Genomic DNA, 72,089 nt, shown 5'->3' with positions numbered 1-72,089 from the left:
GTCTAGAAATTGTTAGGGGGGGGACGTTCCTTAACATGCGGAGGAGATGTGGTTATAGGTGGCATGTTTTGTTAATAGAAATTATGTTATGTGAAGACATGGCGGGAGTAGATGGTGAAACCTATGTATTTGACGGTGTGGAGAGGGATATGTGCATGTTCTTTGATGTAAGGTGTGAGGTAAAGATTGTGTCTGGCTGGGTAGATGAGGAGGTATTGTATTTTGGAAGGGTCTGTGACCATCAAGATGGTGATGGTGAAAAGACAACTCACAAATCTCAGGAAGACTAGAGGGAATATATATCTGGACAACTTTAAACAGCCCTCTTTAGATCAAAACAAATACTACAACATTGTTTAAAGGGTCCCTTGCTTCTCAGTACCTTATTCCTCTGGCTCAGTCATATATGTTGTTGTCCATTAAATTCCTGACATACTCTTACCAATTTTATATAAAAATATTAATTTATTTTCATTTTGTAAAAAACATTTCAATAAACTACATTTACCATCTTTTCTAAACCAATTCTAAAAATTGCTATAGATTTGCACAATGTTGTCACAAATACAAATACACAACACTCTGCTACCTAGTACATCAGTTTTCTGTTATTCGATTCATCAATAGATCAGGTTCTCATTAAGAATCTATTGTAAACGGTTGGCTATATTAACAGGGGAATCCAATATTCTCAAAATGTTCTGTTCATCCGTACTTCTATAACCCATTCACTCAGTTATTCAACAATCATCACTACCCAACATGTTTCTTTCCTTTGTTATTTGTCACAATTATCTAGGAAATTCTTCAGGGGGTATTTGTACTGTAACAATTTATCATGCATTAGCCATCCTGGTCTTCCTGTACTTTTTAGACGTCTTGGTGAGTGATCCTATGTTCCACTCCCGTCCATCTTGTATCTGGGCCAGAACACCAAAAGGACATCTTCTAGCTCTTGTATGCAAATGTATCTGTCATCTCCAACCTTATCCTATCTGTTTGTCTCTAAATTTGCGTTTGTCAGTGGCGTTTTTGCGTTCTTCCTGTACTGCCTTTACTGTGTGGTTTAAATCACACTGATCCCAAAGGGCTGGTTCTTATCCATTTTTTTTTATTGCAAATCGACTTCATGTCCTTGGCAAAACCCAGATATTCCTAGGCTCCCCTGGGCTTCTTTTCTTGAGGTAGTTCCTTCCTATGCTCTATAATCGGGATAGGGAGCCAAAAATAATGTTCCCAATCTCCCTCAAGTACTCAAATGGCATTCAGCAACTTCTGAGTTCAGGCTGTAGCATGGGCACACCTTGAGCCGCGGATAAAGGCTACTTTGTATCGCGAGTAGCATCCAAAGTTCTCTCGCCTCTGGGAGTGTTATCTCTCGCACACCCGGAAGTCTTCACGCGCCTGGAGGCTCGTACCTACTTCATGGTGAAAAGACAGCCTTTGAAGGTGTGCAGTTGTGAGGGGGATGGGATTTGGAAATATACTTGAATGATGTCTGAATGTTTGTGGAAATGGACATTGGTGATGCTAATGGTCTGTCTGAGGGATTAAACATACAGGTGGAAGAAGGGAGGGGCACAGAGGCTCCTTGTGGTACTCTGCATTTTAATAGGATGGGGTTGGACTAACAACTAGCCATGGAGAAAAAGTGTGCCCTCTCAGTGAGGAAGGAGGTGAACCAGTCGAGAACTGTAACTGAAAGAATGTTTAAGAGAATGGTATGGTTGACAGTGTTCAAGGCTGCAGAGAGGTCCAGGGGTGCAGAGAGAGCTTTGTGTGTGTTGTCAGTGATGTGGTTGAGGTCATTGATGATGTGAATGTTTGCTCTCTAAGTCCAATTGTTGTGTCAAAAGCCAGAATGGAAGGGGTTGAGGAGTTTGCTTGTGATGATATATTGTTGGAGTTGGCTTGTGACAAAATGTTCCATGATCATGGTGAGATATGTCAGGATAGTGATGAAACAATAGATTACTGGGAGCATGTAATAGAGGGATGTTTTCTTGAGGAGGGGTCATTGTCCTGTTTTTAGTGTGGATGGGATTGTGTCATAAAATTGAATTGATAATTTTGACCCAGTATGAAGCCAAGTTGGTGATGTAGTTTGATAAAGCTTGAGGTAGGCCTGCATCATCCAGGAGGGGTGCTGGTTTTCTCTTGTCGGCGATGAGGGTTTCTAAGTTTAAGAGGTGGAATGTATTTCATGTGTTGTGGGGTTGTGTGTAGGGGTGATTGGGACAGCAAAGGGGAGGGCTTGTCTGATGATGTGTATTTTGGAGTTGAATAAGTCCATGAGAGAGATGTTGAACAAAGTGGATGGGGCATAATAGGACTAGATGGTTTGGAGATTGACTTGATGATGTTGAAATGTTTTTGTTTGCAATTCGTTGCAAATTGGACTTCTTAGAGGTAGTGCGTGGCTTTGGAATTCTGATGGCCATCCTGTATTTGTTGCAGCTGTGTTGAGGGTGTCCTGTTTGTGGGGCACACGTTTGTCTGCCATGCTCTTTTGACATGCCTTGCTTTCAGTTTGATGCAGAGGTGGAGATTGTTGAGCCATGGTTTATAGTGGTGATTGTGGGTGGTTTTTGGTGTGTTTTTTCATAGGGGTATTTTGTCGAGTGCCTAGGTGATGATCATATTTGTATTTTGTATGTTTATTGAACTTCACTCCTAAGCGCTTTGCAAGGAAACATTACGGTACAATAAAGGTAAAAATGGAACATAATCAAATGGGAAGAAGATTGAGTTTCAGGTGAGATTCAAAGAGAGACAGAGGGGACAAGGAATATAGAGCAAGAGGGAGAAGATTCCAGTGCTAAGGAGCCAGCAGCGAGAATAAGCAAAGTCAAGAAGAAGCACAAGTAGAGAAAGGTACTGGAAAGAGAAAAAGAGATTGGGAACGGAGGACTTTATGAGGAGAATACAAGGATATCAAAGAAGAAAGATTAGGGGGAGGTAAACAATGGAGGCATTTAAATACAAAAGTAAGAAAGTTAAAGAGCAAGCAAGATTCAAATGATAGCCAATGCAAAGAATGTAAAGCAGGAGAAATAGAATTGTGTAGGTTAAGCTACACAGAACACAAACTGAAGATTGATAAATACAAAGGAGAGGAGCGAGTTGATAAGCAGGGAGGCCAAGATAAAGGCAGAACAATAAAAAGGAGGAAAAACACTAAAGAAGAAATAGGTAGTTGGGCACCCTTGAAGGCAAGAAACTGACTACACTTGTGAATGTGAAAAAGAGGAAAAGAAAAGAGCAGAATCGAAAATTACACCAATGTTATGAGCTGAAGAGGAGATAGGAGGGGCAGAAGGGAGAAAAGAAAAGGATAAGGAGGCGGGTGAGGAGGAATAGTAGAAGCAGGAGAGAAAAGAACCTCAGTGTTGAAAGGATTGAGGTGTAGGTAGTGACTTGGCATCCCAGACTGAATGAAAAGCAAACAAGAAGAAAGGGAGGAGTGAATGGAATCAGACAAGGAAGAAAGGGTTTAATGGATTTGGACATCATCAGCATATAGGTGATAGGAAAAAACAAAGGAAGAAATGATATCAGCAAAAGGTGTGGTGTAAAGAAAGAAAAGAAGAGGACCAGGGACAACACCTTGGAGAACACCTTAAGAAACAAGATAGATAGAAGATGAGTGACCCCAAGGAACAGAAAAAATACAATTGGAAAGAGAGAAGTTAAACCAGTTGAGAAAGCCAAGATGATGTAGGGAAGACAGAAGGATACTGTGGTCCACTGTATATAAAGTGGCAAACAGATCAAGGAGCACAAGAAAAGAAGATAGTTTAAAGTAGCAGGCAGATAGAAGAGTGCCAGAGACAGCCAAGGGAGTAGTTTCAATGAAGCAACATGAACAGAAACCAGATTAAAAAGTAGGAAGAACTGAATTATTATTAACAAAGACAAACCATTTACTGTGATTGAGATAGAAATGGAAGGAGAGCAATAGGGCAGAAGTTAGGCAGCAAAAAAAGGATTGAGTGAAGACTGTTAGAATGGGGAGTATAGAGGTGTCTTTAAAAGAAGAAGGAAAAGTTGCAGATGAAAACCAGGAGTTAAAAGGAACAGTCACAAAAGGGGGGCATGGCCTAGTGTAGATGGGGATGCCGCCTGATTTCTCACTCCCCCGCTCCTGTGGCTTTTATTGTCACTCCATGGTTCATTTGTTTAATTTTTTTCATATAAAGAGAATTTAGCCATACCAGTGGCGTCCCTGGTGGTCCATGGCAGCGCCTCCAGAAAGCTGGGCTAACCCTCTTAGTGTGTCTTTGGCATTGGTGCATAAGGCCTAAAGACTGCAAGGTTCCGTGAATGTAGCAGCTGACGTATCCTGTCAGCTGTTCGGATTCAGCGTATTGTGAGGTGTGTTCCTACATCAGAAACAGCATTCTTCTACAACACAGAAAACCAACATAAACAAAGCCCGGCAACTGCTTTTTCCCATTGAATAAATGCATTGTTTGCTCTTTGTCAGGCTGCACATGAATATATTTAGCCCTTAAGTTACAATAATCAACGTTCATATAATTTACAGAAGGGAGAGATCCTGGTACATACTTTTCTGTAGTTAATACTAATTACAAAACCACATTAGTATTGATAACTTACTTTATCAAAGAACATTTGAGGTTGCAAGGCACTTAAATAATGCTGCTTAAAGATTTATATTGATATCTTATTAACTGGAGGAATACTACACTGCTGATCCTTGGATGAACAGGATATTTACAAAATAATATTTTGAGAGTTTACAGCTGGTTATACTAATTTAATACCATAATACTTTGTGCTTGGCTTTCCCGTTGTCATACTGCTATACCCTCTAAGCCACAATATCCATGTTATGAGGACATCTAAAAAAGGTTAAACTAACAACGCTTCTCCACCTTCATCTAATAACCTCAAATGGCAGAAAAGTGATTCACCCATGCCAAAAGAAGACACACTAGATCCAGCCATGCAAACTATTCTGGCAGAAATCAGGGCCCTAAAACCATTCATGGAGGCCACAAATGCTAAACTGCAGCAGCTTTGAATCAAGAATGAGTGAGGTGGATAGACAAGTTAGCGCCGCTGAAGATGTCACTAAAAGAGTAGTAACGCTGGAATCCACAGTCAAGCCTCTACAAAGACAGTCTGAAAATCTCGAAAATAAAAACAGAAGAAATAACCTGAGGATTGTAGGCCTCCCAGAGGGAATTGAGAACTATAATCCTATTCTCTATCCTAAGTACACTGCTTCCCCAACTCCTTGATCTACCAGCATCCATGCAACTTAAAATCCAGAAGACCCACCGGGTGGGTTCAATTAAATCAATATGCAATTCCAATAATAGTTCTAGAACTTTCATTGTTGCCCTTCTGGTTTATACTCATGTGCTTCTTATAATGGATAAAATGAATCAAATAAAGAACCTCTCTTGGGATGCCAAGAATATATTTATATCCCAGGATCTATCGAATGCGACTGCCGCTAGAAGAAAAAAACTACTTACCTTTACACCGGCCCTGAGACAGTTAATGCAAGTTACAGGATCATCCATTCAGCTATTCTTAAAATTACCCTTAACGGTCATACGTCTACTTTGCATAATCCAATGGATCTGAGACACTTTATTTAAATTCATAAAAGCGAAGTGATGGATACATTGAGACCTTTTACTTGAATAAAGATATGTTACTTAACTGGTTAATATGCCAGAATCCTATTTTGATACCTTCCATAGGATTGGGGTGTCAGATGGGCCTTCTCTTATCTGGCTCTCCACCCCTGTGTTTCATTTTTGTCTAGCATGGATGGGTGTGGCTGTTTCTTCTTAGCCACATTCCTATTTTTTGTGTTTTCTCAAGTCTGGTTGTTGCAAATATCCATGTTAACATTGTTTGTCTACCCACCTCTCTCTTGAGTCTCTCCTTTAATGGCATTAGCATTTACCCATGATAGTTTATTTATGCTTTATTGGTGGTTACTCAACTATTTTTTCAGTCATACTCTCATTCTTCACATTATAAGGACTTTTTCTATTGACAATCTCAGCTGGTCTGATGCTCATGTTAACCGTACTTTAAACTATGCCACTTAACATAACCTTTTGTAATGTTAAAGGATTGCTTAACCCTGTTAAAAGGCAGAAAGTATTATTTCATCTTAATAGAACAATGCCATTGATTGTGTGTATCCGAAAAACAAATCTCTCACACGCTGAAGCTGCTAAACTTAGACACCTTTGGGTGGGTCAGGTTTTTTCTAGTGCGGCAAATGGCATAAAGAATGGAGTGATCACACTTATTAATAAGGTGTTCAAAGGCAAAGTTATAGCAAATGAATCTGATGATTTAAGTAGGTGGGTGCTAGTGAAAACTTTAGTAGAAACCATTGAATTTACAGTTCTTAATGTCTGCAGTCCCACATCGCCTGATACCTCTTGTTGGTTACAATTGTGAAACCACATTTATAAATCCGATCCTCATAATCTCATTGTACGTGGAGACTGCAATGACATAATAGATCCTTTTCTTGACAGGAAGTCAAGTGTATGTTTAAAAAAAAAATCTCATACAATAAATACAAGTAATATGGGAAGAGGGAAGAGGATCAGAAGGAGAAGCAGTGGGATGTGCCTTAGCAATAAAGGTTGGAACATCAGTCTACGAAAGGAGATAAAAAGTAGATATCAAAGATGGACAAAGAAAAGAAGGATCAGGGAAGATGCTGTAACAGAAGAATCAATTGATGAACAAAGAAGTGCAATATTTGAAGAAAAGTAGTCAGTCAACTCAGAGGCAGAGAGTGCAGAGATTTACACAAGATCAGGAAAATGGGAGAGAGAATACAGTAAGGTTTGGAAAAAAGCTGACGTGGATGAGAGGAGAGTTAATTGAAAATACTTTAAAAGTCGTGCTGTTTAGCAAAAAGAAGCAAGGACTCATAGTCTGAGTGAAAAGAGTTCACCAAGCTAAGATCAATGATGGACCTTGATTTAAACCAGCAATGCTCAGCCTGACACGGATCAGTAGGACTAGATGAGAGCGAGGATGTAGCCGCACCAAAAGTGTAGAAATAAACGAAGGCAGTTGAAAGGAACAGAAGTCTAGACATGGTGTTATAATTGTAAAGCAGTGTGGAGGGAATGCATATGAGTTGAGGTGGCGTGGTATGAGTGGTGCTAAAGCTGGGTTTATGATGTGTTGGATATTTCCTGCTGGTGCTGGTGGGATGTCTGGCTGGTTGGGGGATGGGGGATTGTGTGGTAAAGTGAGTTTGAAGGTATTGCAAAGTGATCGGATTCCAACAACCAGATCCGATTTGGCAAAGATTTGTGATTTTTGCTTGAAATCAGAAGGTCAAGGCTGTTGATGTGTGTGCGGTAGTTTATGTGGTGGGTGAGGTCATTGGTGGTGAGTATAGTGAGCATACTATTCAATATGGTGTTGCTGTCTGGGTGGGAACTACTTGGTTTAAAATCATCAAGGTAGATGTTGGTCTAGGGGAGGGTTTTAAAAAACAGTTGTATTAGTTGTATGGCTGGTGAACAGCCTTTGACAATGCAAAACCTCCATCAACAGTCTCACATAGCTAAACATTTAAGATCTACATACAATGTGTTTAAAAAGAAGGACTTGTTCTAAAAACACATATACAAATCAATCATAAATTTAGCTCATCCCAATCGACCGCTAAGAGCCTACTACTGCAATCAAGTCAGAAGTAACTAAAGTGCTCAGACATCTCTTCCAAAGGGCTTCCCATGCTATCAGATCACCCAAACCCAAGTACTTGCTAAAATATTTTTTACACAGAGACTGTAAAGAGGAACACTCCAAAACAATCTGTCTAATGGTTTCAGTGTTTTCGTCATCACAAAATCTGCATTTCCGATCTGTTCGCTCAATCAAATTATATCTGAGAAGGATCTCCTTAGTCGCAAATAGATTCCACCGAAACCTAAGGAACTCTGTTCTAGCCTCTATGTGAGCATATATGGTCAAGAACGGGGCTACCACCCCTTGTTTCTTATGATCAAGCCTTAGATGTACCATGGATGGGTAATTATGTAATAAAGTTATTGTTTCGCCCCAATCCTTTATTCTCAGATGATTTTGGGTATGCTGGGGTCTAAATTTTTGCTCTGCTTGACTAGATCCAATTTCCACTAAGAAGTTCTCACATTCCTTTACAAATATAAATGGGCTTTTCGATTGGTCACCATTTGACGAATTAACCCAAGACAACCTAGCATCGTCATAGAGTGTTCCCCCTTTGGCCATTAAGATATTTCAATATAGATTCAGAAAGTTCCACTTTCCCCTTAATTGCAGAGACTGAGTTCCCAATTCATACCTCAGCAATACCACAGGCAGGCAATCAGATACCCTGAATAATTTCCTTCACAGAAATGCTTCTAATTTGGGGAGAAAGTTCAGAATGGAAAAGTCCTGGATTTCGATGCCATAAAGTAACTTCGGTATAATTTTTCTTAGATAGAATTTGAATGCTGTAAAAACGTAAAATCTACCAAATTTCCCTTCAATCTTTTTCAATTGATTCAAAGCATCCGCTATTCTCTGTATAATATTTCCTCTCAATGTCACCTTGCTTGGTTTAGACATTACATGAAATCCCAAGTGATCCAATGAATCTTCCATCTCTAACCTATGGCCATCTACCCACCAGCAACTTGTCACCTTCTTTCTCATCCTTAATGAAACAATAACCTTTGATGTAGAGCTATTGATAGCCAGATCATTGTACTTTGCATAGATCTAAAAAGCGTCTATCAATTTCTGTAGGCCATGTGGAATCAGATCGAACAACAAAAAGGTGTCTGCATGGAAAAATCTACATCAAGCGTTGGTTATTCAATGTTGGTGACGCAAATGCATTACTATCCAAGGTCCCTTCCACATCTGACATATATAAATTGATAAAGCAGGGGGCCAACATACATCCCTGTCTAACACCAGAGAATGTCTGAATGGGGCCTGTTGTTTCTCCCCTCCCATTCAGTCTGACTTTAATTTCAGTTTGATCATACAGTGCCATCAGGAGTCTTAATAGCCCTTTAGGTCTATTCCACCCTGCCAATTTTGTCCATAGAAGTACTCTGTTCACAGAATCAAAGGCAGATGTCAGGTACATTTTGAACGTATTTTAACAGCAAACCGTTTAAATTAGTACTATGATTCTTCCTGAACCCGGTCTGCCATTTTTTAATATGTCCTGTTTCAAGAGACCAGTCCTCTAGATGTTTCAATTGTATGGGATGCAAAAACCTTAATATCTGCATCAAGAACTGATATTGGCCTATAATTACAATGGTCGTTGTAAAAACCTCTCTTAAAAATTGGAATCAGAAAAGCTGTTTGCCAACTGACCGTGAAGATTTGGATTCAGTATTATTGACCAAGAGACCGAGTCATCCTTGAATAACAGGTTGGACAGCCTATTAGGCCCTGCAGCCCTTAATGTGCTTATAGGTAATGGTACTTCTTCAGAATTTTTTTTGCAGAATTAAATCAATTGAATGGTAACACTGTTAAGGAATGTTTTTTGGTAAGTAGTCAAACTTCCCTATGGCTAATATTCATCTCCTATAAGCATAATAACTCATATGCGAAAGCCTCTAAGATTCTTATTCACAGAGCGTTTTCCAATGGGGGTTGCCTTTAAAAAACACTTCTTTAACTAGGGCTTAAATGTGCAAATATTATAGTGCCCCTGGGTCTTGGAGGAATAACACCATTGACAATATGTAAAATACTTACATTTTAATTTTCAGGCCCCTATTCTCATGTAGCTATTAAGTACTGAAAAGGATGTTAAAATGAAGGTGGCGCATTCTTCTGAAGTTCGAAGGAATGCGCTGTGGAAACAGAAAATACAATATTAAGGCTTTTACACCATGCAAAGAGAAATACACCGACACAGGCTTGTAAAGATTCCCAGAATCTTTATTGCCATTATGTACAGTTTACAAAACAAAGTACACAAATAGCTATTTGGCCGTCAATACATCACAGAGAGCACCAGCAGGGTTCAATGTGAGCAGTGAACAGGATTTGCTAGCTGGACATCAGCGTATTCATACAGTTTGTTATAACGATGTCCAGCCTTCTACAAGTTAATCATGTACTGGGCTAGGGTTGCGCCAGGTTCGTTCCTAATTTACATATCTCGTGCATGCGGTTTTCTTTTTAACACATTTGCTAACAAACACTATTATTCTCGAGGTTTAACTTTACACTCTTTACACATTGCTTTAATACAGATCATACAGATGTTTCTCATATCGTGTTTAGATAGCGTTATTGTTCTTGTATACTTGTAGGTTAACATCTACCGATTCAAGTGATCCCGAGGTCAACAAAGGACAAGGTCTACATGAGCCTAACATGTAGCCTGAAGGCAGGTTGGACATTAACTCTCCTACAGAGGTTGAAGAGGTTAAAGCAAGAACAAGAGAACACAGGTCGGCCATTTTAGGCCACAGGGTGACTTTGCATGATAAACTAAAATGGCGGCTTTAACCTAAAATGGAGGCTTGATTCACTTAAGGTCACAAACTTGCAATACGGATTTCCTCGCAAAACGACTGGGCATAGGCCAACATATAGAATGAGGACGAAACAATATTATATCAGTTCTAACAGCGCCACATTTGGAATACATGTGGCGGTTGCTAGGATGGGTTGGAAACCAACCTAGCAACCGCCACACCTAGCAACCGCCACATTCGTAAACTGGCTTTTTGGAAGCCTACTCTTGTGGCACTCCTCCAGTTTAATATATGCACTAAACTAGCTCACATTTACGGTACCCTTTTGGTGCCGTTAAGCTGGAGGAGTGCCACAAAAAGCTTTGTTTGGTGTAAGTGGAAGTGTCCGTACACCCGTGACACTTTCATGTACACCTAAGCAAGCAGCTTCAACGTTGCTGCAACGTTGAAGCTGCTTGCTTTGGTGTACATGAAAGTGTTCATATACAACCCACTGGTGTATATGAACACTTTTATTTACACCAAAGCGAGCAGCTTCAACGTTGCAGGATGCAACATTGAAGCTGCTCACTTTGGTGTACATTAAAGTGTCCATATACAACACGGGTGCATGGACACTTCCATTTACACTGGTGGCACTCCTCCAGTTTAACGGCACCAAAAGTGTACCGTAAATGTGCGCTAGTTTAGCGCGCATATTAAACTGGAGGAGTGCCACAAGAATGGGCTTCCAAAAAGCCAGTTTACGAATGTGGCGGTTGCTAGGTTGGTTTCCAACCCATCCTAGCAACCGCCACATGTATTCTGAAAGTGGCACATTTCTTCTGACTTCGGAAGAATGCGCCACCTTCAGAATAGGTCTTAAATACCGAAAAGGTAATTAAGCCTTTTAACGTCCTTTTCGGTAATTAAAACCTACATGAGAATCGTGCCCTGAGTGTGTTGATGTTCCCCCCGAACATTTCTGCAAATGCTTATTGCATGCATCAGCACGATGATGCCACCAGCAATGCCCTATCCATTAGAACTATTTGCTTTTTGCATATTTTCCAATAATGCATGTGACTTGGTGAACATGTATGGATTATTTAACTTCTTGAAAACGTTTCCTTCAACAAAACATTTTGTTTTGACTCATAACAAATGTGGATATTCCAGTTGTTTGCTATGTTTCTCTTTATTAAGTGATGTGCTGTGATTTTATGTTACAATTCTTTGTATGCACATGTATTATTCCATTCCGTTAATGCTATTTTGGTTGAATTATAATCGAATTATCTAGTAACATCAAATCAGACATTTCGTGATAGAATTATCAATGTTAATCTTTTCATTTCCAATATTATTTCTAATTTTTGACAAGAAAGCGCTGTCCTCAGATGCAACGATGTGTTCTCTATAAAATAACTTAAATTGAGTGCTAACTTAATTCACAATCAAATATTCCAGTAGGAATTGTATGGTTATCGAAATGTTTTTCCATGCATAACAGCAGGTTCTGCTGCTACACGCAGGTGAAAAACCTGCACCTAAGTAGTAATACGTACTCCATGTGCATGAGAAGTCCCACAGACTCAGAATATTTGTGTTGATTGTGCCTGGATTTGCAGAGGAAAGGTAGAAGCATTGCAGTGGCAATGCTAGCATCCATGTCCAAAATTGACACTAACATTACATATCTCTGCCATGCACATTCGGAATCTGTGACTATCTATAATCATTGCAGACATAAGGTAAAGGCCTCTGTACGTCAGGGTTTTTTCGTGAATGCATGCAATACCCCAGTCACCTCTGAAGTGTTAGGAGACAGATTAAAGTAGCCTAATAAGAGCCTGGAACATTGCTCACCCTCTATCAACCTGGCTCACAAAGGGGTGTAAAACGAGTACATTAGCTGCCTAGTCATTAAACACTCTTTAATCAGAGGAAACCCATCTTTTAAAAATACAATACAATACATACATTGCCTATATGAAAAGTAAATGGTTCTATGCACCCCTCTAGCTCCCGCCCGGACCGCTTAACCCTTCACTCCCCTAGCCCCACATACACATGTACATATACACCTATATATACATATTTAATGTGTCAATTTGTACACAATGTGAACGAACAGAGAGCCTCTTGCTTGATAATTCACAATATTGAAGAGGATAGTCAAAGGTTTTCTTGCTTCATCTGTGGATGATGGCCCTAGAGAGGCCTTATTAAACATCAATGTTCTATGCAAGGTTTTTGGATGCATTGACCAGTAATTTAGGAAAGAGTTCTACAATGAAAACGCCTAGACCTCAGCTAGGGCTGCTGTTCAATTGTGGGCCAGCAACAAGGGGATTTGTTCCTGACTTTGAACCATGAGGTACTGCAACAAGTATCCTGAAGGGAATAAGTCCTCAGCAATGTGGAAATGGTAAGTGAGTAATATGACTAACAGAATGGAGATCAGGACAGAGAAATAACCAAATGAAAGGAGATATGTGGAGTTTCTGGACTGTAATTCGAAACACCCAGCTGTCCTTGGCTTAATCTCCATGTTCCAGCACCTCTTGGTCCCATTTGGAGAGTAGCTAGAGTGCATCCATCTCTCCTCTGTTTTCTATTTAAAGTTACAGCACTGCTTGCTCCCATTTGGCAAGTAGCTAAATTGCATCCAGCTCCCCTCTGTATTCTATATAAAGTTCCAGCACCTCTCGTACTTCCAGAGTAGTAGTAGTACGTTATTGGTAAGAGAGTGTGTTTCTGGTAGTACGGATGTGTGTCTTTTATCTGTGTTTGCTTATAGAGAAGCATGAGAGAAAACATAGTGGAATGTGTGGCTGGTTTAGCACGTAGCTAAAACAATATCACAAAGGAAGTCCCTAGAGTAGGGAGCTAACATTAGTAGCCAGTTACAAAACTGAATAAAGTATCATGGTAACAAGTATCCAGTGATTTGGTGGCTAGGACAGCCATGGAATAGGCTGTGAGCCCCGTGTGCTCCGTGATCCGACATCCTGATCCATTCAACAAACGCATGTATTTCACTTGAATCTGGAAGCAAAACACACACAAGCGTGTGGGAAGGTGCCGGGAAGAACGTGAGTGGATGGGCGGCTCGCGGGAGACTGGAGAACAGCCGAACGGACACATAGTATCCTAGGGAGAGGCCGCGGACGAAAACACCAAAATGGCGGCACTCCCAGAGAACAAAGGGATCTAGCGGGACGCGGCAGCGAAACGAAACTGCCGGCCCTCTGATACAGTCACTGTATCGGGCGACGGCCATGGATTGGAGTAAAGACATTTGCAGCCGCGCCCGGCAGCTGACATGGCTGAGACATGTGAGTGTGTAACACACAATTACCAGGACATACCCCGGTCTGGCACAACCTACATGTGACTAGGCCATTGCAAAGGAGGTGAGCAGCTGTTGAGTTCTGTGTGGCACCTCGATGTACGTTGGTGGCGCATGGATGATTGTGTGCAGCAGAATACATGGGAGAAGACAGCCCGTTGGAATACATTGCCGCGCTCCACAGCACAACGCAACCTGCTGGAACTAGTGCCCTAGCGTTTGAGGGACCAGAGCACGACACATCAGCATCGCAGTGTGGAGACCAGATACGATTGAGAATCGCGAGATGTTTGTGAAAGGACTGAGAGCCAAATCCAAACAATCCACAATGGAGGTCTTTGCGAAAACGCAGCAAACCCCCACGGCAGCGGCGCAAAGCACAGGCGCGGCCTCCGCTGATGGTGCCGCAGAAGGAGATAACCATCAGATCCTGGCGGCCATGACTGATTTGAGCACCAAATGGGGCACAGCGATGGCAGACTTGCGGACGGCCCTGGAAAATAAAATTGACACTGTGGGAATCGAAGTTACCCTGCTGCGTCAAGATGTCCGTGTGTTGACTGAGAGAACAAGTGGCCTGGAAAGCACAGTGAAAGTCAACACGGAGGTCAGCACGAGCAATGCAAAGGAGGTCCATTTGCTAAAACAGCAGGTCGCCAACCTTGAAAACCGAGTGGAGGAGGCGCAGGAAGAGCGAGGAGGAACAACATACGTGTGGTCGGCCTGCCCGAAGGGGAGGAAGGCCTGGACCCCACGGACTATGTAGAAAACATGATCCTCCAGGGGATAGGAGCAGAAAAACTCTCACAGGGGTTTACTGTTGAGCGGGTCCATCGGGCCTTGATGAGGAGGCCATGACCTGGAGCTCCGCCGAGGCCAATAATCACAAGAATCCTGAATTACAAAGACAGGGAGAAGATCCTGGAATATTTCGGTAAGGGCGGGACAATTGAGAGAGGATCCACCAACATCACGGCATACCCAGATTATACGATACTGGTGCAGAGGCAAAGGTACAGTTACGTGGCCGTCAAGAGGAGGCTACGTGCTGCGGGCATCAAATATATGCTTCTGTACCCGGCGAGGCTAAAGGTGCTGCATAAGAGCAAGGCGCTTTTTTTCGACATCCCGGAGGAGGCGGCGTCATGGCTGGACCTGCAGGGCTGCCCGGAACAGGAGGCTGACTGAGATTGCCTCGAGCATGACAAGTGAGGAGTCGGTGCCATGGACATTAAGGGGATAAGTGGGAAGGTGGACTTGTTTCGAGAACACCGGAGTTTTAAGTGAATTTGTAGCCCTTGGACCTTGTGCTCTGGCTGGACTGGAATATAGAGTATCAACTGCATGCTGGAACTGAATAGCATTAACATCATGCGTGATAGTATGGGTAGTAGGAGCAATGGGATGGTAGCAACCTACCCCCGAGATGTGGTAGTTAAGTAGCCATTAGGGCGACTTTACCCTGCTGAGCCCTGAGTATAGACTTACTAGGCAGGGCTAGATGTGGGGGTGCCTGAGATCCAGAGATGGAGCTGGGCAATGGTTGGGGAGGGTGTTGTTGGGTGTGGGGGGGAGGAGGGGAAGGTTGTGGTGTATATAGTTTTGGGGAGTTTTAGTTTGAGTTTGTGTGTGAGCCTACAGGGAAATGACGAACAAATCAATGGCATCGGGTAATCTCAGAATTGTGACCTGGAATGTGCGGGGCCTTAATAGCTATCTGAAACGTAACAAGGTGATGATGTACCTAAAGAGAGCGCAGATTGACTTAGCTCTGCTACAAGAAATCCACCTTACCAAAGAGAAGTTGGAGGTGATCAGGAAGAAATGGAGGGGTACGGTCATGGGGGCCACATATTCGGCATATGCAAGAGGGGTGGTTACATGGGTGGCACCGCATGTACCATTTCAGCTGCTTGGCTCGACAATAGACCCGGAAGGCAGAATGGTGGGGGTGGCGGGACTCCTGGAGAACAGAGAAGTGAATATCATAAATTTGTATGCCCCTAACCATGATACAGCGGTATATATTAGGTCTTTATATGGCAAAATCGGCCCCCTGGCGGGTGGCGCGTTGGTGTGGGGAGGGGACTTTAATTGCCCTCTGAACCCCAAGATAGATAGGTCAGATGACAAGTTAGAAAAGCCGGCGCCAGCAGCTAGGGCGCTGAGGACACTGTTGATGGACCTCGGCCTAGAGGATGTGTGGAGAAGGCTACACCCAACGGATAGGCAAAACTCGAACTATGCAGCGCCACACGACCTGCACACAAGGCTAGATTATGTGTTCTCATCTGCCGAGATAGTGGGAGAAATGGTGGGAGCGGAATACAAAGCCCGGGTACTCTCCGACCATTCGCCTTTGGTCATAGAGTGGTGACATCAACCCCCCAGGGCATGGATCCCGACGTGGAGGCTCAGGACTGAGGCTCTACAGGATGCGGGCTTCCGAGAGGATTTGAGGGAGTCCATCGAGGAATACTTTGAAATTAATACGGGCAGTGTAAGTTCGGTGGGAACAGTATGGGAAGCATTCAAGGTGGTGGTGCGGGGAGTTGCGATATCTAAATCCAATGGGCTCCAAGGGGGTATTGAGCGGGAACTGCAAGAGACAGAAAGAGAGCTAGAGGACCTGATACGAAATGAGGGGACCACCCATGTGAACAGGGCTAAAATAAAGGACTTACAGCTAGCTTGTAGTGAACTCTGGGACAGATTATGCAAACCGAACTATAAGAAATACACGAAGAGGCTGCATGCTGGAGGGGATAAGCCGGGTAGGTTATTGGCTTGGTTGTACAAGAATGAGACCCCCCGCTCGGTAATCAGAGAGATCAGGGATGCGGAGGGTCAAATCCATAATACCCAGGAAGGGGTAAATGAGGTGTTCCTCAAGTATTACAGACGATTATGCGAGGACACAGGAGAGGACATGAGTCAAGATATACTAGATACGATAGAGGACATAGGGCTGCCCACCTTGGATGACCTAGAGCGAGCGGACCTGGATGCCCCCATCACTGTGGACGAACAGGAGGCGGTGATCCAACACCTGCCCACATGTAAAGCGCCTGGGGCAGATGGGTTACCCAGCGAGTTTTATAAAACGTACAAGCAGGAGCTACTCCAGCCGCTGCTGGCCATGTTTAATGAAGCATATGAGTGGGGGGAACTGCCGGTGCCCCTCCGCGAGGCAGTGATCATTCTGCTCCTGAAACCAGGCAAACCAGACGCGGAATGCGGATCCTACAGGCCCTTGTCTATGCTCAATCAGGATAGTAAGATACTCACGCAGTGCTAGCCAATAGGTTGAAGAGGGTAATTGGTAAATTGATACACCCAGATCAAATGGGCTATGTCCCCGGTAGAAATATTACAGATAACCACAGGAGGCTACACCATATTATTGATCAAACTGAGGGAGACTCGAGCAGGCTGGCTATCGTGTCACTGGACGCGGTGAAAGCTTTTCATTCAGTGCGGTGGCCGTGGTTGAAAGCGACCCTGAAAGGATACAGGATGGGAACAGGATATATTAGATGGGTCCAGAGGTTGTACAGTAACCCAACAGTGAGAGTCAAAACCGGAACCACAATCTCAGATAAATGGCAACTTAGCAGGGGTACCAGACAGGGATGCCCCTGGTCACCCATGTTATACATCCTGGCATTAGAGCCGCTGGCAATATGCCTGCGGCAACAATACGAGGAGGTGGGGATTCGCACGACAGGGAGCACACACCTGATATCATTGTATGCAGATGATGTGCTTCTCTACTTGCGCTACCCGGAGCAGAACCTGCAATATGTATTGGAGGTGATGGGTCGTCACGCCACCCTCTCAGGCATATCAGTGTACCCCGGGAAGTCTAGTTTGTTCCCTCTGGGAAGGTACAAGAGCACCCCATTGGAGAGGCTGCCCGTCTTGCAGATACCCTGGCAGACCGTGACATTCAGGTATCTGGGCGTAAATATCTACCACAATATAGAGACAGAGCACAAACATAACACAGAGAAGGCGATGGAGGGAGTTAAGAATAGCATGGTGTTCTGGTCTAAATTACCCCTAGTCATGATGGGGAGAGCAGCTCTACTCAAAATGGTGGTCTTGCCCAGACTCTTGCACTTTTTTGTGAATGTCCCGTACCTAATCCCCAAACACTTTTTTGTGAAACTTCATGGCATGTGCAGGGGCTTCATATGGGGCAACTCCAGAAATAGGGTGGCTCTGTGGAAACTACAGAACACATGTGATAAGGGGGGCATAAACCTACCGAATTTTGAGCTGTATTACATGGCAGGACAGTTGTTGTATGTGGCTAGGTGGTTGTCTGCAGAAGACTCGGCAGAAGCTAGGCTTTTGCAAGGTGAATTGGCTCCTTACTTTTTGAGGGACACAGTATGGCTGCACAAAACTAAAATGGCGAAGGTGGGGAGATTATTGAAGCTGGGCTGGGAAGTATGGCGCAGGACATGGAGAACGGTGGTTGACCCAGATCCCCTTTCCCAGCAGGCCCCACTGGCGGTGCTATGCGGGGACGACTCCCAATTGTTCGAAGTGGTCCGTAGTTACTGGGAACCAGTGGGATTGGCCACCCTTGGAGACATATTGCAGGAAGGGGAGGCGTTGGGATTCCAGAAGCAGCAGGATGAGACAGGGGTGCATAGAGGCCAATTTATTAATTATATCAGGCTCATGAAGAAGGTGAGAGAGAGGTGACCTGAGACTGTGCTGGAGGAAGAACCCGATGCCTCCCTAGAAACGATGTATGACGTCTCGGAGGGTGGGCACAAAATATCTAGGATATATGAGCTCCTGAGGGCGAAGACGGGGAAGGAGCTGCTCCAATTGAGGCATGACTGGGAGGAGGAGGTGGGGGAACCCATGATAGAGAGACAGTGGGACAGAGCCCAAAGGTACCATAAAAAGGTGTCCGGGAATGCGAGACTCCAGCAGATCCAGCTGTACGTCACTCATAGAGCTTACCTGACTCCCAGTAGAATAGCTAGGTTTGGAGGCTCGGCTGTACAAAAATGCCCCAGGTGCGGGGAGGAGGAGGCAGGACTACTACACATGTTCTGGGCCTGCCCTGAGGTGCACAGCTTCTGGGAGGAAATAAAGATGAAAATGGCTGGTGGGGGAGTGGTACTGGACGTAGGATCTGCTTGGGCTTGCATGCTCGGGAATTTCCCCAGGCCACATCATTCGAAGCATATCAGTAAAATGAAGGACCTGGCCTATATTTTGGCTAAACGCAGAATTGCAATGTGCTGGAAAGCGGCCCACAGACCCAGAGTGGAGATATGGTGGGCGGACCTCTTGAGATGGGCGGAAGCAGAAACTGTGGTATGGTTTGACGCTGTCACCAAAGGGGGGGAGGAGGAAGCAGGCCCCCTGATAGCCTGGAGGCAGCTGGTGACTTCAATGGTAAGCCCCCACCAGGTCAATCATGATACAGAAGACTCAGATGAGTCAACGAACACAGAGATTCCCGAAAATGCACATGTAGATGATGAGGCTGTGATGGCTCGAGTTTGTGGGGAGGGAGGGGGGAGGACGGGAAGAGACAATGCATAATGTGATGTTTTGATATTGATTATGTATGTCCTAAAAGTTACCATGGTTGACGTGTTTGTTATAAAATAATAAAAATTGTTTTTAAAAAAAAGCATCCAATGATTTTAACTAAAACATTTCAGAGAATGATTTTTATGACAAAACAAATATAATGAAAAATATTGAGTTTTAAAAATATCCATATATGGGGCTGGGGTACGGGGCTAAAATGGGCGGGGAGTGGATTGATGTGGGGTTAAAAGAATAGGGAAACATGGAAGTCTGGGCCCCCCTAAATAAAGAAAATACAAAATTTATGTTTTTTTGTTATAATTATTTTGTTATAAAATACCTCTCTGAAAAAATGACAGTACAATCACATAGAACGGATAAAAACTGTTTTCATATACAATACATGAAACGTATAGCAGGTAAACCAAAAAACAAACAAGACAAATTGGTAAAACGAATATTTAAATGTGGAATCAATGCAACATGTCTAGTGCAGCAAAATAAATCAACAAATCATTGTATCGTACTTACACGTTCGCCAAACCATGAAGAGCAAAACAGATGAAGTAGAGCAATGGTCTTAAGTGAATATACATCATCCAGAAGCAATCAGAGGAACGAGTAATCTAAGATGATCAAACAATGTCTGTCTGTCCACCCATTTATAGAGGTTTCAGCTGAGAGGGCCTGTAATTTATGACTTGCCCAGCATTCTTCAAGAAAAGAAGAAGTTCAACTATGGGGGTTCCCTTGGCAAGATGTGTAATGCTGTTCAGTGTTGGAAGTCTTTCGGGTTCAAAGGTTTGAGGTTGATACCCGATCTAGTTGAACCAAGGGTCTCCCTCCATAGTATGTTGAGTAACCCACCTAGTGTGCCTCTTTGTGCGTGTGATAGCACACGTGATAAGTGGGTCACTAGAAGGGGAAGGTTCTAAACCATCTCTCTTTGTTGGGTAGTTGATGTGCCAAGGGCAGGGGCACGATTCATACAGGCCGCGGTTTGGTCTGCCATGTGGGGGACCACGTGCTGTGTTCGTGATCAAGGTACAGAAGTGTGATTTATTTGTGGTGCAAGTTAGGTCCACTGAATGGAGGAGTGGGTACCGTGTTCATTAAAGGTAGCGTATACCTCCAAATGTCGCCAGCGAAAACACAATTTTGTCCACACCCCCAGTGACACTGCATTAGTGAAGCCCTTATGACATTGTATTCCTTTTAGCATAGGTTGTGATGCTCCAATGTTTCATTAAAAATTGGCTTAGCCAGTATTTGTTTTCCAAGCAAACTCCTGAGCATGTGCATAAAGTAGAACTGGAAAAGTGCTGTCTTGCTGAAACTTAAGCCAAGGACTTTTAAACCCATGTGACTGCATAACATAGTTAAGTGCGGTACAAACAAAAGATCACTCAAAAATCGCAAATAAGTACACAATGGAGGAGCTGTGAATGCCCCTCAATGGGACGCATCTGAGGAGGACCCGTTGTGCTGGTAAAAAGCTCAGCCAGATGAGCTCTCGCTAATGCGATCTAAGCGTGATCTGCAGGTTGCAGGTGTGAATCCTGGCAAGCCCAACTCAGCCTTTCATCCTTTCAAGGGTTGATAAATGAATACCAACTTTAGCTGGTTGATGTTTTATGTAAATATGTTCTCTCTAAAGTGCTTCTGCGGAAGCGGTATATAAATACCACATCATTATCATGTGACACAGTAACCTGAAGTTGGTATTGACAAAAGACTAAATGTGGATGAAATGATGTATTGCATTGGCGGGGGGGGGGGGGGGGGGGGCGGAATATATTTGCTGGAAGACCTAGTGGTGATTTCCGGAATGTTCTTAGGCTTCGAGGTTGTCAGTGACTAGTGACCTATAAATGTGTGGTTGATGTTAGAGCGGTCAGTTCCTGGTAGACGTAAGATGCTGTTTTTCTTGTCTTGCAAGATAACAATAAAGCTGTCTCTGTCATCACCTGAAATTGATATGTGAGCCTGGTTTCTTTGACAATTCTGGTGCCATGTACTCTGATCTGTCATGAAAAGTGAGAGCACCGACAACTTGTCGGCCGCTTCCTTCTGAACATCTTCAGAGTTGATAATCAAACTCTGGAGGGAGAGCCATTAAAACGGGCTTCTTCCTATTCTGGAATTCAGTTTCAAGACTTCCCAGGTTATACAGAATCACCTACACTTATCTGACAACAGCTTGAGAAATATATAGATGATATTATGGTTCTCAGAAAGTCAGTATTTGTACAATATAGATGATTTATTTTTATTTTTAGCCTCCTTATCATATTATTTATGCAAACAATATACCCAGGCGTATAGACTGCATTTGCAAATAAAGAGTATAATGCAGCCAAGCAGAAGTTGCAGTTATGTAGAGGAATAGTACATTTGTGGGTCACAGTATCATGTTAGGGCATAGATTCACAGCTCCCTCCAGAAATGAAGTGGTATACACGATCCCCAAGCCTCTGTCACACAGATGAGAACACGTTTAGGCATAACAGGTTATTGTCGGCAATGGGTGTTAGGTGATGCAAAATAGTTAAACCACTACAACATTATACAAATGCCAATGCACCAGAACTACTCCAATGGACACAGTAGGCAGAAGAGGCATTTGACTCTATCAAGAATGCGTTAGCTGAAGCTCCAGCTTTAGGTCTCCCTTATTACAAGAAGAAATTCACCCTGGACAGTCATGAGAGAAATAGATTTGCTTCAAAAGAATTAACACAAATATGGTCAGCGTCAGAGACCCATTTCATATTACAGCAGGGAATTAGATCCAGAAGCTGCAGGAATGCCTGCATCTCTCTGTTCAGTAACTGCTGCTGCCTTAGCAGTGCATCTTTTTGAAAATGTCATTGTGAGATCCCATTAAGAGGTAGCAGCTCCCTATTCTGTGCTTGCTTTATTGCTGAAGACCAAAATGCCAAACAAGACGGTGCCTCGAAAAACAAATATGAGGCATTGGGCCTCATTATGAGGAGGGCGGTAAGGGGTTAACAGCGCGGGTAAAGGTGCCGGAGCCATTAACCCCTTACCGCCCCATTACGAGGTCCGCTCGCGGGACCCGCTCAGGACGCCTGGCTTTACCAGATGTCATTAGCGGGTCCCGCGAGCGGCCGAGCATGCTAACAATGGGCCCATCATTAACGGGCCTGTTGTTAGCATGCTCCCCATTCCCATTGAGCCCTATGGGGGCTCAAATGGGAATGAGGATGGACCGGGTCCGGGTTCCCTGAATGGGGAATACCGTGCCCTCCAAGGTCGGAATGGTCCGGTATTTCCCCATTCAGGGAACCCGGACCTGGGTTTGGGGGTAGCCATGCCCCTATTAAGGGCATGGCTACCTCCAAACTCGTAATGAGGCCCATTGATTTTGAACTATATTCCCTTAACCCAATATCATATGCTGAATCTGACATCTTTGCTACCAATTACCCCAAATAGACAACCACTTGACAGTGAGCAGCAGGGTCGTGCAACTGTTACTGATTACTCCTTGACACCTAGATAAGATATGCCAGATGCAGAACGGCACACCGCTGAACTTGTGTATTTTGTTGACTGTTCTTGCTACAGGTACAAAGACGGTCATTTGGTATCAAGGTATTCAGTATGCACACTGGGAGGCGCAATCTAAAGTGGGACATTTTTCAACATGGCATCAGTGCCAGTAGCTGAACTGGTTGGACTGACATGTGCTTGCAAACTGGCAGGAAAATAAGTCTTGCAAACCTGGTGACTACCTCTGAGTTGTGTTCTTGTCCCTGGTATTGGCACAGATATGCCAAGGCATATCTATGTTATTGATTAATCATTGTATGAGTGTTGTAATGTCTGATGATCGATCTTGAACGAACTGTGATCCTTACATGTTAATATTAATGTATATACTATATGAGATTTTACAATCAAGTAACGTAATACGTTTTAGAATATTTTGTACCACTGTTCATAATGTTGCAATATCTTAGATAATTGTTTTAGATAATTCTTAATTCTACTAGTGACACATTGTATGAAATACGGTTGCTATATTTGTATCTTTTTGTTTTATTTAACCATAACAAAAAAAAAACAAAAAAAACTCTGGAGTGGATCTTCTTTTGGGATTTAATCCAAAACCATCTCAATGTCAAAAAGCTCAGGCTGTTTATCTCTATCGTTCACTCCCAACTGGCTGTCAGATGCATATTACTTGAAAGAACAGGCAGCCGAGGATCAGACATGGAGCCCACGCCCTGCAGCCCAAAGCATAGCATTGACTGTCACTACATCTCTACCAACTGCCCCAAAATAAATAACGTAGTCTAAACCTCTACACTTGTCTAATTTGCTTTTCTATTGCCTTTCTAATTTTAATTTGGAGATGCCAGTCAGCATATGGAAAGAGAATCAACTGGTCCGAAAGGTAAGAGGTAAGAGGTAGAAGCTGGTAAGGAAACCAACCACTATAATGACAAGTGTAGTTACTTGGTAACCTATACGAATGCATGACGTTATTGAACCGATTATGGGTTCATGAGTCCTATTTACTCTTTCGTCATCAGATCAGTGAGGGAATAACACATGTTCTATTATTCAATGTTCAGTATCCCACATAATGAATGCGTCTGAATTTCAGAGCGTGAATAGAATAACTTCTCAATCCATCTGGTAAAATATGGTTAGTTAAATTGATAGGTGCGGGTATGGATATGCCATTTTGAATGCATCAATGGGTACTCTTACTTTCTCAATTCATCTATTTGCCTTCCAGGTGACATCCCAATTTCCAGATTTCACAAAAGTAGCAGCAATTAGATTAGGGCATCAGCAACATCTATCAACTTCCATTAGGGACAGGAGAGAAATATCTGATAAGGTGCGGGATTGAGCATGTACAGCCCTTGCAGCATGGAGTACTTATTGGGCCGAGTGACGTAGTGACTGCTTAGGTCATCTCAAATGAGTCGCAAGTCGTATTACTGGGGTATAACTCACAAATGCACATGTAGGTGAGCTCCAAATAATTTCCTCCCTCAGCACAACTACCAGGGAAGTCCTGACTCCGTTCATTTGGAATGTCACAGACTCAGGAAAATCACTGGAATGGGACTTTGCCTGCACAGAGTTATATGACTACCAGCATAGTCAACTGATAAGCATCAGGGAAGATGTGAGACATCAAATCTGGCTATAGGAACTTGGCAAAGATTCCTGTATCACAGAAGATCTTTGTCCTGCAAGGAAGCTGTGGAGGTATAGCAGCTGTGCCAAAGACTGCTGTGCAACTTTCAGGCCAAGGGCCCAGTCAATGAGGCCTGGGCCACGGAATATCAGATTGTCCGAGGTCCATGGACAGGCTGCAACGGGGACTGGGTGATCCATCATGAAGTATGGGATGTGAGGACTCCTGGAGGTCTAGCTTGAAATCTGAACGACTGCCCCAGGAACAACCTCTGACATAAGGCTAGGATTAGGGACAAATTAGTTAATATGGCCCATTCAGCCTCCTTAGCTGCAACGGACTCCAGAGCATGCATATGAAGTAGGACTGAAAAAGTGCTGTCTTTCAGAAACTCCAGTCATGAACCTTCAGACGCATGACACTTCATAAACTGGTTAGGTCCGGTACAGACAATGGATTGCTAAGAGAGTGAGTGTGTATGGTGACAAGATGGGCCGGGTGTGAACATCCCTCAATGGGATGCATCCGAGAAGGACTCATTATGTGATACAACAATCAAAATCTGGTTTTGAGAATGGACTGTGTGAATGAAAGAATACATTGCATTGTCAGGAGGTGGTATATTTCTGCCGGAAGGCCTAGTCATTATTTCCAAAATGTTCTTAGGTTTCACATTTGTCAGTTGACTAGTGGTGTATAAAGGGAAAGTTCTGGAGAGCAATTCAGGTGGGCAACAATAAAGCTATCTCTGTTTGTCATCATCCTAAATTGCTGTGTGGGACTGGTTTCCATGACAATTCTAATACAACTTCTAAATAAGTAAATAACTGAAGAAATCAAAACCAAAAACAAAACTTTGTTTGTTTGTTGAGGGGTGTAGGCTGGCTACAAAATGAATGAATACAAGTTCTGAAACATCCACGAAACAAGCTGGGAAATGAAATTAGAAGACTTAAGGTAAAAGTTCAAGAAAATGTGTTGTTGGAGGAGAAAAGGTGAGTGTCTCTTAAGCACCGAATCTACACAAAAGCCCAGATGGATTTCTGGCAGATTGTGGCAGGAGGAAAGTGGTGGAGCATAGATTCCTATATATAAGCATCACAGAAGACAACTGTACTCTATTTTCATTGGTTCTCCAAGTAAATTGAGGTAATCCCTATTTAATGGGGTGCCTAATGCCAAAACAACTTCTCCGGAATTCCTATATATTATGGGTACAGACATTGTGCAAGAATTGTTATCTCAAAAATTGGTTAAAGCACAGTTCTTGATCAATCACCAATTCATCTTTTAAAACAGTTAAGAAAAATCACAGATTTCAGAAAGTTGGATTGGGCCATAGGTTATTCAAATGTTTAAACAAAATGAGACTGTGGTGATCAGCAAAACTACCACCCATCCATCTAATTGATGATCTTGCTCAAATGTTTGTAAAGATAATACTAACCCACTTGGACAGTTAGAGTTCAGAGATACAATTTCTGAGACATGTGTGTCCAGAATTCCAATGTGCCATTAGTACAGTGGGTCAGATTATTTTTTATTAATACATGCATTTGTTGTTTTTATGGAACACATTCTTTACTTTCTTTTTATAGATCTCTAAACACATTTGACACCGTCACCTAAGTTTTGTTGTTGAAAACATTATATAATCAGCCAACCTCTCTTGTACTGTCAGATGGCAGACATGTGTAATGTAACAACTTTGCTAAGCTTATATATGGAAGGGGAGGCCAGCATTGGAGATCCTTCCCATTGCAATGAGACATGAGACAGGGGTTCATCCGGGCCCCCCCTAATAATTTCTCTACGACCATAGCCTAACAGCTAATATTACGAGCATTGAAAGTTTGGAAGCAGAACCCACCAATCCTTACTAATGAGAGACTTAGGATTCTGTTTTTGTTTTGGATGATGCAGTCCTAGTATCTAAAATGCCTTCAGGTCTTAAGTGGCAACCTAATCAGTTCAACTCTAACTGTGTAGCTAAGTGGTCTAACAAAATATGTTTCTAAAACGAAATGTATGACATGTCACACTTGAAAGCAACATACATTCATTTGAACCTTATTGAGCAATTTGATTGCACAGGTTGAGGCTTTCGATTGTTTCCGGGTGTGTTTGAGCCATCACGGCTCTGAAGGCACCCAGATTGAGAAGTTTGTGTTGACCTTAGCCTGAAATGGAGAGGCAGTCCTAAAGTTTGCCAAATGTGTTGGTGGATGATCTATTGTAGCAAGCATGGAAGTATATTATTCACAGCTACCTTTGTTGGTGCTATATGGTGCAGTTGATGGTGCTTTAAATAATTACTGTGTCAGAGATAATGTAAAAGAAAATATATATAAACCTGCTGTCACAGCCCAATAGCATTGTGAACACTCCATTAAGAGTTAAACTAAGGTCAACGGGAGGATAGCTCAGCGGCAACGTGCCCACCTTGGAAGCAAGACGGCACGGAGCAACACAGGTTCGATCCCATGGTCCGCACTTAGAAACCTCTGTGTATTAAGCCCAGTTATAAATAGCTTATGAAAGCCCTCTTGATCACTGTTCAAACATACAGAGTCCACCATCCCTTTCAACTATCGAGCAGAATGGCATACAACTCATCTTTTTGTTTTTTCATAATTCTGATTATTATTCAAGAAAATGACAAATACAATTCGTAACAATTCTTTATATACAGTTCATATAATCCTCGTGTACCCCTCAGTGTCATGACCCAATTAACACAGCCCATAATTCATAGTGCAAAATATGTTCCATTACATATTTCACATTCCACTACAGAGCACCGATTGCAAATTATACAGTAAAAATCTCTGGTCCCCCATCCCACAAATGGTCCCCTAGGTGGTCATCCGTAAAGAAGAAAGGTGGCTCACTGCCTATGCACGGTATAAACCAGTGTAATAGAAACAAAGACACAGCTACACATCTCAAACTTATCTAACTAACCTAAAACCGCAAAGGTTGCCAGTGTGTGAAGACTCTCTGCGCCGGGCAACCATCAAAGGGCTAAGGAGGGAGCTCAAGCCGGGCAACCATCAAAGGGCTAAGGAGGGAGCTCACGAGACAGTACCAATATCCCAGGATGGGGGTCTCCCCTAATACGCCCTACACTACAGACTTTCAGGTCCGAGTATGCTGTAGGAACATACCCCACGTCGTCCGAAAGTCCATCTCTCTGTCTAAGGCCCTAAATCTGACCCGTTCATATGTAGCCACTTTAATCATTTCCATGTGCCACATGTCAGTGGTTGGACAGTTTGGTGACCTCCACAGCCTCAGCACAAGTGGCATAGCCACCAACAGTGCAGTGGTCACCCATCCTTTATCCAGCTTTGTGCAGCCATGCAGCTCTGACAGATTATGTAAAACACAAAATGCTAGGCCTTCCGGGTCCACCCTCCCTGGTGTGTCTTGAACTTTCATAAGAACACCAGAACAGTATCTCTTCAGTTTGGGGCATGCCCAGAAAATGTGACGTAAATCACCTCCCAAGGATTGACATCACCAAAAGTTCTATGCCCTGGCCAGGCCTGCATTCATAAATCTATGTGGCATCTAGTACCACGTCTGGATTATGTTGAAGGGTGTAAATCTGTGTGGAGCCTCGCTGGCCCCCTTTTTAAAGCTCTGTAACATGCACATCAACATATCTTTATCTAATTGTTATCCTATCATCTCCTGCAAGTTCCTCACTATTCGCCTTTATTTTACTCATTATATGCAAGATCAAACAAAGTATTATACAATTTATCAATCAGACCCCTTCCTCCCTTCCATGATCTTTCTAGTTCCGTGATTGGGTAAGCTTGCGATTTGCAATTTACACATCCCCTGAGCCGCTACCAGGCAGTGGATCATCTGGCCATACTGCCACGCTTCCCTATCAGCTACAGCAAATGTTGTTAACGGGTCTTCTAAGCGCCTAGGATGGGAGCCCCCCCAAAAGTCTCCAATTTGACAAATTGCCTTAATAGTCCAATTGATCCAGGATACTACTATGCTTGCTATCTTTAGTGCACTATTGTTCCACACTGGGGCCTCCAGATTCCAGCGGCAATCCACCTGGATCTCAGTGTGAGCCCTCCTCCATGCCACCCTAGTGGCACCTATGATGGGATTTTTCATCACTGAAGCATTCACATCACATAATGTTGCTGCTTCTGATCTCCCAGCCGTGGATGTCTCCTACTGTACCCATAGGGGGCTTTACTCAGGATCTCGAAAGAATCCAGTTGCCTGAGAAAACTGATGCGCCAAATAGTACAGCTCTAATTCTGAAAGTCTCAAACTTCCCACCCCTACTGATGCATGCAACATTTCTATTTGTTGTCTGGGTCGCTGGTTGCCCCATATGAAGGACTTGGTTCCACACTCTTCATTCTCTTCAGGATATGGGGTGGCACACACAAGGGGAACATTACAAATTATATAGTACAACTGTGCTATCACCATCATTTTAAATATTTGTTTCCTACCCAACAAGGAGATGTTTAAGGTCGGCCACCTAACAAGGTCTTCTTGTATCCTGTTCCAGCCTCCCCCCTCAAATGGACTTTAACTACTTCATCCATGTCTCTGTGCAGGTAAATCCTGAGGCATTTAAGGCGAGCGTCTCCCCACTTCATCAGACCACCACTTATGCAATGCCTGTACATCCTGTTGTTGACAGGCATGGCTTCTTTGTAACCTGAGAAAGATGGGAATCCTGAATATCCTCCATCAGTGCCGGAACAGAGGTGTCTGGTGTAGCTAGGATTAGTAGAACATCAGCTGCGTACAAGAATGCTTTTAACTCCCCAACCATTGTGATAATTCCTTTAATCTCCCTACTCTCCCTGATGTCCAAGGAAATGGGTTCCAGTGCTAGGATGAAGAGCAGCGGGGAAAGGAGGCACCCCTGCCTAGTTCCCCATCTGATGTGAAAAGCATCCGATATGTGACCACTGCTACTTGCTCTAGCACTCAGGCTCTCGTATAGAAGTCTCCGTTAATCCAAATCTGTATCCCCATTGCACCAGGTCAAATGCCTTCTCAGAGCCTAGAGAAAGCACAATCGTTGGGTTGCTACACATGCTACAGTATATGCATATTGCCTCTTGCCAACCTTCACAGAACCTCCCTCTCCTTGTGAATCATGCAGCAATGTTATCACCTTCTTTAAGCTTCTTTAACCTTCTTAACCTTCCTTGACCTTCTTTAACCTGGAAGCTAGCACCTTCACCAATACTTGAATATCCAAATGAATTCATGTGATAGGCCTGTAACTACCGGACTGCAGGAGATCTCTATCCTGCCTGTGAATGACCGTAATGATAGCCGCATTGAGCTACTCTCTCAGGGTTCCCATGTCTGCTGCCTCATTGAAAAATGTTCCCAAGGCTTCTGCTAACACTGGACTCCCCGATTTGTAAAACGCAATCAGAAAGCCCTCCTCCAAGAGCTAACTCGCACCCTCTCCACTATGGACCAACCCAACAATTGCTGGTCCCCTGGAACCAATTTTAGGATCGACAGATCTCTCATGAAGGCATCTTGTGCCAAGACTCCCGCCACCAGACACACTGTCTAGAGCCTTTCATAAAAGGCCCTGAATTTATTCAGAATCTCACTGGGGTTCGTAATACCCCTACCCAAGGATGTGCATCTAATAATAGCAATGCCATTCTGTTCTTCACTCTGCTTCAGATGCACAGCCAGTAGACGCCTAGCTTTCCCCCATGCTCATAGTGCAACAGCCTCAACCTAAATAGAGCATACACCGCTATCTTAGTATAGTAAGTGTTGAGCTGAAAATTTACCCTACGAAACTCCACTAAAATGTCTTTGGTGGGTGATCACTCATATTGCCTTGTCAGGGTGGTAACCTTCCTTTCTATAGACAGCAGCCTCTCCATATCCTCTTTTGTATTGAGCGCATTCTTCTGAATCAACCTACCACTAATATGAGCCTTACCCACCACCCAGACTGAGGCCATGTTGTTGTTATTATTATTATTATTATTATTATTATTATTATTATTATTATTATTATTATTATTATTATTATTATTATTATTCACATAACTTTATTTTGGCTGAAAGACATAAATGTTTACCTTAAAAAAAACATAAATTAAATACACACACGAACAGCCCAAGTAAATTCCCAGATATGCAATCAAATTAGAAAAGGGACCACTTGATGATTTAAGATAACTCATTGAGGACTTGTGGGGACTCCAGACTGCTTGAAACAAACACAGTGGCCCTCAAGGGTTTCAATATGGCAATAAGCCCGGAGACAGCGGGCCAATACCGCCCCAGGTAATGTCCCCAGGGCCCTACGCTCGGGCCTTAACGAGGCCCCGGGAGCATTACCATGGGCGGTATTGGCCTGCTGTCAAGGGGCTTATAGCCATGAGAGAACCCCGGCCCGTTAGACCGGGGTACTAATAGAATTTTTTTCTGCTCTGAAACAGAAAAAAAAGTCAAATAAAATGGCCACCGGGAAAGGGAAAATGTAGCCCGTTCTCCCTTTCCATGGCCGCCATCGGGAGCAGACTCGCTGGGAACAGAAGTGTTCTCAGCGCGTTCGCTCTTGAGAAAAGAAGAAAAAAGAAGGTAAGTGGGGTTGAGAAGGTGGGGAGAGGATAGTTTGCAGGGCATGGGGGTGGAGGAAACAAATTAAACTTACCTGAATACCCAGCAGGGGTACGAAGGCAGTCTCCAGCCCGTTTTGAGCCTCCTCATTGGCTAAGGGCCTGCCAGACCCCCCCCGCCGGGAACAAACGCAGGCACATATGTGCGTCCATGGGATTACACTGAGGAAATGAGCCAAACACCTTTCAGTGTAATCCCATGGAGCGCAGTGCCGGGTACTAATGCACAGTAAGGCTAATCGTTCTGTGCCTAGAGTCCTCATTCACAGGCCTAATCCCCATCGGAACAGTGTTTGCTGCTGACAGCATGGTTCTGTATGATATATTAACACATGCCTGTAAACTTGGTTCTATTAAAGAGTTTGATGGGGAACTGCATCTCTTTATAAACTTCAGCAGTCCCTCAGCCAGACCATAGGCTCTTAAATCAGTTTGGATAATATCATAGGCATTGGTTCCCTGGCCATAGATCCTAGTGCATCATATTATTTGCTCCCTTGTAATAAATAGACACCCCCTAACTAGCCAAATCCGTGGATGCTCTAGTTTTTTTGTATTTGTTTTTTTTTTTATTGAAAATTGGTTTAGGATAGCTATCAACTTTTTCAATTATGATGATACAGTTAAATATTTACAGGATATTTTCAGGTGATACAAAGCTAGTTTGGTATTTTTTCCATTTGAGCAATTAGAGATGATGATCTTGAATGACAGACAAACGGTAGCTATATTACAGAAGATCTTCGAGATACAGTCATATGTAGTAAATTCCACAACATCTTGAGCAGGGAGAGTGATGACTTGTTCATAAATAGGCATGCATTCTAAAAATATTTTCCAATTCACATTATACATCATCACATTCCTATGTTAAGTGTGGTGACTTCTTTATAGAGCGGCATGCATTCTAGGATTATTGTCCGATTGTCTCATTAGATCTAAAATTAGATGAAAAGAAGGTTGAAAGGAGCCACCTTGTATGTAGTTTTGAAAATTTGAAATTATAATCATGTATATCTACACATTCCTATGCTAAGAACAGTGTATAGCCATTGGCTGTTCGAAGTTGATCACTTATCTGGATCTACACAATGATTATAGAATGATCAATCAAGTTATATGGACAGATCACAGACTTGCAAATCATTATAGAAATATTATAGTGCTATGTATCATGTCAAATGAAGTCAATGGAACTGAGTATAGGTGTTCTTATGTATGTCCTAGAGAGATTGATATCAGCACATTTGGACTCTGAGAGTAATGAATAATCATTATTGAAAGAACAAAGAAATATCAAGACTGAGTACTACGAAAGAAATACCCCAATCATGGGCTGAAAAGATACAAGTATCTTTTATTACTGTACAGTTTACAAAGCAAAACAGATAGCTATCTGGATCCCAACACCTCACAGTGTGTACCAGCTGACACAGAGTGGAGAGAGAGAGTCCTGGACATCTAAACACTAGCATTTTTATACAATTCGTGCAATATTGTCCAGCCTCTCATCACGCTACTAATTTGTGGGCTAGAGTTTGTGCCTAGTTCACAGATATTACAATGTTATGCAAAGGATTACAATAGTTTACATGTCCATGAAGATACAATGGTTTCGTTGGTTCTCAAATCTCTGTTAAGCCTTAGTCCAAGTGTCTCTACAATGTAGTTCAGCTAAAGCATATGCTCGAGGTTTGTTCTTCATTGTTCCAATGTTTATTCAAGGTTGAGGCTTGTGAGCGCAGACAACATTCCAATGGCAGTTCATATGAAACGCAAGGTTTTTTTGCCCAGTTCAAACAGTCGGCTCTCGGCCAACCTAAACATTAACAGAACTCAAAGGTTGTAAGGCTCGACTGCAAGTTGAAAACACGGTCCACCATTTTAGAACATGTAACATGAGTGAAAATCAAAATGGCAGATGAATCTTAAAATGGTGGTGAAGTTAACCCAGAAACGGAACTTTGCAACGCGGTTTTCCGTGTAGCGTTAATGGGCGTAGGCCAATAGTCATAATAAGGAGGCATATATAATTACGGTTTAACATTATGTTCCTAGTTCTAATATAAGAGTTGTAGGATTAGCAAGTTTGGTATAGTTAGTTGGAGGATGGTTCAGTTAATGCATTTAAAAATAGGTTACATGTATGACTTAAACTTGGATTGGTTAATTGGATGCAGAGCAGGTTTTTGGATTATGTATGGAGAAAATGTTCAGCTTGGTTAGGAATTGAACTGTGCCGATAATAAGAGAAGTGTTAGTTGTATTAAACACAGCTGTCCAAAGTTACTCTTTGGTTATTATAGATAACTGTTGAAAATGTTTGTAGAGATATCGTTTTCTAAAATCAGGCAGGGATGGACACCCTGTTATAAGGTGTTTAGTGGTCTTGATGCTATCCTCAAGTTTGCAGAATCTGCAAGTTTTTCTTAGATTGGCGTCTTTGTTATAATTTGCAATTTTTGCATTAGTTGGAAGCAAAGTAAACCGGAGGCGTAAAAAGAAATCAGTGTATCTTCAGTCAGGGAATTTTGTCAGATACTGTTGAAGATCATTTAGAGCTTTAGTTATAAAGGGACCATCATTAAAAGCTGCATATGTACTGTTTTTTTCAATTGTAATGATCCAATCGTATCTCCATAATTTAATTTTTGCTTTGTCGGGAGCCTCAAGGTCCAAGGATAAAGAGATGTCTGCATTTAGGAGTATTTCAGAGCATGCCTGCTTCCACTCTTGTAAAGGACCAGAATTAGGGGCTTCTCGCAGTTTTTTTTGAGAGCGAGGAACAGATTGCATCAGGCAGAGGTGGAAAGCAGACATTTCTTGTATGTAGAAAGCATTAGCCAAGATACTGTTGCATTGAGGGAAGTTAGTCCAAGTTCAAATCTAATTAAAGAAATCAGAGTGCTTTGAGGAATAGGTAAAATCGACTTCCAATAAAACCCTCAAGGATGTCCCACCTCACTGCTTTGGGAATACTTTTGTTTGACTACCGTAAGTGATTATTGGGGTGACTTTTTGAATATAAAATATTCTGGCAGGTAGGAGGGATAATTTCCCATATTTCATTTGAAGTGCTTTGCCTTGAAATGCTAACAATCTCATTCGAGCTGTGAGGTCGCCTTTATAGGGCTGATCCGAGGGGTGTGAGTTCATGTTGACCCCAAGATATTCATATTGATCTATTTGGAGAAGAGAGTTGTTGGATAGCCGCCAGTTGAATTTGTAACTTGACTTTAGGGGGCAGTGATGGAATATACAAATATTGGATTTGGTAGTGTTTATAACCAAATTGTTGTCTTGAGCATAGGCTGATAAAGCTGAAAGTTTTCTTTGCAGGCCGATAGAGGTCATATCCATTAACATTAAGTTGTCTGCATACAATAAATATGGTATTTCACAGGAGCCTAACTTTGGTGAGAATGAACAAACAGAGTTAAAATTAGGATAAATATAATTGATGAAAAAGTTAAAAAGAATAGACGCAAAAGGACAACCTTGTTTTAGGCCAGAATTGGTTTCAATGGAATTTGATAGAAGACCGTCCAATGTAAGTTTGACTTTGACAGAAGTGTCAGAGTCAAATTGGTAGATGAAAAGCCTAATATACAAGGGGCAATTAGAGTAAAGAAGCTTTTCCATAAACTCTGGCACAGGACAGAATCAAAAGCGTGTTTAAAATCAATTAGGGCAAGGAAAATAGGTTGTTTAGATCATATGGCTTGGTGTGTAATGGTCAAGAGAATTAAAGATTTAGTGCTGTACCTATGCTAGTTACAAAGCCTTGTTGGTGAATATCCAAGAGTTTATTCTCAGTAAGCCATTTTGTGAGATCACAGAGATCTAGTCTGGCTAAAATATTGCCAGACGCATCGAAAAGTGTGATAGGGCGGTAGGTATCTGGTTTAGAACTGTCTCATTTTAAAAAGAATGGGGATCAGAATGGCTTCTTGCCAGGATGGGGGAATTTTTAACGTCTTTACCACTCTTCTGAAAACAGTTTCGAGAAAAGGTGCCCAGGTCTCTGGATTGGCTTTGAGGATTGCATTTGTTAGATTGTCTGGGACATGAGCTCTTTAGGAGCTTAATGTTTTTATTATAATGATAATGTCTCATGTATCGAACTTTAGTTCAGTGAGGTCTGGATTGATTGGGAATTGGTCATTTGGTTGAAGGTTAGGAGTCATAAGAAGATTTTGGAAGTGGGTGGTCTTTTTTATTTCTGAGATTGTGTTTAACTGTAGAGATCTGTGAGCATTGGATAGCATATTGTCGATGACTTGCCATATTTTGCCTGAGGATCTGGATAAAAGAGCTTTCAGCATTAGTTCAGCTTGGTTGTGCAAAATTAGAATTTGTTTGATTTTGTTTCTATATCTAGTTTTTAGTGATGTTCTTTCAGATGTGTATGACTTAATTCGGAGCGCCCAAAGTGCTCGACGTAGTTCTGATTTAAGATTGCAAATAGCCGGGATGAGGACATGCTTGTATTTAAATGAGAGGCAAGAGCTGCTAGGGTTTGTTTGTGTAATCATCTGAATACAGCTGTTATAAAAGATCTGAGGTGTTGTTTCATTAGTAGAGTCAGTTTGCAAAAGCTTTTGATGCAGGGTTGTGATCAGACAAGGGTTAAATTTGAGACGATTGCTGGTATTATTTAACGTGATTTGATGTTTATAGTAATTCAAGTTTGATCGGATGTGAGGGGAACAGCAAGTTTTTTTAATTATATGGCTGCTAGCAGCAGAAGGAATAGCCTGGAAAGAGGATATGTGTTTATTCGAGTTAGAAGATATGAACACAAGGATCAAGGTGCTCTTACTCCTGGACCATGTAGGGTTTGGTGGGATGTCTTCAGCAGTAGAGCCGTTTAGCATGGTGAATTGTCTTGCTTCCATTATATTGAGCCATTTAGCTGCTTGTGAGTTGAAGCAGACGTTGAGGGAGGAGAGGCAGTTGAGATTGAAGTCTCCTGCAATTATTGTAGCTGTAACATCAGGCTCCAATAGTATCTTGTTCAATATTGTTTCAATTTTATCTATAAACTGTGGGTCAGAAGGGGAGAGCGCGTTTCAATTAATATTTATTATTACAGAGGTAGGATAAAGGGGGTGATTTTTGTTAGATGTTGAGACTTTTACTACTTGTATTCCTGGGTCAGGGATAGCCAGGGCTCAAGGAATAATTGGGAGTCATTGCAAATAGAAACTAGTAAGCCAATGTAAAGAAACAGTAGATGGCTTTCTTTCCACTTTCACTATTTGTGAATATGTTGTAATTTCTGTGATGTCTTCTTGAGCTGGGATGATATATTTCACAGACTGGATGTCAGAAGAATTAATATCTTTCAGTAGTTAGTTTGAATTGAAAACTGCTAGCAGTGTCGAGCCGTTAGGGTATGGATCAGAATGTAATCTGTCAAGCATTGTGATCTGGATTGTCTCCTCCTTGAGAGTGGTTCGGTCTGAGTTGTAAGTATTCTGAAGGTTCTCTTCCTGTTTTAAGTCCTGCGACCTTTGAAATGTTGAGAGAGAAGATTGAATACTTGGCAGACAATTATTAGTAGTCATGGGGATGTTAAGACCTGATGTAGAGTCTAATGGCAAGGGTCCTATCGTCAGGGGCATTGAGAGTAACAGAGGGTAGTTCAGTTTTCAGAGGAAGGCTTTCCGTTGGAATCGAGGCTCTATGTAGAAGCTCATTGCGTTTTTGGTCTAACATTTTGAACATAAGCGGATCACTGTCTCGGGTTAACGCAAAAGCTCGGTAACATGATGCAGAGATCTTGATGAGCATCATGCAAGCTTTGATGGACATCTTCTAAAATTGAGTTGTTGTTATGGGAGTACACTAACATGTTCATAAGCTTGTCATGGGTAGTATTTTGGCAGGAAGAATTTACATCAGGAATAACATTCATACCTGGGTTAAAGTGCGATACATTGTTATGGAGGGCCTTACCTTTGGAGATTGGCATACAAGGAGCGAGAGGGGTAATATTCTCATGGACATCAGTAGGCAGACTGGTAGAATGACAGTTATCCGAGTGGTACACAGGAATCGCAATGTGATTCAAAGGGGGGGAAAGATTGGTCTTTGATTTGGAGTTTTTGTTCTTTTGTGGGAGAGGCCCATTATTTGTTTTTTTAGAGTTTCTTTGTTCAATTTTGTGATTGGAATTGGGTTCAGACCAAATTTGGGATGTATGTTTGTTGTTTCAGTTTCTTTTCCTTTGTTTATTTTGGGAAACACAGGGAAAAAATTAAACAGAGGTTTTTCTAGGATTGAAGGTTCGGGAGCATCATCTGATTTAGAGGCCTCCTCAAGGAGGTCAGAGTAAATATGCAGGGAGGAGTTTGGCACTGTGGCGGGAATGCCTACCGTCCCAGTCGATAGTCTATCCAAAGGTGGTTCCACATAAGTTTGATTAGCGGGCACAATTGAGGTGACTTTGCAAGGATGATCATTGGTGGGCTTGGGTAAATTCCAAGCAAGCCAGTCGAGTTTGTTGTGCACCATGTTTAGGGAAGTAGCTTGGGTAGATGACCTGAGATCAAGTACTTCGAATAGCTTGGTCAGCATATATATACTCGTATTTATGGCCGTAAGGGCTGACTCATGCACTGGATTCGCAATGGAGGGAAAAGCAAACGATGGACGTGGGACGGTATTGGTAAATGAGGCGACCATTGAAGACTCAGATTCGCCGGGAGAAATAATGTAATTTGGAATGTTTGTAGGGTATAGCTCAGGAGAATTCGAGAGTCTTGAACAATTAACACTGGAAGGGCATGGTGGAATGCTAATAGGTTGGCAGTCATCTTGAGAGAGAATGGGGATTTGCATGGAGTGGGAGGAGGGCAGGGCAAGGGAGCATACGTTGAGTATCCTGGTGTTTAACTTGCATGCAAAGAGTTCTGCTTTGTCCGGGTTTAGGGGGCCTTACAACTTGAGAGTGTAGCACAGGCATCAGCAGGGGGTCCAACGGTTGATTATGTATTGAGACTTAGATGTCGTGAAAATGTTCAGGTAGGTAACTTGGGGTATGGAAAGAGTCAGATTCTAGGGGGAGTGGGATCGAGGATATGCATCCTTGCATGGTTGCATCCGAGAGCATTGGAGTTAACTCATTGGCTAGTTCATCGGACTGGATGGAAGATCCTGTGATTTTTGTTTGGATGGAATTGAAATTAAATTTGGAAGATTCTTGAGGGATATCAGGGGGAGCCTCGGTTGCCACAAAGAAAATTGCGAATGTCAGGAGTGGGTGCGGTAGTTTTAGATAGAGTAGCAGACCGAGGAGAGTGTTGAAAGCCAGGGGATTCAAATGAAGGCAAGCATTGGGTAGTATGGGGTGAGGGCACGGCATGCCAGAAGTAAGTCAAATCATGGGAAGAGTGGGTAAGTGAGCTGAAAAAAAACTCTTCTGAGATAAGGGCATTTTACTGGAAATCGAAATCGGGATAAACACACAGGGCCTTAGACGCTAAGATCAAGAATGGGATAAACACACAGAGCCTCATAGAGCACAGTAAGAGCAGGATGGCTTGAGATTGGTGGGGAGTACAGCAGAGTGCTGCACTGCTGCACCGCGGTGCAGCGGTCAGCAGTCAGTACTCAGCTGATACTCTCGCTAGGTGTGCACGCTGGTGCGCGTGGCGGCTAAATATCTATTTGTTATAGGTTTGGCTACAGAAGTTAAAGAAAAGGACAATATTTAGCGTTCTTAGTAGTTCTTAGTAGTCGAATAGTTGAATAAAGATGATAATTAGAGTCCATTATGTAGGGTAGTGTATCCAGAAGGTTCAGGAGTTCAAAGCTGAAAGTTGAAGAAAACTTGATTGAATGAAACTGAAGCGCATTGCAGCAGGGTTCGGAGCAGGCAAGCAGTCAGTACTCAGCTGGTAGACTCACTCGGTGCGCGCACGCTTAATATGTAGTCATCATAGGAGGTGTGGCCAGAAGGTTCAGCGATTGAAAGTTGAAAGTTGAAGAAAACTTGATTGAATGAAACCAAAGCGCGTTGCAGCAGTGTTCGGAGCAGGCGAGCAGTCCATACTCAGCTGGTACTCTCGCTAGGTGGATGCTCTATTTCCGGAGGCATCGCTGGGCTCAAAATAATCTGAGGCAAACTTGGGAACCTTGAACAGGTAGAATGACCCACTGCCCATGAAATCGTAGGCCTATTTTTCTTGACAGGTGGCATACTGGAGGAACATCCGGGCCCAGTTATAGTCCTTCTTGTACAATGGTATCCCTTACTTCCTTAGGGTCAAAAGAATACTTCACAAGTGTGGCAGTGGGAGGGCAGCACGAGTCGGATGATGGAATAGTTATTAGTAGTAATCTCTCATTGATCACTGGTTTAGTTGGTGGGGAAATTCTAAAATCGCATCCATTGATAGGGTCATTGTGACCCTGGATGGCAGCGGTACTATTTAAATCAACTTTATGCTTGGGTTGGCCAGCTTCCTCCATCCCGTCACATGCCCCTCTTCACATATGCACCGGCCATTGCCAACCAGCTCAATTAGATGCGTACTACAGTGACATAAACTAGGTGCGGCCACCCCCCCCGTCAAGGGTATCCAGGTACATTTTTGTTGCCTGTGCACAAAGTGGGGGGAACCCAATGGGCGCTTGATCGATACAGGTTTTCTAAATTCCCCCACCCTTGCTGCATCTAGCCTCATTTCTTTGGTAGGCCCATTTAGGCTGGTTATTAGTGTGAACAGACTATTGGGACAAATGAGCTCCTCAGGGGTGGGCTTCTTTGCACATGAAGTAAACTTCCCACTCTGGGTTATTATATTACGAAGCGCAGTATGAACCACATTGGACTCCAAAGTGTGGCCAAGATCTCTATTAGATGTCCCTCTGGGGACCGCTGACATGGTAGATTTGCCAGGAGTTAAAGTCACAAGGTCATATTGTTGGCATGTTCCCAGGCCTTCAGGAACTGAGCATAAACGGCTATTGTACTTAAGGTAGTTGGGGCCTTTAGAATCCTGCACAGCGATACCCCCCGCCCTCCTTGAGTCAAAGCTGAGGGGTGATCCAAAGGAGCCAGCGGAGCTCAAAAAGGTGTTAATTTCACTGATAACGCAGTGGACATTTTCCATTAAACTTGTCAGTTTGGCTGGGTTATTATTATTATTTTTGTATTCATTAGGTGTGGACCTAGCTTTGAGAAGCAATGGAGTACTTTACAGAGGTATACACCAATACAGATTCATAATGAAGCACTTTACAGAGGTGTACAACAGTACTGATGCATAATGGTGTAATTTTCAATCATAACAACAGAACAAATATACAGCGGAGGGTAGAATACAGAGGGGGACAGAGGAGGAGTATAGCTGTACTGGTTGGCGGAGAGCAGTGGAGTGGGTGGCGACTAGCAAGTTAGGTGGCTTGATGGTCTAGGTGTTGAGGAAGAGATACTCCTCAAAGAGGTGGGTCTTGAGCTCTTTTCTGAATTATAGGAGCTTGGGAGCGAGCCTGATGCCAATGGGGAGGAGGTTCCATAAACTTGGAACATAGGCAGAGAAGGCTTGTTTTCTGCTCTTTTACTTTTTGGAGCAGTGGATTTCAAGTCTGCACATATCCTGGCTTTTGGTGGCATGCTACCTTCCAGAGATGCAGAGCTTCTCCGCAAGGTAGATGGGTGACTTGAGGGCATCTTATAGATGATGCAGCAAGACTGGAAGGTGATTTTCGTGTGCTGTCGGAGCCAGTGAAGGTTGATGAGGGCCGGGTTTATGTGGTTGAATCTGTGTATACCCTTGATGAGGCATGCAGCAGTGTGTAGGACACATCTCACCAGCATAAGGGAGGATGATGGGAGGAACAGTGGATCTAAAGCTGTCCACAGGAGGAAGGAGCAGAGTGGAGTGCAGACCAGAGCACCACTCCCTCCGGACAGGAAAAGAACATATGTGCTCCAATGAGGACATTCATGGAATGAGCCATAGCAAAAAGAAAGGAAAACCCCCACTCTCCCTTGCTCTTTTCTGCGGGTCAACCAAGTCAAAGACCCAGGAGAGGGGACTTGTGGGGTAAAAAGACGGCCCCATAGTGGCAGAGATGGTGAGGCCATTCTAGGCGCCTATTGTGAGAGTGAAGCTTGCTAATGTGGAGTTCCATTGAAATATAAAAGCCAGTTCAAAACAATGGGCCTCATTATATGTTTGCCAGTCTGTTAACTATGGTTCTGGTAAGATTGCCGGTACCGTAGTTACCTGAATGGCAAACTACAAATTCTGCTTGCAGGTGCCTTTTCGCCCTCCATGCCTGACCTGGCGGGTGGAACAGCACCGGCGAGTAGACCAATGTCGGATGCACGGGCACCATTCTGAATGGTGCCGGTGCATCGAACCTCCTCATACCCATTGAGCCCTACGCGGCTCAAACAGTAATGGGGTGCATTTAATTTCAGTTCCCTCGAAATGGGCAATTACCAAGTATGGCAGGGCGGTAATGACCCGGTTATTGCCCATTCGCGGGTGCCGGAAATATTTGCAAGTTTGGCGGCAGCCTGCCGGTTTTACCGGCAAGGCTGCCGCCAAACTTATATAGAGGCCGAATGATTTTGACTTAATGCCTTGTAAAATGGAAAGAAATTATGTAAAACTGCAGCACTGCAGAGGGAAAAGACACATTTGAAACACTGCGTATTTGGAAGATAAAAACGAGGAATGATGCCTGACGTTTAAGATATAAAGTCAAGTGACAGATTACGTTGATTTACCTCTGTTATAATATAGTATAAAAGAAAGATTGTATTTATGAACAGCAAGCCTAGATATAATGCTTAAATGTTACATGTAAGCACATCTTGTCGGTTTAAAGCTGTATTTTCTGAAGTATGGATGCAGCTAGTATTTTCCCCACTGAACTGAAAGTTATTTTCCTTTGAATACTTGACCTCAAGACCTTTGGCTAAGGTGCTCTAGGAGAAGGAATTCTGGTTTTCAGTTTAAATGCTAAGATATACAGAGAAGTAGATTCAAATTATGGGATTTACAGATAATACAGCCAGCAAAAATGACCGTTATGGTCAGATCTCCCCATTAACTGTGCATTAGCTTCAAACAAAAACCTTTGAAGCCAAGAACGAAAAGGGTAGAATAAACATTGGCTGGAGCAGATGGCATGGTCACATTCCCAAAGAGAAATTGAAACTTAGGGGGGAAAAGGTGGGGGCCAGATATGCATTCTACCCCATACTTACTAGACAGAACTCGGTTGATTCACACGGCTGGACCCAGGTGGATGATTTCACATCGTAAGCATACCCTGCTTATTTGCTTTAGCCTCAGGCGGATACATACCGACTTCCTACTAACCAAGAGGCGACACCCAAGTTCCTCAGTGAGGATACTCTTTACCTCACTGATGGACCCTGAAAATTGACCAGGTCCCCATTTCAACCACACCATGGGACTCTGACTACCTCCAAATGCACTGTCAGCCACAGGCAGGGGCGCCGCACACTGGAGTTCATCACTCACCCCTTCCAAAACAGAGTATACAGAGATACCCCCGATGAAGGCGAGCTGGAATAAAAATGTGTCACCAAAATGTGACAGATCAGGGATCTCTTGGAATGTATCGAGCCATTCCTGTTTAAGAACTTTTTCTTGATGTTACCAAAACGTTGGCAGACCCAAAGAAACTAGGAAAATAGATTCCATGACATCAATGTCTACATTACTGACAGACTCTAATCTATGAAAACAAAAACTTTGAATATGGAAATCTAAAAACTGGTCGACTGACAGATTAGATTAAATTGTTTATTTCTGTATTTAGTTGACACAAATCCACAGAAAGTATTTATTTTCATTGTTTCTTGTGCATTACGCTCTTTGGATATCTTACTTTACTTCTATGCCATATTATGACATTTTTCAAAGCATTGTTCTAAACAATCTCTCTATGGAAACTTACATTTTGTGTGTATGCATTAACTGTTGTTGATCCAATACTCTTTTGTTATGTCTTGTAACCTTCAAAAACTGCATTTGTTTGTTTTTAATCACTTTGACATAAAGAAATAATGGTCACTCCTTTTACATCTCTGAATTGACCTATTCTTTTCACAGTCTCAGTTCTTTAGATCATCATAACTGGAGTACTTCAAGGAATATACGCTAGGGATACCTGCACCCATTAATTCTTTCTTAAATAAGTTATCAAAAACACAGCCCCACAGTTGAACAAATATTTGTTGGGGCCTGATATGAAACTACCTCTCAAATACTGCAGAGCAATATGGTTAACATTGGACCACCTTTTCTTAAATAAAAAGAGAACTATGCGTCCCAGTGAGCTCAGCCTGGACACATACTGAACAAATCAGGGTAGCTGCCACGTTGTGAGACTTTTCAACACACAAAGGTAAAACCCACCTGTCATTTTTGGATGATTTATATTTCCTCCTCCCTCAGCTTCCATAACCCATGCCTGCCAACTTCTGGTCCTATGAGCAGCCACTGGGAGTATTGGAGGGGGAGAGTCGAGGGAGAGAGCTGGCCAATCCGTGGCGTGGGAAATATGATAATAATGGAGTGTTACCAACCCTATAAGAGATCAGTTTTCTATCTGAGACAGAGTGACTTGCTGATCTTTCTTTGACTTTTTGACTCTTGGGAACTTTATTTGGACTTTTGATTTTTCCCTTGACTATGCCACTCTATTGCTGGGCCTTAAACATTGCGTGAGAGGCAAAGACTGGGAAATCTAGAAGCTAGCTGGGGCTGCCATCTGAGGTGCCAAATGAAGTCTGGGTGATGGGGACTACCCTTGACCGAAGCCTTTGACTAGATCTGTGATATCCTCAGAGGAGTCATGCTGTTTCCCTGGATGCCCCATAACCAAGGCCACCCATGTAAGTAGATATATCCCAAAGCTATCAAAAGTGTGGGGGGAATCTGCCTGTCTTAATCCCCATCTCACATAGCAGGTAGGGGGGTGGTACTGAGGAGACCCTTGGCACATTTAATTAAATCCAATTTAATTAATTCCACTATAGAAAATCACCCTTGTGTTGGGAACTGTCTGCCTTAATCCTTTCCATTAAATTGTGTGTGAGGGTTGGGGGGAGGAGCTGTGTAGATCCTTAGTGCATTCAATTGAAGTTAAATCAATTCATTCCCATATAGACAATCATGGGATCAGTGTTGTTAGAGTTCGAAACTAACAAAGTTCATGCCCAGTGTGTTAGAGCCGGTATAGACAATAAAGCACTTGGGTGACTCTGCCTTTCTGAAACCCCAGTCTTCTGTACAGAAGGGGAGTGTCCATAATCCCAAAATAAGGAACCCTAAAATCCTGCTATTCAAGTGAATGTACAGTGTGCAAAACTAAATTTCCCATTTATTTACTTGCATCCCAAAACGATTTTCCCAAACCCTGTATTTCATGCAAATAAAAAGCCCAAAATGATTTTCCATTGCGTTCCTTTCATGACTTTGTCTTTCAAATAAAACCCCCAAAATGATTTTGTTTAATTTTGTCTATTCGTCAAACCCTGCCTTTTACTAAAAATCCAAAATGATTTTCTTACTGTACTCCCACTCCCTGTACCATGCCTTCAAATTAAGGAGTATATATAACTGATGCCTGGATGTGGGGGTTTCCGGAGGAGAAGAGCATTGGGCTAACCCAAGCAATCACTGGGGGTTGTTCAATTTCATAATTATTAATGTATAAGAAATCCTCTGTGTGTGTCTGTTGTACAGTCTCTAAATTGTACCTGCGTGTTGTAGTATCTGTAAGTTCATTAGAAATACAAGTCAGTCAATGGTGCAAGTTATTTGAAATTGTGATACAGTGTAGTGCAATGGTGTTAGTGGCTGATGTTTTGGTTGCTACTCTTCTTTGTCAAACCTTAAATAAATATATATTCTTACTATAGACTGGCTGTGTTCCTAGCTCATTGGTGGTACAGAGGGTTATTGTTGGGTTGGTGCGAGACGGGTCAGAGGCCTCAGTAAAGTTGAATCTGTATAAGCACTTTGGGTGTGCGCCACCTTGCTTGGAGGGGAAAGGAATTCCCTTAGTTGAGAGTGACCACGTAATATATTGTGACAACCGCTGCCTGTATCCACTTGGTGGCCCATTAACTGTTTCAAAATGTATTCTAAAAAAAATTAACCCATGGCTGACAGTGTGCATGTGTCAAGATATGCTTTTCAGAAAGGTCTTTCACAGGCTCTAAGATCAGAAAACCACTACCTTGCTTCACCGTCACACATTCTATGGGTAATTCATGGACCACGTGATAGGGTTTGGTTACCTTATCTGAGGGTTGTTTCTTCCAAGGAACACTAGCTTTCTAGGTCTTCATCCAGAGTGCCTTATGTATTTTGGGTTCAACTGGACAGGACTCCTTGGAGACTGAGTGTTTGTCCCTCTTAGCTAACTCAAAGGAGGACGGAGAGCCAAACCTACATGCCTAGAGGAGTCTGGAGCCCATTTTAGGTAAAATGGGCTATGCACTAGGTCTGCATTAATTAATGGGGAATCGTAACATTCTGGTTCGCAAAGTAACCTAGCCATATATGTGTATACCGCATTGAGTCAATGTGGAGTTATTGTGGGCCTTATGCTAAGGGTCTGGTTCCCTCTCATTTCAAACAACATATACTACAAGTAGGGAAGAACAGAACACTCAGACAAACATCGAAGTGATACTAAGAGGTGTGCGCTCAATCTAAAAGGAGAAGGAAGAAAGTAAAAGTCAAAACAAAATTGGATGGTACTTCTGGGCCATGGTATTTCATATTTCCAAGGTTTCCCCACGAAAAAAGAACTATCCATCCAACATTGGTCTCCCTGAGTAGCAGTAGGAGGTGGCCTTCGGTGTCAACTTGTCACGTCTCCCAGCAAACACTCTGGTATACATACAACAGAGACACCAATCAGCCCGCACCTACCTGATACAGCGACCACCACCCACCAGGGCACTTGTGATTCACAAGCTCATGTACACAAGCATCAGCGATGTCCCGTCAGACAGGGGAGATCCATTGTTGGCATTCCGGGAGTTTTCCGACCCTCCCTCCACTGGCAGCTACCATGGAAACTCCCGCATGGTTGGCACTGCCGCCCAGGTGCACAGAGATTTCCGCGTCACGTGATGAGGCATCCACAACATCCTCGTTCAACATCACGAATCACGTGACACGCTTCCGAACGCTCCCCGTGACCCGCATCATGTGACTGCATCGCGCAGTTAAAAGCACTGGGAAACACGAAAACAGTGCTTCACAGCTGCTTCTCGTAAGGACTGTTTGGCGTCTTGGATATTCTTGGATTACTAGGAACTACGACCACGGAACGTTACACAGATTTTTTTTCTCTTGTCTCCTTGCATCTGTCAACTGCCGGAACATTCTTTTGAACTTTGTTGTTTCTACTGGATTCCGACCTCATACTTGTTAACTGGACTGCAGTTGGATTATCCTCGGTAGTGAACTTTTCGGCTCTTAGATTCTACTGGTTTTTTATCTTGTTTCTGTTAACTGGACTGCTAAAGGATTACCTTGAGTTCATCTCATCTTGGCCCAGGTGTTTTCCCACTACCCAAAGCCTCGCTGGAATCCTGCTCCACTGATTCTGCTGTTGACCCCTGATGTTGATCTTTCCTATTAAGGCCCTTGTCATCATTACACTTAGGTAAGCCTTGCTACGACTTGTCCTTGTACTGCATTATTGTCCAATTGCATCATTTGACTAATCACTCATTGCCTTACAGTGGTCAGGGGGTCCTTCTGGCGTTCATGGTTCCAGATTGACGGCTCACTACAACTGTGGCCTCAAAGATTGCACAGGTAGTGATTGGTATTTCTACCTGTGCGGTACTTGGGGACGGAGGTATCTTTAATCTGCACGACCATCAAGAACAGAACAAGTTATCTGCCAAGTTATCTGTTGTGAGATTGTCGAATAGCCTACAGTAATAGTATCTTTCTAAAACGAGGAACATTGGAGCATAACAGTTGAGGGAAGGATGATTAGTGTAAGTTCAGTAAAAAGTCCTAGTCTAAAGTATCAGAGGTCAAGGGTTCAAATGCTAGTCTAGTTTAAAAAAAAATAGCCTAGCTGTTCTGTTCTGTGCATCACTCACCATCACAAGTGTTTAAAGTGTCACAACACAATTCTTCCAGAAGTGCATTGTCATCATCAGGGTCATTGTTATAGCTTTGGTGTTTATCTTTATCTCTGTTTCGTTGTGACCTTTAGCACAGACCTGATCTATGCTTTTGTCCTGGGTTGTATCAGCTACTTGGGCAAGGCCTTTATTGGGCCATTCTTGCCTTAGGGGTTTCTTTGCAGCTAGGTCTTGTAGGTGTTCTCCCTCACCAAGCATTTTCAGGAAGGATTTGCTCCCTCGACCTGGTTTGAAAACATAAGCAAGAATTATTGATTTGTGCTGTTTGGGCCTACAACTTCTACCATGGTCAAAGCTAGAGCTGGCAGCAGGCTTTAGTCTCAATGTTTTAGAAATTTAGAGCAGTGACCCTTCCCACTCTCTGGGCGCAGAGTCCCAGTAGGCTTCTCAGCCTTCAATGTCTTTTCAACTTAGCTTTATCTACGCTCTAGCTCTACTCGCTTAACAAACATCCTTTCTCACTCTCTGACTATGGCAAAACGTCATGCCTTGCCCAAAACAGATCTTTCTCTTTAGATTCGCCATTCAACACAAGGTCTGCTCTCCTGGTTCCCCTTCTCCAATTCTCCTCACTATATCACCATTCTCTCTTGCATACACCTGTTGGGTGTCCTGACCCACGTTTGAGCTATCATGCTGCAACATTTGGTGCTGTGGGCTTAGAAAATCCAAGATGGCCAAAAAGCCCACAAGTGCACCAGAATCCAGGAGAACCACGCAGTTTGTGCGCACACCAAAATGGTTACCTAACTTGCCACCCACCAGTGTAAAGAAAGATCTTTGTTAACAAAATCCACTGTTACTGATGTCAAAAAGTTGCTGAAGTCGTGGCTCACCGGACCACTTTAAAGATTCAACCCTTTTGTGGGGTTCCACATAACCATCTTACTGTAAGGAGCCCCATCAAAACAATGTTAAGCAAGGATTATTTACTAGCATGTAAGAACCATTCCTGTTTAGAATGCATTAATCCAAGAAAGATCCCAAAATTGCATGCAGTACCAACAAAATCCTCAAGGCAGCGCTAGCGGTCTAAACTCTGACAGGAGAACTGAGTGCAGTTGCTGACAAAGGGATTTGACTCAGCTGACTTCAAAGGCTGCATTTTAATTAAAAATTAGCCACCTGCTGTTCCCAGAGGCCTGAAGCCTGGGAAACCCTCTCACCTCCAGAGATTCACACCAGGAGTTAGAATCTCACATGACCTCTTGATTGATAGAAGGCAGACTGGCTGGGAGCCTCCTGGAGACCACACAATAGGCTCTTGCAATTGAATAGGATATGTTGATTTTGACTGTTTCCTGTCAACAAAGGCCTGCCTGCCAGAAGACACATGTGACTGACCCACCCAAGTCTTGGAGGCGGACTCCAACACTCTGAGAACTGAATTGAAAGCAAAATATATATTTTACAGAAACACTGATAACTCTTTGTAATCAAATGACAGAAATGTATAACTTTGAGAGCCTTAATTTAAAAAATGTACCTTCAATTCAAGCCCAAACTCCAATTTGAGTGATGTTCTGGGGCAAAACCCTGCTATTTATGTATACTACAGACTCTGTGTTTAAGCTAGAGACATGTTAATTTACTGGAGTATGTATGGACAGGCCGTGTACATGTGTACAAATCTGGAGAAAAATCTGATGTTGCAAAACCACTAAAAAGCACAAAATATTGCCATTTCTGAATGCAAGCCCCCAGGAAGAGCAGAGTTTGAACAGGGGCTACCATCAGTAAATGCATGATGGGTGCATGTAATTTCAAACCACTGTGTATCTATGAAATATGTCTTTTTGAGCAAATATAGATTGTGTGTAAAGTTGACAGGGGTGGGTTCTCTGTATCATAAACAGACCTCATCATGATGACACTTCATTTCATTCCCCCAATCAAGGGGAAGAGGATGAAGTGGCCAATGACAAGTGGAGACGGGTAGGGCCTAGGAAGCTAGCCTTTCCACCCACTTTCAAAACACATAAAAGCAGACAGTCAGGACAGATAGGGACATTCTATTCCATCTGCTGCGGGACGCTCTGCCGGGAAAATCCATACTTTACCTCCATCAACCTCCAGAGAGCCAACATAGAGACTTCAATCTATCCACCTTCAGAGACCAAGACTTTACTTCAGAATTTGTAGCAGAGAGGTCAACTACAAGCTAAATCCCTCTTTAGCAGGCCTCAAATCATTGCCATTATCACAGCCAGGCGAGCTGTTTGAATTCTTTGCAAGAACTCTTGCCATTTGCCAGAGAGCAGTGTTGTATCCAGAGAGAGACCAGCTGAACCGGAGACCGCTGTATCCGGACCCACAGACCTGATCAGAACCAGAGACCCAGACCAGACCAGAAGAGTAGAGCTGACCCCGACGCTGTGCGCAGAGACTGTCCGTGGCGAGTGAAGAAAACCTGTTGACCAGATCCGTGGCGAGGCCCATTTATTTCAAAACCTAGCAGAACTGTGCAGAACCAATCTCTTAGTTAAAATAATATAATTCAATCTATTTTAATCTAACCAGAACTGCCTCCTAACTGTCACCTGTCATTTTTAGCTGCAAGCTGTCACTTGTCACTTTGAACTTTAAAATTTCAAATCTGAAAAATGACCTTTACCATATCGCTCATATCTCCGTGACGTTTGTCTTAGAGACTTGCAGTAACTTTCCTCTGAAAGCTGGGAATCTTGGCTTTTCAACGAACCTAGAACCGCATTCCTACCCCCTATACTTTTGCCGCAATCGCGCAAAACGCACTCGCGAATTTTACCGCGATTTGCAATTTCTCCACGTGTGAAAACAGCAGCTTCCTTGCTTTCCTTGCTAAAAATTTGTTTGCCTCTTAAGAACCATCCCTGAATCATTGCTAGAGTGAGCCTGGACTAATATTAACTTGATACCACTCACCCTGAACCTCTAGAGGGAATTAAAAGCATTTTAGCATATTTTTCACTTCATTTCTATCACATATAAAAGCATTTTGGGGCCTGTGTTTCAAACTTCTGTATTCTAAGCTTGCTGGGGTGAACTGAATTACATTTGATTGCATTTCTGAGAACTGTGTGCTTACCTTCCATTTCCTTGCATTGCATAAAGGGGGGAGGGGATTGCCAGAGAAAAGTGATTACATTGTTTTGTTGAAATCATATTGAGTATTTTCTGTATTGCATTTTCATTCAACATTACATCCATCTGAACTTATATAAAGTATTCTCTACCACCTTATTCTTCTGTTCCTATTCACAAGTGTGCTAGTGCCAGAATATCCATTATTGATTACTGCTCAGATAAGTGTGATATCCGAGTATTAATTTATCATAAAGTGTGATATATATATATATATATTGTTTAAATTCTCCAATAAAGCTTTTAACTTGCAAAACAGAACTACTTCTTGGCTCAGTGGGGTCAGGGGGATTCCAAGAGAGGGGTGTTATATAGGGGTAGTCATCCAGAACGCATGAACTGGACATAAAGATATATCAATAAGGGTTTCCATTCAGTATCCCAGACTAGGCATTGACTTAGCTGTAGTGTTGAATTGAATCCTCTTACACACCATCCTACACCCATCAAGGCAGAAGGTTTGAAATGCTTTTTATACAAGTGGTGATAGAATTATTGGAATGATGAGGGCTATCATTTTTGGACCTTGTTCACCACTAGATCTCTGTAGCATAATTGCACAACCATTATGAGTGAGGCTCGGTCAGTGACCCGGGCACTGTTTGTCAAGGTTGCAATACCTAGTCCACCATCTTGGAATCTGGCAGTAGCAACATGGCAGCTCATGGACTTGGAGCTCTCTTTCCCGTACCCTGTGAATATATTTCCACTCTGTTGGAGGCAATGAGTAGAGCATGAGTGTTTGCTGCTTCTGACTTTGTTCACTACCGCATGTATTTTGTTGCTTTGGGTCAAGTGTCACACCAGAGCTTGTGCCCCCAGTGTATGTGCCCCCAGTGTATGCCCATTTCCCACTCCCACTCCACACCTGGACCTGTTACAAGTGCTGAATTATGTGAATCTCTTACTAGTGCTCTGTACAAAAAAGACTGAATTTGGGGTCCATTTTCTTGGAGTTTCTCTCTCGGAAGCAAGATGGAGCATTTTTCTCCTCACCCAAAACATATACTTCCCCTTCAAGGGGAGTCTGTTTACTACTGTAGGCACCAAATCTACCTCAGACTCAATGAATACAGTAGTGGTGGAGGTCTGCAGCACACTTTTATTCTGCCTCCTGGGGTTGTATCATGGAGTAGTGCCTCCCCCTGCCCTTCAGTATCCTCCAGCCTTCCTATAATGGTGACAAAGGGTCTCATTTTGAAATGGGTGGTGTGTTAGATGGAGGCATACAAGTGAAGCATAATGTTTCTCAGCCTCCTTTTAGTACCACATTCTGACACCTGGTGAGGAAAGTCACAGAGCACTTTGTTTTATGAATGAATTTGTCATCTGAGATCAGATGATTTAAACAAAGTCCTTTTCAATTCTCTGTGATATTTTCCTAAAATGATAAATTAAATGTATTTATTTATTTATGTTAGCATGTGTTGCAGCGCACAGACCCTCGGTTATCTAGGTCCTAGTTACATTGGGCCTCATTACGACCCAGGCGGTAAGTTACCGCCTGGGCCGTGACTTTACCACCATGGCGTAAACTACGTTTACGCCATGGTGGTTGGCGGACTTACCGCCCCATTCCGACCTTGGCGGGGCGGTAAGTCCCCAATCCCCATTTACCCTTCCCCATTCCCATTTTTGCCCCATAGGGCATAATGGGAGTGGGGAAGGCGTTAAGTACGCCACCGTACATTACGGTGGCGTAATTAACTCCATGGTCCCTTAGCGCCATGGATTTTAACACCCGCCAAAAGCGGGTGTTAAAACCTCCATGGCGCTAAGGGACCTCGTAATTGGCGGTAAGGGGTCGGCGCAGCTAACGCTGGCGTAAACCCCTTACCGCCAGGGTCGTAATGAGGCCCATTGACAGTGGAAGCAGTACCCGGAAAATAAAATTTCAAGAGGAGTCACCCAAGAGGTGTGTCGAATTCTAGGTTGCTGAAAAGGCAGGGTATAATATTTCCTTCCAAATATGCATACCAGACATTGGCCATGAGTCACATGTACTGCTTTACTCGCCTGGAGGTTACCCAGAGAACACCTGTAACTATCATTTACCTCAAGTGAGCAGGTCCCTGGTTCCATTGTTTAGGCAGGAGATAGCCCTTGTTCCACAGCATTAACCCTAACTTTTCCCTTGGTATCATGAAATGACAGCTTGCCTTTTCCTCTGAGCTCTCTGCTCTCACCTCTATGGCAGAAGACTTTAGAGTAAACTGTATTTGCAACAGGATTCCAGGTGAATCCTTCTTCTTTCGGAGTCCAAAGAAGAATCAATCAAGGGAGGGTCCCCCCTTATATAAGCAACATTCCACACTAGATTGGTTCTAACATTCTGTAAGGGGTCCATGCCTTACTGATATAACAATAGGGCTTTGTCTTGTGATGTTACACCTAGAGTGCTTTGTCTGACGGAAAGGGGGAGGACAGGACGTTTGGGAGCAAAAGGAAGATCTACAGTTGTAGGACCCCTCTGTGGACTGACTCTGTTCCTTCCTCTTTCTTCCTACATAAAATGACTCCAGTAATCAGCACAGTGGTGTGAAGGGCCCATTATTCAAAAACATCCAAAAGAAGGCTTCTTCAAGGAGGGACCGAAAAGGTTGCTTTTGGTGAACCCAGCACAGACAGCTCAATTCACACCAGCCCCTGTTATGAATGATTCACTGTCCACCAAGCTGACACTACATGTAAATCAATTTCTTATGGCTATGTAAGTGTGCAATCCCAGTCACCATCATGTCAACCCCACATTGGGATTATCTTTAGTTATAACAAACTGCTGTCCAACTTCTGTGGGCACACAATCATGATATTTTGAACTAGAGTTGTATGCAATGAAAAGACCATCCCTGTCTGAACTTTGGCTTCAAGTAGCTGTGTTCTGCATTGCAAATGTGACATTTTACCCTCCCATGTTGCCACTATGAGGTGGTGGATTTCAGTAGACAGTTTCAACAATGACACATATGTGCATTATACGTTTGGCATGCAGCATTATGCAAGTGAGCTTGATTAGCAGAGCAGACTATAAGGGGAAGGACTACCTACGTAGGTTTATCAATACAATCAAAAAAGCTCAGCTAGTCTTACAATCGTAGATGGCATTATTGCAAAGTGTGTGTGTGTATGTGTGGGTGTGTCTGTGCCCCAATTTCTGTTACAGCAGGCGTGCAGCAGAAGTTGTTTGTGCCCCATCCTTGAGTGTGTATACCAAAAATGTTGTATGTTGTCTGTTTCAATCTGAGAACGCAGAAGGAAATGTGTGCATGTCTATCTCAGTCAATTCACTCGGTGGCATATCCATGGAATTCACATTTAACGTATGCCAATGTACTGTATTCTGATGACAGCCATACATAATATAGCAGGATTGATAATTGACAACTTGAAATGTAATCAAAATGGTTGAAAGTCATCACCTCAACATCCTGTCCATCACTATTATGGTATATGTTCATCTTCAGAGCATGAGCGAGTATCCATGGCAGCACTGGTAGCTACAACCCTGACTACACTGCAACTGAATGAGCTTTCCTTTGAGACAGGCATTATTCTCTGAATCAACTCTGATTGGCTGATAATTAAGGATACTATTGCTGGCTTTAAACACCACCATATTGTGTCACGGTCTGCAGGTATAGAGTGTGCATTTGTTTTGATGACTGTCCTTTTTCCTATATCAGGTACATCAAGGATTCACATGTGGGAAGAGAAAATGACTAGCAGCACTAAAAACAGTTTCCAATTTCTCACTAGCTGGAGGCAGCCTCAGATGTTGATGGCTGCCTGGACGAATGCTGCTGACCACACAGACTGTTTAGAGAACCAATTCTGCAGTGGGTCATTGGGCTCTCTGGCCATACTTGTGACATTCAAATATGCATTCACCATCTGTGCAGTAGTCATTCTGTTACCTCTGGCTGTTTTCAGCCAGGTGCAGGAACCTTGATTAACGCAGAATCAAGAAGTACCACAGGGGTGCGTGTGCAGGAGTTGCACTCTGTATATGGACTTCTGTCCATTACACAGTTGTTATTGATAAGAGGGGACTTCTATGTGACAGACATACTAGATCCTGGGGATGCTTGGTTATTTCATGTCCTTCATTCCTCTGATTTACAAGCACTGCCCAAGGCCTTAGGGCAGAAAGTATGTTGAAGCCATTGAGCGCTGCCACAAAGTCCAAAGAGAGCTGCTGAGGAGCTGTCCATTCTGCCACCACCTGCTTCACCTTAGCCATGTTATCTGCATCTGGGATTCTCCTGTCATCAGAGCCTTCCACATACAAAGTTTCTTGGTTGAGGATAGTGCTTGTGGTCCCGCCTTGGTCACCAGGGTCACTGTTAGGGGAGAAGGCCACTCACTGATCATCTACAGTCATGTAGTCAATGCTTTGGAACCCTAACCACACCCATTGTGAAGTAGAATTGTTTACACTCTGACCTGTCCAATCCCAATCACTACTGAACCATACAACTCAGGTATAGTCGTTTCTGAAAACTAATTGTTAGTCCAAAAATATAAGGCTAGTGCAAAGAAATTAAGATTTACCAGTCACGAGGAGCAAAGTTGATTAGCACTCAAGTGGTCCCAGGTATCACAATGCATGTAGACAGGCATAGAAAAAGTGAGCTAAGACATGGGGGAGTCAATGTATTTTATACACAGTTGGAATACCATGATGAATTTGGGATAGCTCATCACATGAAAAATGCCCCGTGACCTATAGACCTACAGACGTGGGCATTCTACCATGGCAACTGTTATAATGTAAATTGGTATTGGAGCATTCGTTGTTCCAATTCCTTGTGGAGTCTTTGTCCCGTGTGATTCTGGAACGCACTAAATCACACGAGGCAAAGACGGGTGCAGAGTGGATGCTACGAAGGGAACTCTCTGTACAATAAACGTGTTTAAACTATAACACGATCTCCGTGTGCGATTATACTTCAACAAGTTATAATAGGTGGTGACGAGGAGGCCGTCTGTCCTACTAAGGAAGGAGAGTTCCCACGGCAAGTCAGCGATAACTGCCAAGAGCCAAGGAGAAAAGCACGACCTACGGAGTAAAGTGCAGTCGTCCGGAACCAACAAACATATGTTTACGAGGTATGGGAGCGGCAATTTCGATTAATATGTACAGAAGAAAATGAAGAAAGTATGACATCACCGTGATCTGAGTGTGGAGGCTGCGTGATTTGAATGTTGCGCGAGCACAGCTACCTTAGTCTGGGCAATGGATGTTGAGAGAAAGACACACCAGTGACGTCGGGCAGAAGACGTGAAGGAACAATTTGAGTAAGGCACCTGGATACGTGCTCCACGTGCGACCATTTTGTTGTCCGTTACCATGGCAACATTGTACGAAAGGGGCTACTGCTACACAGTAAAGTAAGGCAAGCACGGTGCACGTCGTTTGGTACAGTGAAGCTGATGGCATGCAAATAAACGAACATTCACGGCGTCTGTTTCTGCCCATGTAACACTGTCAGAATTAAAAAGGAAACAATACAGTTAAAAGAACTGGCTACCAAGTCGCATAGCAAGGACTACAGTTGAACAGTCAATGAAATGGGTGAACTGCACTTCAAAGTCAGCTCTTTAATGGAAAGGGTCTATACAATTTGACAGTAGTTTCAGCACAAAAAAGGGGAAATAAATACTTACGCTGCACATTAAGGAGCAACGTGTAGTGGAATATTGCAATGTGGATAATTGTTGGTTTGCAAAATAACAAAACATGTTACACACTGATAGTGGAAGTGTTCAGCCAATCACGCTTCCATCAGGCAAAATATTATGGCTCCTGCTAAATTTTTGGCCCAACCAGGCAGTCCCATCTGCCCATGGGAACAGTGGTTGTACAATTTTTAAAGTTTATTTAAGGACCATCAGTGGTGCGAAATACAATGATGATTTGAAGGAGGCTACCCTACTTAGCTGTGTGGGGGCAGAAGCATTGAGGATATTTCGAACTTTGCCAGAGGTTGGTGATATTGCAGAGGGTTCTGGGGATTCCGCAAGCAGTTCCAGGAAATATGAAACTGCGCTGTTGAAACTGGGTAAACATTTTGGAAACAAGACAAACATAGTCCTGGAAAGGTATAGATTCTTTTCCAGGAAGCAACTCAAGAATTAATCTGTTGATACGTATCTTGCAAAATTAAGGGGTCTCATAGCTACATGTGAATTTACAGGAGTGGCAGACGAGTACTTGAGAGACCAACTTGTTCTGCATGTTGCTGATTCCAGAATTCAACAAAAACGTTGGCAGGCAAAAAACCCAACACTAGAACAAACATTGGAGATTGCAAGGTCTATTGAACTAGGAGAAAAGTGCATGAGGGAGGTGCAGAATAAGCAAGAACATTTGGATGTAAATTCTGTTCAAACTATACATGATGGAGAAGCAAACAAGGAAGACGAAGCGTTGGTTGCTTTGGTGAAGAACATTGTGAAGTCTGACTTGGGAATGAAGCCCAGACAAAACAGAGAAATGTCTCTCAGGCCTCAAAACAAATGCTACAAGTGTGGATGGTATAAACATGTTAATCCAGACAAGGACTGCCCAGCAGTGATGGCTGAATGTTTCAGATGTGGTCAAGTAGGCCATTTTGGTAAAGTGTGCCGCACTACCAGAGGGAGAGGCAGATTTAATGCACGTGACAATGTTAATAGGAATTATTCCCAGGTGTCTAGGGATGCCACCTCTGGTGTGAGGGCTGTTGAAGAAGCTCCGTTTTCAAATGAAGTGGTAGCGATAACAACTGAATTTGTGGAGGAGGTGATAATTTTAGCTCTCACTTTGGCAACTGTGGGTCCATGGGTGTCTATGACCATTGATGGAGTTGCTCTAAGAGTTATGGTTGACACAGGGTCCCCTTATACCATCGTGGATGTGTGTTGATCTCAGAGATCTTCATAACAACATATGGGTAGATCGGCATCCCCTGCCCAATATTGGAGAGATGCTCACCACCATGGAACCTGCTAGGTATTTTACTACACTAGATTTATCCTCTGCATACCATCAGGTTGTTTTAGATGAGGAATCCAGACACCTTACATCGTTTATAACACCATTGGGCGCATTTTGGTTTAAGAGGATGCCGTTTGGCCTAGCATCGGCAGCTGCCGTTTTTCAAGACTGATGCAGCATCTATTTGAGGGATTACGTGGAGTATATTATTTCCAGGACGGTATCCTGATTTCAGTGATGTCAGAAGAAGACCATGATGCCAAACTTCTGGGAGTTTTGCAGATCATGCAACAAAAGGGTCTCAAATTAAAAATTGAGAAATGCAAAATAAAGAAAAGGGAGGTGACTTATCTGCGTCACTGCATTAATGCTGAGGGGATGAAACCTAAAGAGACTTTGGTAAACACAATACTTAAGCTTCCTGATCCTTCCAATAAAGATCAACTGAGGAGTTTATTGGGTCTTACTGAATATTACTCGAAATTCATAGATCAGTGTGCAGACAAAACAACTTGAATGAGAAGCTTAATGAATAAAGGTGTTAAGTTTGAATGGTCAGAAGAATGCAGGAGTTAGTTGAAGTCAATTAAAATGTTAATAAACAGAGCACCCGCTTTAAAGATGTTTGATTGCAGTGCAAAGACTATTGTGTCTGTGGATGCAAGCAACATCGGATTGGGAGGTGTGTTAGAACAGGTACAGGTTAGAAATGTGGTGCCAATTGCTTTCGCCTCTAGAACATTAAAGGGCGCGGAAAATGACTATTCCACGATAGTGAAAGAAGCCCTTGCTGTGATGTGGATACTAGAACATTTTAAGGGCTTATATGGGGAGTCCCCATTGAACTGAAGACTGATCATAAACCACTTATTCACATGCTTAATCCAAAACACCCACATCTAACTTCTCCACGCATCAGACGATGGATATTAATTATAATGCAATACAATGTGACCATCAGCTTTACACCAGGTAAAACGAACAAGGTCGCTGATTGTTTATCTCGATTACCATGTTCTTCAGAAGGAGAAGATGTTAATGTGCATGATGATGAAACCGATTGTGTGATAGCGCAAATACATCCCAGTTTTTGCAAGGAGGAATGGGTTGAAGCCACTAAAACGGATGCGGAACAAGAACAACTAAGAAGAGCGGTGGAGAGTGGCTGGAAAGAGGTGGCTGAAAGTGTTGCATCTTGGGAAAGGATGAAGGATGAATTGTCCTGTGATGAAGTTTGTATTTACCGGGGGGACCGCATTGTTCCACCTTTAAATTTAAGGGATTGTTCCACCTGTAAATTTAAGGGAGAGGATCATGTAAATTGCGCATGAGGGACACATAGGGAGAAGTTTAACGAAAAGGAGAGTAAGGGAGCAATTTTGTGGCCTAACATGTGGGATGACTTGGAAACAATAGTGAAGGAATGCTCTGCGTGTGCAGTAAGTTACAAAGGGAAGGTCACCAGAGCCACACCGTTGCAACCTATAACAATACCAGAATCAGTACGGACAAAGTTAGCTATTGATATTGCTGGTCCATATGATATATTGGAACCACATAAGATTTATTTCATTGTCTTGGTTGATTACACATCGAAGTGGGTGGAGTGTGGAATTGCTGAAGAGTCAGTGTCTGCGATGAAAGTAAAGACATTTTTGGAAGACATTTTCAGCAGAGGAGGTGAGCCTCAAGAATTAATATCGGACAATGGTGCACAATTCATGTCACAAGAAGTGCAGTTGTTCCTCAAAGAGTGGGCCATTAAACACAAAACGACGGCTCTGTATCATCCCATGAGTAACGGGTTAGTTGAGCGTATGAACCGCTTTATAAAAGATGTTACCCAACTGGCTGTGGCTAACAGTTTACCATGGAGAGAGACACTTAAAGAGGCATTGAATACGTATAAAGTCACTCCACATTCCGCAACGGAGGTAGAACCTTTTACACTTATGAGGGGAAGAATCGCCACCAACAGACTTAGACCTGCTTGGTTAACCTTGAAGAAGAACAAAAACATAGATATGGAAGAGGTTGTAAAAATAGTGAAGAAGAAACAGGAAGAAGATAAAGAGCATTATGACAGACAGTGGCATGTTAAGGAGAGCAAGATCAAGGCAGGGGATTGGATCAAAGTGAAAGAACCCAGAAGAGTTACTAAGGGAGAGTCCAAATATCGCTCTCCACAAAGGGTGGTGGAATGCTTAAGGAAATCTGTAATTTTAGAAGATGATAACAGATGGTCATGCGATGATGTTATTGTGGCAAGAGAGAAAGATGGACAGAGTTCCAGTCCTCCAAGTAGTCTGGATCAGAAATATGTGTTTATGGAGGAATCTGTTTCAACAAAAATACCCATGAGAGATGCAGAAACAGTAAATAATGGTGCAACTGGTATATGATCCAGAAGGGTTGTGTCTAATATGAAAAAGGACTTTATTTATTATTGAAAGTTACAATTCGTAACTTTTGTGAGTTACAATCACCTACGTTTACCTTCAGTCTTCAAGAGAAGTCTTCAACTTGTATCCTTTTACTGAATGTATGTTATAATGCTTTGTTGTGTCTTTTGTAACCTTGTACATAGTTATTCAGTGCATTTTGCAAATATTGGGGAAGGAGATGTTATAATGTAAACTGGTATTGGAGCATTCGTTGTTCCAATTCCTTGTGGAGTCTTTGTCCCCTGTGATTCTGGAACGCACTGAATCACACGAGGCAAAGACGGGTGCAGAGTGGATGCTACAAAGGGAACTCTCTGTACAATAAACGTGTTTAAACCATAACACCATCCATGTGTGCGAGTATACTTCAACAAGTTATAATAGCAACATGTGTAGAAGCACTCAACATCATCTTGCAGACAATTTACTGTCTGGGAATCAGAACGGTGCGGGGTGTAGGAGTATATTGTGTTCTGAACACCTGGTAACATTCCTCACGCTACTTTATCAATATTATTGCTAGACTAAAGGTCAGCCTGTATTTCTACTCAGTAGCTCGATCCTTCAGAACAACATATGTTGTGAATTGTGCTTCACTTTAATTGTCTGGATGCACATTCATAATTAGCTACGGAAAACAAGAGAGTCAAGGAAGACAGGAGGGCACCCAATTTACAGGTGCCCACACAGAGTGAGAATCTTGGACATATTGTGAAACAAAAAAGAGATGGATGAGAACTGCTATGTAACACTTGAGATATCTCTAGCGGGGGTTGGGGGGGTAGATGGGATGGTATGTTAATATTGTGAAAATTTATAAAAAGAAAAGAAAAAAGAAAAAAAGAAAATCATCCCAAAATCCAAAGCCTAAAAGCCACTCCTAAAGTAAAATGTTCCAGCTCCCACACAGCAATAGACTTCACATCCTCCATCTCTGAAGGATTACCAATGAATACTGAATAACTATGTAACCAAGGCCCTTATACAACAATGTGAATCTGGCTGGCCAAACTTGGTTGCCTGAATCGCTTAAAAGTTCAAGAAGTTCAGTGAATAACTAATACAGTGGAAAATCTGGAGACACGTGGATTTCCCAAACCTAGGCAACCCGGGTTGTTAGTAAAAAACCTGGACCATTTTACCACTCTTGTAATTCAGCCAATCAGATCAATTAAATGTAACTAAATATTGAGCTTTTGCTGGTTTTCTTAGAAGGTTATTGGTGCCTGCAGTAAATCCATCCTCATTTAAATAATAGCCAGTCTCTAGAGCCCAAGGTAAAATGCCAGTGGTCAGGATACCAATCGTGCCTGGGAAAGGGCACATAGTCCACACATTGATTTTTCTAGAATCATAAGCAGGCTCCAGCATGCCAAGAAGGCTTCTTGACCCTTCTCGATGAACTAGAAGCAGCACATTTGCTCCAGGTAACTTTATGTGGTGAGTAAGCGTAATGAGACATGAGGCACAGTGTGGTTTTGAACAAGGTATCTCGACTTGCACTCCATGTGGCTGGATGAGGTATGCCCTCTGTTCTCTGCACAGGAGGCAGGCAGGAGCATGACGCATTAGCAGCTCAAAGGCATTTGGGTGTTGCTTTTCAGGCTCAAAATTGTCTTCTTTGCAGTTGATGAAATGCAGAGCAACAACAATGCCATGCGTGATGCCCTTGTACCTTAAGAGGGACCGACGTCCAGTGCTCATTGCTGCTGCCTATTTGTATCCCGTAATCCTTTCAATTAAGATTAGCACTGCAGCGGTAGCCACTGATAATGGTATATCACTTCCTGTTATGCTGTGAGAGAGAGGAGGTTTATATTGTATCACTTCAAGTGTCATATTGTTTTGGTGAAATAAAAGCACTGCTCCTGTCCAACGAACAAGGTGTATTCATTATGAAATTGTACATTTATCAAGGTTAGGTTTGACTAAATTATTGGCATAGAGAAATGGGCTTGTAAGTAACAGATCATCGTTCTTAGTTGTCAAACAATTGACCCTGAATAATAAAGATGATCATAAAAGATATTTTATTTCAAATTCCAGCCAACACGTGTTACGACCCTCGTGGGTTTTTGTCAAGGCGTATGGTCTTTAGTATGGTTTAATTGGCCAACGAGGTTGTTAAATCAAGTATAGATTCTGTTAAAAATCACACGAGGCGGTGAACTGTTTGAGCAAAAACACAGCTGTTGAGGCATTATTATGGCCAGGGATAATGGGTCCTTCCACCAATTACACTCTACTAAAGGCCACATGCCTTGACAAAGATCCAGGAGAGTTGAAACAAGTGTTGGCTGGAATTCGAATTAACATATCGCTTATGATCACCATTATTATTCAGGGTCAATTCTTTGACACCATATGAAATTCACTTTTGAATTACCTACTCACCCAGCGCAGATGTGACTAGGGCTCTACCCTTGTTTATGTTTAACCTAATTTGGGTCAGAAGGGCACCATCTCTCTTGAACACCAGCAAAGGCAGCAGGGTCCATGCACAAGCTTTATTGATCAGTGCAGTGATCTATACATTCTCGTGCCCTAACTTTTTTCATAATTCACAGGAGTCTTTTAACTGCTAATGTATCCACTCCTGGATGGCCCACAAAGTCCTGCTTTCTACCATTATTGACTATGTTGCAAAAGGACATGGACAACATTCAGAGAGACATTGGTCTCCAGTGTGGGTGGCCCCCATGTAGTGAGGCGCGGGTCTCTAGCCCCTGTGCCATGATCCCCTGTAGGCCTCCCAGCGGCATAGATGGCTTAACAAGGAGCGTGTTCTGTTCCTCTCAACACCAATCTCACCTAGGAGTGGAGGAGCCTTGAGAAGTGAAGAGAAATGGGCTGCTCCATCTGGGAATCGGTGTTTCAGAATACTGGAGTATGAGAAGGTGAGCGATGAAAACACACACCGACTGTTGCTAGTCGGTAACCCTATGCTGCACTCCTAGTGGGAACTAGTCCCAAGTTAAAGTTATACCTTGTATATGCTTAAGGCTCCAAGTATGGAGTGTTAGATATACAGGGACGGAAATCAAATTGTTACAGAATAATAATTGGTTTTGTCTAATATTCAAAAGACTAACAGTATATCTGGGGCTCTGTCAATCTGACAATCTACAGACAAGAAACCATCAAGCTGAGAGTGGACAGATATAAAGTAGACCCAGTAGGCAATATAACAAAACATAATCAATTTAATTGATAGCATACAACTCCATTGGGGTGTGTTAATACTAATCGCATTCACAGGTAAGTTTGTACCGGTCAATAGTTCAAAAAAACAAAGGACAAAATTCAATTTGAGCTGGACAAAATACTCAAACAAAACCTGTTTGGTCAAGGAAAGAACACACATATGTAGTATACATTTACAGGATACCGGTGGTAGGGTAATTTATATGCAGGGTAATCACCACCTTGGTGTTGCCCCGTTGCTGAGCAGTTACATTCACTCTGCTCAGGGTTCCTAAAGACACTCCTATTGGGTAATTAGTGCCTACGCGTTTCGGATTAGTGAAAATCCAACTTCAGGGCAGGACGTGTTTTAGTTTCATCAGAGTTCAGTTGCAATGCCTACAAAGTATAAGGATACACTAATTAGGTCTGAAGCGTATTTAGAGGACTCTATCATTTAACTCACATAAATGGGAGTACACTAACCTGCTCTTCTTGAGAAGCAGGAACGAATCATAATCACTTGTGTGGTTGAAATAACAAAAAATGCAGCTTGTAAAAGTTTGACCCTATGCGTGAGACCATATTGAACAAATACTCAAACTGTAAAGGTAGTTACTCACCCAGTCACAAGATAGCAATGTCTCGCCGGGTGCAAGGGAGGTGACAGGCTGTAAAATCAGGATTAGGTAGCTGGAGGCATGGAAGAGAATCTAGGTTACTATCAACACGAGGCATGTAAATGTATGTTTTCTATGAGCGTAGTAATCGAAAAACACCATGGAAACCAAGGTCTTATAAATGTCAATTAACGTGAAATCTATATTCACCAAGACTTAAGGTCAACCACCTAAGAAAGTCAGTAGCTCTAGTGGAGGGCGTTAATCGTAATTACCGTACAACATGCAATGAAGAAGTGGAGGCTATTCGGGCTGTTCAGGCTAACTCCAGGCATGTAAGTATATGCTTTCTATTAGCATGGTAAACGAAAAACACAGCGGAATCCAAAGGTGTCATGTATGTGAAGTAGCGTGAAAACTATATTCACCAAGACTTAAAGTAACTGAAAAAGTCAGTAGCTCTAGTGGAGGGTGTTAACCGTGGTGTCCGTACAAAGTGCAGTGAAGAAATGGAGGCTGTTCACTGTGCTCATGCACCCATCGTGATTATCATTCAATGAACATCAAGATCATGAATACTTACAACGAGCGGATCATCCACCATACGCCAAAGTGAAACAGCAGCAGCTCACGCGGGCGCGCTGCACGGCACTCCCCAGCTAAATGCATTGCCATGGGAGCGGCGCGCAGACGCGTCCCCGCGCGGGGCGCCATCTTTGTGTGGGACAAAATTCCCAGGTACGATCTAACTTTAATCGAGCCTCAAACTTGGTATTGAGGTAGCCTACAAACCTTAAACTGTGCTAAAAATAGTGGCACGGTAAGGAGGACAACGTAAGGGAAAGAATACCTTTGTGGTTTGTATACACAGATTGTGCCGTGTCGCGCATGCGCGCTCTGTTTTCTGTTGCTAGGGACGCGTTACGTCTCTCCCTTGTAATCTGTATGGGTTCCAGCTCAGATTAGACGAGGGGATTCCTCAACAAATAATCGAGCGGGTATACTGAGGAAGGCACAACAATCGCATGCAGTAAATAATCTGCATGGTGATCAGACTCATTCCACTCGATCCTAAAAACTAAAGCTTACAGAACAAAAGAGCGGGTATGGGGGCAAGTCTCCTTGAATGTTTGGGTTGCAGGGAGAGGGGCAAAGAGGCAGCGGGGAGCTGCCTGGTGCCCCTACCTCCTGCTATGTTTCTGCTGAATAACCAAAATCACAAGTCGGACAGCGACATGGCAACCTGCCAGGAGCTATCCAGTGTAATTGTTATTCCTGTTTTAGATTGAATTATACTGAGCTCTGCACTCTGGTGTCTTATATGGGTCTCTGACCTCCATTCGTATTACATTGAAGATTTTTCAGGCTCCCGGCTGAGGGGCCGTTCACAATCTAATGTTGAATCAAATCCATGATCAGATAACGATTAACTTGAGTAACAAGATAAACATTCCCAATGCTAATCCAGTACATACTCCGTATGTTCACAGCCACATATGCATAGTACTCCGGTGTTAATTACAGGGTCAACAAAAATTGCATCCAGCTGTGTTCTGCAAATCACACAAATAACACATATCTTATTAACCAGAGTGTGAAATCTGGACTGGAAGTAAAAACCGACCTTATAGTTGGCATAACACTGTTAAAACACTGCTAAAAACACTAATACAAGCACATGGACTAATCACGTGGAAATCAGAGAAAACACATTAAATCGAATTCAGAGTTCATGCCCCTTGGGCTGAGGCAATCCAACAGATCAATCCAAAAGACTTCCCTCTGGAGTAGTCTCTTTTGTACATCACCCCCTATTGGACCTACTTTCACTTGTTCAAGGATCATGCATTTTAGTTGAGCAATCGAATGTCTTGCTTCCTGAAAATGCATTGCCACTGGTGATCTAGGACTTTTGGTTCGGATGTTGGACTTATGTTCCGTCCAACGCAGTTTCGCCTTCCTTATAGTGATCCCCACATAATAGTAGCCACAGGGACACTTGAGAGCGTAGACTACATTGGTTGAATCACAGGTGCATGAATGTTTGAGTGAGATAGGTTTGCCAGTGTGGGGATGAGAGATTATATTGCCTGGTATGATGTTACTGCAATGCTAGCAGTTGTGACATGGTTGGGTTCCCTTGTGTTTAGTAAGTGCCCCATGAGTTGTGGGCAAATCTGCTCTGACTAAACTGTTCCTTAAAGCATTACTATTCCTGTAGGCAAAAATAGGAAGATTTTGAAAAAGTGGCTGTGTTTGAGGGTCCATTTGCAACATGGGACAGTTCCTTTGGATTATGTTCCTAATTTTCTGACTTTGTGCTGAGTATGTGGTGACATATACCATGGAGTCGTCTTTCTGGATGTTCCTAGATGTGAGTAAGGAGTCTCTTTCAATAGTGGCCACTCTCTGCTTAATTCGAGATAGTGTATTGGAGTTATACGCTCGTTCTCGAAATTTATGACGTAAGGATGCTGACTGTTTCTGGTATTCCATGTTTTCTGAAATGTTCCTCCGATACCTCAGAAACTGACTCAGCGGAACGCTATCAATCGTTCTCCGAGGGTGGAAACTCGTTGCCAACAGTAGGCTATTACGATCTGTAGTTTTCGTGAAAATCCTTGTCTCCAGAATGTTTTCCTTAACATAAAACTCAACATCTAGAAAATTGATCAACGATTTGCTTGTCTGCGTGGTGAATTTGATTCTTAGATGCATAGCATTCATCATGGTAAAAAAATCATTAAGATCATCATCTGGACCTGTCCAGATGCCAAACACATCATCAATGTATCTTACGAAGATGGATAGATGACAAAGCCACCTTGCTGATGTGAGGATGTTTTCTTCTTCCAGATGGTACATGTATGTGTTGGCGTATGCTGGGGCCATTGCGGCCCCCATACTAGTCCCTGAGACTTGGAGATAGAATTGATCCTTAAATCGAAAAAGAAGTTATTCATTAGCACCACCTTAAGTAGTGTCAATACAAACAATTTGTCGCCTTGACAATTTTCGCTCCTTAGAAGTAGCCATTCGACTGCTTCTAGTCCAGCCTCATGCACGATGTTGGTGTAGAGGGATGTCACATCCATGGTAAAGAGGGTATTTCTAATGTTGACAAAATCAACCTCTTTTAGTTTTTTTAGAAAGTGATTAGTATCTTTGATGTCATTCGGGGTTTCTTGTATGAGCGGTTGTAGAATTTTATCCAAGTACTTGGCCAGTGGTTCCAATAGACTTTCAGTTGCTGATATGATGGGTCGGCCGGGTGGATCCAAAAGTCTTTTGTGAATCTTCGGGAGAATATATATCACCGGAGTGATCGGATGTGCCTTCTCCAAGAACCTTCGTGTCTTCTCTGAGATCACCTCTCTTGCTTCAGCCTCATCCAATACCTCTTTGATCAGGTCTCTGACTTGTTCAGTGGGGTTATAGTTGATTTCCTGATAAGTTTCCCGATCAGCCAATTGTTGTTCGAATTCTGCGACGTATTTCGTCTTATCCATCAGGACTAGAGCGCCTCCCTTGTCTGCAGGTTTAAAGATGATCTCACTGTTATCAAGCAGCTTTTTAAGGGTTTGACGTTCGCTTATCGTGAAGTTACCTCTCTCTTTTGATTTGAAGGGAAATTTTTTAAATTGGTCTAAAACCGTTTTCTCAAAGACCGCCAGTACGTGATTGTTAACTGGGGGATTGAAGACACTCTTAGGTTTTAGTTCCAGGAACCTTGAGGGTTCCATGGTATTTTCTTCTTCCTCAAGCTCATTAAAGAAGACTTTCAACTTTAATTTCCGCATAAGTTTGAAGAAGTCAATCTTTTCCTTCAGTAAACTGGTGTTGTAGTGGGGTACAAATGAGAGGTCCTTCTGGAGGACTTGTAGTTCCATACGTGACAATTGGTGGGATGAGATGTTAACAACTATGTCCCTTTCCCGGGTTGCTTCTTCCTCTCTGATTTTTTTCTTCCCTTTTCCGCGTCTGGTTGGCCTTTTTCTAAAAAAGGAACAGATATTGGTGTAGTTTCTTCACCCCTTGATGTCGAGGGTGTGGACCCCCCAATGTCAGTGGTGGCTTCAAGTTCCATGCTGGAAGCTTCTGAAGAGGTAGCGTCTGGATTTACAGGTCCAGTTCTAGGCATGCGAGGTTGAAATGGTCTGGTCGGGCGTTGACCATAATATTCTTGCCAGGTATAGACTATATCAAGCTTGTAGTCCTGGGTATCGCGTCTGAATTTGCTAATCTTCTTTGTCTCAAGTTCTTGTTTGTATTTGGCCAATTTCTCATTGGTATCATCCAGTACTTGTTTTAGCTGGTCAGCTGTAAAGCTCTTACTCAATGTGTTCTTCATCGTCCCGATTTCCTTTTCAAGGGATGTCAAGCTGTGAGAAAGTTCTTCAATTGTCAACAGAATAAGGTCAAGCGAGCACTTGTTGAGGATTTGTCTCCATTTCTTTACAAAATTGGGATTCTCCTTACACAAGGTCGGTTCTAAGTTCACTCTTAATCCACGTGGGATCCTTTGTGCTTTGTAGTAGTGTGCCAGTGTTGTAGCATGAAGTTTCAGGTTTATCTCCCTACAAATCTTCCACTCCAGTTGTTTGATTAATGATTCAGGTTTGTCGGAGCTGATCAGCTCATCTACCGTTGTTTTAATGAGGCTAAGTATCCTCTTAGCTTCTTCCTCGCTAAAGCCTAGTGATTCAGCTCTGTTGTTAGTTGTAGCATCTATTTTGGCGAAGGACATTCTTTGATACGCTATGCGCGGGAATTTAGGGATATTGGAAAGTGTATAGTAAGTAATGGTGCACTCCCTGGTTGTGGCCACCGTTAAGATGAGTAGAGAAGAGCTGGGTTGGGAGGCACTGCAAACAAATATAAAGAATTCAAAACGATATTACGTAGCCCAAGAAGGTCTTAGATCATGTATGTAATTTTGGTGCGTTGTATTTCAGGTGCAGGGGGGAGAAACTCGAGGCCACTCGAGGTTCAGCAAAACTAAAGCAGAAAACATGCACCGACTGTTGCTAGTCGGTAACCCTCTGCTGCACTCCTAGTGGGAACTAGTCCCAAGTGAAAGTTATACCTTGTATATGCTTAAGGCTCCAAGTATGGAGTGTTAGATATACAGGGACGGAAATCAAATTGTTACAGAATAATAATTGGTTTTGTCTAATATTCAAAAGACTAACAGTATATCTGGGGCTCTGTCAATCTGACAATCTACAGACAAGAAACCATCAAGCTGAGAGTGGACAGATATAAAGTAGACCCAGTAGGCAATATAACAAAACATAATCAATTTAATTGATAGCATACAACTCCATTGGGGTGTGTTAATACTAATCGCATTCACAGGTAAGTTTGTACCGGTCAATAGTTCAAAAAAACAAAGGACAAAATTCAATTTGAGCTGGACAAAATACTCAAACAAAACCTGTTTGGTCAAGGAAAGAACACACATATGTAGTATACATTTACAGGATACCGGTGGTAGGGTAATTTATATGCAGGGTAATCACCACCTTGGTGTTGCCCCGTTGCTGAGCAGTTACATTCACTCTGCTCAGGGTTCCTAAAGACACTCCTATTGGGTAATCAGTGCCTACGCGTTTCGGATTAGTGAAAATCCATCTTCAGGGCAGGACGTGTTTTAGTTTCATCAGAGTTCAGTTGCAATGCCTACAAAGTATACGGATACACTAATTAGGTCTGAAGCGTATTTAGAGGACTCTATCATTTAACTCACATACATGGGAGTACACTAACCTGCTCTTCTTGAGAAGCAGGATCGAATCATAATCACTTGTGTGGTTGAAATAACAAAAAATGCAGCTTGTAAAAGTTTGACCCTATGCGTGAGACCATATTGAACAAATACTCAAACTGTAAAGGTAGTTACTCACCCAGTCACAAGACAGCAGTGTCTCGCCGGGTGCAAGGGAGGTGACAGGCTGTAAAATCAGGATTAGGTAGCTGGATGCATGGAAGAGAATCTAGGTTACTATCAACTCGAGGCATGTAAATGTATGTTTTCTATGAGCGTAGTAATCGAAAAACACCATGGAAACCAAGGTCTTATAAATGTCAATTAACGTGAAATCTATATTCACCAAGACCTAAGGTCAACCACCTAAGAAAGTCAGTAGCTCTAGTGGAGGGCGTTAATCGTAATTACCGTACAACGTGCAATGAAGAAGTGGAGGCTATTCGGGCTATTCAGGCTAACTCCAGGCATGTAAGTATATGCTTTCTATGAGCATGGTAAACGAAAAACACAGCGGAATCCAAAGGTGTCATGTATGTGAAGTAGCGTGAAAACTATATTCACCAAGACTTAAAGTAACTGAAAAAGTCAGTAGCTCTAGTGGTGGGTGTTAACCGTGGTGTCCGTACAAAGTGCAGTGAAGAAATGGAGGCTGTTCACTGTGCTCATGCACCCATCGTGATTATCATTCAAGGAACATCAAGATCATGAATACTTACATCGAGCGGGTCGTCCACCATATGCCAAAGTGAAACAGCAGCAGCTCACGCGGGCGCGCTGCATGGCACTCCCCAGCTAAATGCGTTGCCATGGGAGCGGCGCGCAGACGCGTCCCCGCGCGGGGCGCCATCTTTGTGTGGGACAAAAGTCCCAGGTACGATCTAACTTGAATCGAGCCTCAAACTTGGTATTGAGGTAACCTACAAACCTTAAACTGTGCTAAAAATAGTGGCACGGTAAGGAGGACAATGTAAGGGAAAGAATACCTTTGTGGTTTGTATACACAGATTGTGCCGTGTCGCGCATGCGCGCTCTGTTTTCTGTTGCTAGGGACGCGTTACGTCTCTCCCTTGTAATCTGTATGGGTTCCAGCTCAGATTAGACGAGGGGATTCCTCAACAAATAATCGAGCGGGTATGCTGAGGTAGGCACAACAATCGCATGCAGCAAATAATCTGCATGGTGATCAGACTCATTCCACTCGATCCTAAAAACTAAATCTTACAGAACAAAAGACCGGGTATGGGGGCAAGTCTCCTTGAATGTTTGGGTTGCGGGGGGAGGGGCAAAGAGGCAGCGGGGAGCTGCCTGGTGCCCCTACCTCCCGCTATGTTTCTGCTGAATAACCAAAATCACAAGTCGGACAGCGACATGGCAACCTGCCAGGAGCTATCCGGTGTGTTTGTTATTTCTGTTTTATATTGAATTATACTGAGCTCTGCACTCTGGTGTCTTATATGGGTCTCTGACCTCCATTCGTATTACATTGAAGATTTTTCAGGCTCCCGGCTGAGGGGCCGTTCACAATCTAATGTTGAATCAAATCCATGATCAGATAACGATTAACTTGAGTAACAAGATAAACATTCCCAATGCTAATCCAGTACATACTCCGTATGTTCACAGCCACATATACATAGTACTCCGGTGTTAATTACAGGGTCAACAAAAATTGCATCCAGCTGTGTTCTGCAAATCACACAAATAACACGTATCTTATTAACCAGAGTGAAATCTGGACTGGAAGTAAAAACCGACCTTATAGTTGGCATAACACTGTTAAAACACTGCTAAAAACACTAATACAAGCACATGGACTAATCACGTGGAAATCAGAGAAAACACATTAAATCAAATTCACAGTTCATGCCCCTTGGGATGAGGCAATCCAACAGATCAATCCAAAAGACTTCCCTCTGGAGTAGTATCTTTTATATATCACCCCCTATTGGACCTACTTTCACTTGTTCAAGGATCATGCATTTTAGTTGAGCAATTGAATGTCTTGCTTCCTGAAAATGCATTGCCACTGGTGATCTAGGACTTTTGGTTCGGATGTTGGACTTATGTTCCGTCCAACGCAGTTTCGCCTTCCTTATAGTGATCCCCACATAATAGTAGCCACAGGGACACTTGAGAGCGTAGACTACATTGGTTGAATCACAGGTGCATGAATGTTTGAGTGAGATAGGTTTGCCAGTGTGGGGATGAGAGATTATAATGCCTGGTATGATGTTACTGCAATGCTAGCAGTTGTGGCATGGTTGGGTTCCCTTGTGTTTAGTAAGTGCCCCATGAGTTGTGGGCAAATCTGCTCTGACTAAACTGTTCCTTAAAGCATTACTATTCCTGTAGGCAAAAATAGGAAGATTTTGAAAAAGTGGCTGTGTTTGAGGGTCCATTTGCAACATGGGACAGTTCCTTTGGATTATGTTCCTAATTTTCTGACTTTGTGCTGAGTATGTGGTGACATATACCATGAAGTCGTCTTTCTGGATGTTCCTAGATGTGAGTAAGGAGTCTCTTTCAATAGTGGCCACTCTCTGCT

This window comes from Ambystoma mexicanum, chromosome 6p (genome assembly GCF_040938575.1).
Source record: "Ambystoma mexicanum isolate Mex_15411 chromosome 6p, UKY_AmexF1_1, whole genome shotgun sequence".
In the NCBI taxonomy this organism is placed as follows: Eukaryota; Metazoa; Chordata; class Amphibia; order Caudata; family Ambystomatidae; genus Ambystoma; species Ambystoma mexicanum.
Note: the sequence above shows the minus strand (reverse complement) of the source record.